The sequence below is a fragment of the Acomys russatus genome, chromosome 29 (genome assembly GCF_903995435.1).
Source record: "Acomys russatus chromosome 29, mAcoRus1.1, whole genome shotgun sequence".
In the NCBI taxonomy this organism is placed as follows: Eukaryota; Metazoa; Chordata; class Mammalia; order Rodentia; family Muridae; genus Acomys; species Acomys russatus.
In genome coordinates, this window is record NC_067165.1 from 39,260,989 (window position 1) to 39,324,091 (window position 63,103).

General features: G+C 52.0%; 4 protein-coding genes across 7 annotated transcripts; 2 read left to right on the forward strand and 2 right to left on the reverse strand.

The window, feature by feature from the left end:
- Nucleotides 1-23,459: 23,459 nt before the first annotated feature.
- Mad2l2 (mitotic arrest deficient 2 like 2) lies at nt 23,460-28,225 on the forward strand. 2 transcript variants are annotated; one of them, XM_051171788.1, is made up of 8 exons: nt 23,460-23,900; nt 23,988-24,106; nt 25,865-25,957; nt 26,388-26,488; nt 27,062-27,156; nt 27,445-27,518; nt 27,898-27,990; nt 28,156-28,225. In XM_051171788.1, exons 1-8 carry the CDS (start codon nt 23,861-23,863, stop codon nt 28,195-28,197), a joined length of 657 nt encoding a protein of 218 aa, XP_051027745.1. In that variant the 5' UTR covers nt 23,460-23,860; the 3' UTR covers nt 28,198-28,225. The 2 variants fall into 2 exon arrangements, with proteins under 2 accessions (XP_051027745.1, XP_051027746.1); XM_051171789.1 differs by having other exon boundaries at nt 23,472-23,900; nt 25,886-25,957.
- A 523-nt stretch (nt 28,226-28,748) lies between these two features.
- On the reverse strand, nt 28,749-33,432 carry LOC127211748 (F-box only protein 6-like). Its single transcript, XM_051171783.1, has 5 exons — nt 33,066-33,432; nt 31,015-31,141; nt 30,517-30,612; nt 29,263-29,398; nt 28,749-29,122 (listed from the first exon to the last, which is right to left on the reverse strand). The coding sequence occupies exons 1-5, from the start codon at nt 33,322-33,324 to the stop codon at nt 28,880-28,882; spliced, it is 861 nt and encodes a 286-aa protein (XP_051027740.1). The 5' UTR covers nt 33,325-33,432; the 3' UTR covers nt 28,749-28,879.
- A 3,908-nt stretch (nt 33,433-37,340) lies between these two features.
- LOC127211749 (F-box only protein 44) lies at nt 37,341-47,433 on the reverse strand. Of its 3 annotated transcripts, none has more exons than XM_051171784.1 (6): nt 47,167-47,191; nt 46,318-46,604; nt 44,407-44,533; nt 44,205-44,300; nt 43,957-44,092; nt 37,341-37,616 (listed from the first exon to the last, which is right to left on the reverse strand). In XM_051171784.1, exons 2-6 carry the CDS (start codon nt 46,580-46,582, stop codon nt 37,434-37,436), a joined length of 807 nt encoding a protein of 268 aa, XP_051027741.1. In that variant the 5' UTR covers nt 46,583-46,604; nt 47,167-47,191; the 3' UTR covers nt 37,341-37,433. The 3 variants fall into 3 exon arrangements, with proteins under 3 accessions (XP_051027741.1, XP_051027743.1, XP_051027744.1); XM_051171787.1 differs by lacking the exons at nt 37,341-37,616; nt 47,167-47,191 and adding exons at nt 38,337-38,452; nt 47,349-47,433; XM_051171786.1 differs by lacking the exons at nt 44,205-44,300; nt 47,167-47,191 and having other exon boundaries at nt 44,436-44,533.
- A 678-nt stretch (nt 47,434-48,111) lies between these two features.
- Nucleotides 48,112-53,773, forward strand: Fbxo2 (F-box protein 2). The gene is made up of 6 exons (XM_051171782.1): nt 48,112-48,472; nt 51,548-51,925; nt 52,230-52,359; nt 52,461-52,556; nt 52,994-53,123; nt 53,310-53,773. Exons 1-6 carry the CDS (start codon nt 48,451-48,453, stop codon nt 53,442-53,444), a joined length of 891 nt encoding a protein of 296 aa, XP_051027739.1. The 5' UTR covers nt 48,112-48,450; the 3' UTR covers nt 53,445-53,773.
- Nucleotides 53,774-63,103: the final 9,330 nt, after the last annotated feature.

Genomic DNA, 63,103 nt, shown 5'->3' on the forward strand with positions numbered 1-63,103 from the left:
ACAGTGATCCGCCTGCCTCTGCCCCCCAAGTGCTGGGATCAAAGGCGTGCACCACCATGCTGGGCACAACTAATGAACTTTTTGTTTTGTTTCGTTTTTTTTGTTTTTCAAGACAGGGTTTCTCTGTGTAGCTCTGGCTGTCCTGGAACTCACTTTGTAAACCAGGCTGCCCTCGAACTCACAGTGATTCGCCTGCTTCTGCCTCCCTGAGTGCTAGAATTCGCCTGCTTCTGCCTCCCTGAGTGCTAGAATTAAAGGCGTGCACCACCACACTCGGCCAACTAATGAATTTTTTAATCCTTCCCCAAAAGAGAAAGAGCTGGCCATGGTGGTTCATGCCTGTCATTCTAATGCTTGAGGGATAGAGGCAGGGAGGATCAATTCAAATGTATCCTGGGCAACACGAGACTGTCGCAAAAACAAAACAAAACCTCAACAACAACAATCCAAAAACACTTTTAAATTAAATCTTTTTCGAGACAGGGAGGCCTGGCTGTCCTCCACTCATTTTGTAGACCAGGCTGGCCTCGAACTCACAGGGATCTGCCTGCCTCTGCCTCCTGAGGGATGGGATTATAGGCATGTGCCACCACTCTAGCTTGCAACAAACACTCTTAACCTAAGGAAACCATCTCTCTAGCTTTTGTGTTTCCCCTGAGACAGGATCTTGCTGTGTGGCTGGCCTGAAACTTGTTAGGTAGACCAGACCGGCTTCAAACTCACAGAGATTCACCTGCCTCTGCTTCCTGAGAACTGGGATTGAAGGATTACACCACCACACTTGGCTTGCTGTCATTTCCTTCTTCATAAAATAAAATAAATAATAACAAGTATTTACTACTACTACTTGAGATAGGATCATGGTAGATATCTCAGGCTGGCCTTGAACTCATGCTGCTCCATCTGCCTTACCTTTCTGCATGATGGTATTAATAGGTATAAATTAACCACTTGCTGTTGGAGTCATGATGTAATGGTTTCTGATGGGAGGAGGCTAAGAGAGCAGATGGAACATACCACAATGCAGAGTTCGGTTCCCCAACAAAGGATTGTCCTTGAGGGCCAAGAAAGATGGCTCAGCGGTTAAGGACACTTAGTTCCCAGCACCCACACGGTGGCTCACAACCATCTATAACTCCGGTTCTGGAGGATCCACCGCCCTCTTCTGGCCTCCACAGGTACTGCATGCACACGGTGCACATTTCACTAATGCAGGCAAAACACACATACATTAAAGTAAACAAAATAAATGAGGATCCTTAGCTTAAACCCTTCCAGACTAGTCTAGAAGCCCTTTCTCTGCCTCTGCCCTTGGCCCTGTGCCCTCTCAGGAGCTCCCTATAGCAACTCCTGCCATTTCTCCCGTTTCTCTGTGGTAGGAGAGGGTTTGCAGGATGGAAAGTCACATCCTGTAAATAAATGTCTGTGCTTTGGGTCTTTTGTGGCTGTCCGGCATGGCCTGGCTCTGTCCTTGTCCCCATAATCCACCCCCCTCCCTTTGAATCTCGTGGAGCCCAGGCAGGCCTAGAACTCATTATATAGCCAAAGGTTTGAATTCCTTTTTTTTTTTTTTTTTTTTTAATTCCCCATTCTCTGGCCTCCCTGACCCTCCCTCCCTAGTGCTAGCATGACAGGTAGCTTTGAGATCCCCAGGCGTCCTTGCACTGTCCCATGGTGCTGAGGTCTTTGGGAATGACTGTGCAGAAAGGATGATGACCATCCCACCACACCACATACACACAAGGTAGATCAAGCAGACCAGCTCCCATATCCCTCCCAGCCACAGTGGAGCCTCTTGGAGACTCAGCGCCTGAGGAGGAGGCTGTCCCCAGTTGGTCCAGAGGACTGCTTCAGAAGGCCTGAACATAGCGAGTTGATGGGAGATGTCTGCCAGACTCTGAAGATCCTCCTGCCTGTAGCATCCTTATCCACCCCAGCCTCACTGCTTTGGCCAGGCTCATACCAGGTCAGCTGGCTGATTGAATTTTTATGGCGCAGGATTCCATTAGGGTCCCCAAGGTGCTGACAACACCATTTCTTTGTGATTTGTGGCTTTATAATTGCCTAGGGCAAGGAAAAGTTGTTAGGTCTGGAAGATTCCCTGGTTCCCAGCATCCTTCACTCCAGCTGGCTCAGCTTCTGAAGCCCTCAGGCACACCCCACTCAGGCTGTCAACAAGGCCAGAGCAGGGGCTGCCTTGCCCAACCTTGGAGTCACCACTAGACAGGCTCACCTGAGGCTAAGAAAGAAATGCACCTGCACCATGCTCCCCTTCATGGCAGCAGGGTCAGGTGGGGGGGGGGGCGGGGCTTGGGCTCTCCCAGAGCCACTGGCTGAATACTAGGAGGTCTCATTGCTTTCTATTGTGTCTGCTAGCTTGGGACCAAAACCTATGGGGCCTGGAAGCCAGCTTGCTATCCCTGTGGAGTCACAGTCAGTGAGCCTCAGAGCTTCTGGACCAGCCTGGGTGCTGTCTTGGAGAATGGCTCCTCTCCTGCAGGCAAGTGAGAAAGCCCATCCTCCTGGCATCAAGGCTGGGGCATAGTTTGTTTGGCAGAGTGATTTGCCTAGCATATATGAGGCCCTGTGTTTTATTCTCAGCACTACATAGACTGGTATGCAGTGGTGCATACCTGTAATCTCAGCACTCAGGTGGAAGAGGCTGGAGGTTCAGGAATGTGATGCCATCCTTGGCTATATAGGGAGTTGGAGGAGAAAGAGAGACAGAGACAGACAAACAGACACACACACACACACACACACACACACACACACAGAGAGAGAGAGAGAGAGAGAGAGAGAGAGAGAGAGAGAGGCGAGAGAGAGAGAGAGAGTGAGGAGAGAGAGAGAGAGAGAGAGAGAGAGAGAGGAGAGAGAGAGAGAGAGAGAGAGAGAAAGAGAGAGAGAGTTTTTTTGATTTTTCGAGACAGGGTTTCTCTGTGTGGCCTTGGCTATCCTGGACTCGCTTTGTAGACTGGGCTGGCCTCAAACTCACAGCAATCCACCTACCTCTGCCTCCCGAGTGCTAGAATTAAAGGCATGAGCCATCACGCCTGGCAAGAGAGAGATCATTACTTTTAAAGAGAAATTAAACCAGGGTCCTGTGAGATGGCTGTACAGGTAAAGGTGCTTGCTGCCAAGCCTGATGACCTGAGTTCAATTCCTGTGACTTATATGTTGGAAGAAGAGAACTGGTTCCTGCAAGTTGTCCTTGGACATATATTTGAACACTATGAACTAACACTCTCTCTCTCTCTCTCTCTCTCTCTCTCTCTCTCTCTCTCTCTCTCTCTCAACACACACATACACTAAATAAACAAATGAATTTAAAAATAAAACAGGGCTGGAGAGATGGCTCGGGGTTAAAAGCATTTGTTGCTCTTGCAGAGGACCCATGTTTAGTTCCCAGGACCCACAGGGAAGCTCATAAGAACAGTTCCAGGAGCCGGGTGTGGTGGCACACACCTTTAATGCCAGCACTCGGGAATCAGAGGCAGGTGGATGGATGTGAGTTCGAGGCCAGCTTGGTCTACAAAGTGAGTCCAGGACAGCCAAGACTATACAGAGAAACCCTGTCTCAAAAAACCAAAAACAAGGCTGGGCATGGTGGCGCACGCCTTTAATCCCAGCACTTGGGAGGCAAAGGCAGGCAGATCGCTGTGAGTTCGAGACCAGCCTGGTCTACAAAGCGAGTCCAGGGCAGCCAAGGCTACACAGAGAGACCCTGTTTCAAAAAAACAAAAACAAAAACAAAAACCGAAAACAAACAAACAAACAAACAAACCCAAAACCAAAACCCAGTTCTATGGAATACAATGCCTTTTTATGATCTCCATGGCAACTGCATACACATATACGTGCTTGTAGCCAAATATATAAAATAATAAAAAATCTTAAAAACCCAAACCAAAACCATCCATATATGATAAGCTCCAGACCAAGCCACCTTCCTGCGTCCCATTTAACCAGTCTCCTCCTTCAGATTCAAAACCTGGTGTAACACAGTCCAGCCCAGCCTTGGCATTTGTCTTCTCCCTTTCGAAGCCAGTGGGGACCCTTCAGACACACTATGCAGCCTGGAACAATGTCTGCCCTCCACACCACTTTTCTTTGACAAATCTCATCCATTCTAAACCCCTCAATCAGCCCCACCTAGAAACAGTCTCCCTTGGTACTGGGTATGATGCCCCCCTCCATGCTGGTGCTCCCCCTCCATTCTAATTCCCCCCTCCATGCTGGTGGTCCTCCTCCATTCTTTTTTTTTTTTTTTAGTAATTTATTTATTTTTATCGTATGTGCATTGGTGTTTTTCCTGCATGCACGTCTGCGTGAGGGTGTCAGATCTTGGAGTTACAGACAGTTGTGAGCTGCCATGTCGGTACTGGGAATTGAACCTGGGTCCTTTGGAGGAGTAGTCAAGTGCTCTTAACCTCTGAGCCATCTCTCCAGCCCCTCCCCCTCCATTTCAATACCCCCTCCATGCTGATGCTCCCTATGCTGATGCTTCTCCCTCATGCTGGTGTTCCCCCCCCATGCTGATGCTCCTCTCCATGCTGATACTCCTCCCCCATGCTGATGTTCCCCTCCATGCTGATGCTCCTCCCCCATGCTGATGCTCCCCTCCATGCTGATGCCCCTCCCCCATGCTGATGCTCCCCTCCATGCTGATGCCCCTCCCCCATGCTGGTGCTACCCCACCCATTATGATACTTCCCCTCCATGCTTGCATCTCCCCATGGCTTCCAGATCTCATGTGCCATATTGGTTTGCAATTATCTGTTTTTATGGAAGTATCTGACTACCCTGGCAGCAGGGAGAGGGAAGAGGGTGTGCCCAAGCCACGCTCAGCACTGGTGCACACCTAGGATTCTGTATTCACAAGTACTGGTGACCAGGGTCATGGATGGAGGCAAATCTGTGGCATGTGTGTGTGTGTGTGTGTGCACGCGCGCGCGCGCGCGTGCGCATGTGAGTGCACAGGAGCTGGCAGACTTCATAGAGCCCCTCTTGAGACTCCAGGGATTTGTAAGATCTTGGCGCAGCCCTGCAGTCAGGATGCCAGCCTGGCAGAGAGCCACTCAGGAAACATGGGCCACCACAGAAGCCGTGCCAAGGATCCCCAGCGAAGACGGGCTCTGATCCATTCCTGTCACTCTGAAAGCCAGGTGGAGGCTGTGTCACAAAGCACTAAACATTTGGGCACAAAGCAAGGCAGGTTCCCCTCACCAACTCCCCCCCACCCACTTCCCCTCCCCGCCACCCTAGCCCTGTGGGTTCTGCCTGTGGCTTGTTCCCAAAGTCTGAGATGGGCTGAGAACTGTTCCTTCTCACACTGGGGATGGTCCCCAAGGATGGACCAGTCTCCACCCAGGCCCAGCAGCGAATCATCAAGACCAAACCAAATAACAGTGCCCATCAGAATAGGAGTGTGACAGTCCCGTTCAGGGGTGTTTAACTCCCTCGACTGCTGGGTGCCATTTCCAGCATTTGGGAGACCGAGGCAGGAGGATTGCGGTTCATTTGAGGCCAGCCTTGGCTAGATAGTGAGAGACTCTGTCTCAAAACAACAACAGCAAAAATAAGTGTAAGAGGAGATTAAGGCTCAATGTAACAAAGTTCCAGGTCTGGGCTCTTTAAGCACCCTGTGCACAGGGGACATGGTGCTTATCCCATGGCGCAGTGTTCAGTGCCAGGGGTCATCATCCTTGTCTGTATTTGCTGTGACGAGAATCTTCACTAGTGAGTGCAGTTAGAGCCAGAAACTGGCAAGGAAAAACAAAAACAAAAAACAAACACGAGGAAGGAGGGGGAGGGGAAGGGTTTGAATTCCGGTTCCATCTTGCCTGGCACAGTGAGAAGAGAGTTGTCTAGTTGGCTGTCTCCATCCAGGAGGCAGCAGGAGGCAGTGTCATATGCAAATGAGGCATCCATCCAGCTGAAGCAAGCTTTAATTCCTGAGACCTCTCCCTACAAACAGCCCTGCATGGGGCGGGACACAGCCTTGGTGAGGGAGGGGCTCCTGCATTACCCAGCTGGCAGACAACTGTGGAGTCTGACCACCTGGCTTCCTACAGCAGCTGCAGGGCCTGCATTCTTGCCTCGCTGCCTGGCTTGGCCCACTGGTTGCTCATGGGCTGGAGTGGGATACTGGCTGGGGAAGCATCTTGTGGGAAGGCTGCTCTGCTGGAGTCTAAGGATTGTGCGACTTGAACCAGGTCCACTCAAGAGCCCTACCTCTACCTCCTGTGATAAAACTGAACCACGGCATTTGGTGGGAATACTGGCACCAAAGCTTTTGAGTCTAACTAGGTGGGGTTTTCATTTGTTTGTTTATTGGAGAGGGGATTGAGATAGGGTCTCATTTTGGGGGGGGGGGTGCAGGGGGAGGTTTTCGACGCAGGGTCTCTCTGTGTAGCCCTGGCTGTCCTGGACTCACTTTGTAGACCAGGCTGGCCTTGAACTCACCTGCCTCTGCCTCCCAAATTGCTGGGATTAAAGGCGTGAGCCACCACGCCCGCCCGCCGGCTTGAGATAGGGTCTCATTATGTGGGCCTGGTTTCCCTGAAACTCATAGGCCAGGTTGGCCACGAACTCCCAAGTGCTGAACATAGAGGCTTGTGCCACCACACTCAAACATCTGGGTTTTAAAAAATGTAGGAGTACAGTACTGGGGATATAGTTCAGTGGTAGAGTTCTGGTCTACCTACCTCCCATGAACAAGGCAAATTTAAAATAAAAATGAATTCATTTAAAAAACAAATAAATGACAAATGTTCTCAAGTACGATCTCTTCTCTACGTGTGTGTGTGTGTGTGTGTGTGTGTGTGTGTGTGTGTGTACAGGGACTGACCATACAGCCTTTGATCTGGAACTTTTTTTTTTTTTATCTGTTTGTTTGTTTTTGTTTTCAAGACAGGCTTTCTCTGTGTAGCCCTGACTTGCTCTGTAGATCAGGCTGGTTTCAAACTCAGAGATCCGCCACCTACCTGCCTCTGCTTCTCAGGTGCAGGGATTAAAGAGTGTGCCACCAGAACCCGGCCGAGTCAGGGTTCAGTGTCTCACATAGTCCAGGCTGGTCTCTAGCTCGACATGTAGCCCAGGATAACCATGAACTATTGATCCTCTTGTCTCCAGCCCCCCACAGAAAGTTCTTGGATTGCTGGGATGCGTCGGCACAGCTGGTTTCACTGTGGTTCTAGGGCTAGAATGTAGTAGTTTGGAAGGGCCAGGAGAGCACTCTGCCCACTGAGTCATGTCCCCAGGCCCTTTACCCAGTTTAAACACAAGGGAAGCTCTCCGGGGAGGACTCTGCCATAAGCCCCAGGACTTTTGCCATAGAGGGCAGGTGCACAAAGTAAAGCCAACCTGAGTTCGTGCCTCGTGTGCTGGCCGTGTCAACTTGCCACAGGCTGCAGTCATCTGAGAGGGGGAACCCCAGTTCAGAAAAGGCCTCCATAAGATGCTGTAGGCAAGCCTACAGGACACATTTTCTTAATTATTGATTGATGCGGGAGGGCCCGGCAAATTGTGGGTGGGGTCCTGGGTTCTTTTAAGAAAGGGGGCTGAACAAGCCAGTGGGCGGTACTCCTCCCTGGCTCAGCTCCCGCCTCCAGGCCCCTCCCTGTTTGAGTCCCGGTCCCAGCTTCCTTCTATGAAGAACGATGTGACGATATGACGTGGGAGTGTGAGCCAAATAAACCCTTTCCTCCCTAAGCTGCTTTGGTCACGGCGTTTCCTCACAGCAATAGGAACGCTAACTAGGGCCCCTGACATCCACTCTTAGACTTTTTAACAGTCAAAGCGGGCAGCAGGCACCCCTCCCCCCACTGATGCGCACCTGAAGTGGAGATTTGAAAGCTGTACAAAGCGGTAGCTGCACAGGCATTGCTCAGTGAAGTCGAAGCCTACGTGCAGGGCTTAAAGCTGTGTATGCCTAAGTCAGGGTAAACCATTTCTTGGGGGAACAGAGTTACTGGTGTGTACAGGTGCTATACTGCTCATAAAATGCCGTTTTTGTTGCTTTTCTGGACGTTATTGGGATCGTGGGTTAAATTTCAAGGATTTACACTGCTCCAAAGGTTCTGGGGCCAGGCATAGTGGTGTCTTTAATGTCAGCAACTCAAGAAGCAGAGGAAAAAGGATCTCTGGGCGAGTTGGAGGGCAGCCTGGTTTATGTAGTGAGTTCCAGGCTAGACAGAGCTATAGAGTGAGACTATGTCTTAAAAAAAAAAAAAAAAAAAAAAAAGCCGGGTGTCCTTTAATCCCAGCACTCAGGAGGCAGAGGTAGTCCGATCTCTGTGAGTTCAAGGCCAGCCTGCACTACAAAGGGAGTTGAGGACAGCTAAGGCTACACAGAGAAACCCTGTCTAAAAAAAGAACCAATTCCATAAAAGAGTCTTTTGAACTCCGCAGTCACACTATGACATGTCCCCATCCCCTGGGGTTGTAGCTCAGTGGGTAGAATGCTTGCTTAACATGTACCAGGAGTGCCCAGCTTTCATTCCTAGGACATTGGTACAAATAGAGTTTTGTGGAATGGATGTCGTGGTCCCCCAGGTCCTGTCTATGAAGGGAGCCCGGAAATTCATGATCCACAGTTGAAGTGTGTTTTCCATCTGTCTATCCTGACTGCCAGCTCCCTGGAGGGAGAGGGGACAGATACATACATTTCCCTGGAATCTTATGCAGGGGTGGGGGGGGGGGAAAGACACAGCAGGTACTGGGGACACACTGGTATGGGTCCAAAGGATAACTTGTGAAGGTTAAAAGTAGAGACGCAGAACTCCAGTTCCAACAGCCTCTGTCTACTGTTCCTTCTTTCCAGGTCTCCAAGGAGTCCCGCTGTGCTCGCTGCCCATGTTTTCAGTGGTGTCTGATCTTGGCACAAGCGAGACATTTATGGACTTGGCCACTAGGATGGCACCCCCAGACCAATGTGAGGCCTTGTTAGGGCTGCTTGCTGTTCCGGTTAGGGGAGCTTCAGGATGGAGTTTAGGTTATCTGAGGACATGGAGAGCCCCGATGTTGGCAGCCCCCCCTTTGCCCCCCCGCCCCGGGATACAGCTCATAGGCTGAAATGGCCCCCTTGAAACACAAGCCTTCCTAGGCTTGGAAGAAGCTTGAGGAAATTACACCTTGTTAAAGGTGGCCAAGAAAGCCAGGCATGGTGGCGCATGCCTTTAATCTCAGCACTCAGGAGGCAGAGGCAGACAGATCTCCATGAGCTTGAGGGCAGCCTGGTCTAAAGAGTGAGTTCCAGGACAGGCAAGGCTACACAGAGAAACCCTTTCTAGAAAAACCAAGAAAGCAAAACCAAAACAAAAAACAAAAAACAAAAAACAAAAAACAAACAAAAAACCAAATTTCATTGTCTTTGGTACCTAGACTGTTGAAAATTATCTGTTACTCACTCAGATCCAACATTCAGTTTTCAAATGACACCACACGGCTGTTGGTTCTGGCAGAGTGCTGGGCTGGTGCAGAAAGACCCCAGGAGTCAGACAAGGTGTTGGCTGGGAATCTTGGCTCCAACTCTGAATAGCTGTTTGACCCTTAACAAGCTAATGAACCTCTCTGGATGTTGATAACACATCTGAACAATGAACGTGTGTGTGTGTGTGTGTGTGTGTGTGTGTGTGTGTGTGTGTGTGTGTGTCTGTGCGCACGCACGCATGTGCGTGGTATATACTGTTTTGGTTTATCAAGACAGGGTTTCTCTGTATAGCTTTAGCTACCCTGAAACTCACTGTGTAGATCAGAGATCCACCTGCCTCTGCCTCTTAAATGCTGGGATTAGAGGCGTACACCACCACCAGCTGGCATGCATTAGTGTTTTGCTCATATATATGTTTGTGCACCGTGTGTGCCTGATGCCCATTGGAGTCAGAAGACGGCATCCAATCCTCTGGGCCTGGAGTTGACAGTTGTAAATAATTGTCATGGTGCTGAGAATCAAACATGGGTCCTCCACAAGTGCAACAAGTATTCTTTTGTTTTTGTTTTTGTTTTTTGTTTTTTTTGAGACAAGGTTTCTCTGTGTAGCCTTGGCTGTCCTGGACTTGAATTGTAGACCAGTCTGGCCTCGGAACTCACAGTGATCCACCTGCCTCTGCCTCCCTGAGTGTTGGGATTAAAGGCGTGCGCCACCACACCCAGCTGCAACAAGTATTCTTAATTAAGCCACCTCTCTAGCCCCCTGAAACTACCATTTAAAAAAAAAAGATTTATTTATTTATTTGGTTTTTCTTTTCTTTCTTTTTTTTTTCGAGACAGGATTTCTCTGTGTAGCCTTGGCTGTCCTGGACTCGCTTTGTAAATCCAGGCTGGCCTCAAACTCACAGCAATCTACCTGCCGCTGCCTCCCAAGTACTGAGTGCTGGGATCAAAGGCATGCACCACCAGGCCCGGCAGATTTATTTATTTTTATGTATATAGTGCTCTGTCTGCATGTACACCTACACAGCAGAAGGCATTAGATTACATTATAGATGGTTGTGAGCCACCATGCGGCTGCTGGGAATTGAACTCTGGAAGAACAGTCAGTGCTTTTAACCTCTGAGCCATCTCAGAGGTTACCATTCTTAACAAGTCCCAGTATAGCTACTGTGATTTTCAGGGACCAGGGATGTGCACTGAGGTCCTAATTCAGCTCTCAGCAAAGAGATGGCATCTGAAAGGTCCTCCTCATCCACTCCATCCACCTGCTCGGAGCTCCGGGAGGGCATCCATCTTATTACAGTCCTCCTAACCCTCACCCTAGCAAGGAAGTATACCAGATGGCAAATGCCCAGCTGTGACGTGGCAAGGGTTGTCAAAGATGGACCCAGGAAGCTTGTCTCCTAGCAGCAAGCATTTGGCTGCCCTCCAGACACCATGAAGAGAGAGCCAGCTGTCCCTTGGCCATAGCTGTAGAAGAAGGACCGAGATGGGACCAGCAAAGGAGGAAGCCAGACAAGACAGAGGCAGATCTTGGCCAAATGGGCCAGAACAGGGATGCTAGAGTGACCTGTTGCTGGGAGCCACACCCAGGGCCACTGTTGGAGGAAGCTTCAGCTCTTCCCAAGGGCCAAGGAGGACTGGGTGCATAGCTTCCTTTCTGTGCCCATTCCCTCCTGCCATATTACTCCAGCTGGCACAGCAGCTAAGGGTCAGTTGGGGTGCAAGGGCAGACTGCATGGTCTTTTCTGTGATGGTCAGGCGCAAAGGAGCCCAAACACAGGGATTTCCCAGTGACTTGCTCTGTCTCCAACCAAAGTCCTTGCCCTGGAACCAGCTCTGCTTCCAGTCTGGCCAGCAGGACCCAGCAAAACGCAGGCAGAAGCTACAGCCTGGAGCTTTCTATTACTTCCTGCCCTCTTGACCAAAGAAGCCAAGTGTGTGTGTTTGTGCAGCAAGCCTACTGAGTGTCAGGCTCTGGGACCACAGAGAAAAGAGATCCAGCTCCCATGTAGGAGATGAGACAGTCTCCCAGCAACCCTGAGGCCATGAGAGACACAGAGGCCAAGCAGAGCAGGAAACTGTATCTAGAAGGGGGCATCTGATCTCTGTCTGCAAAGACAGGCAGGCTGGGCCTGAGCACAGGGCCAAGAGACACCATAGATGGAGGGATCGACCTCAGAGGAAGTCAGGGGGACAGAGACACTTACACCTCCCATTGCTACGAAAACTAAAAAGTAGATCGGGGTGTGGTGAAAGGCATATGGGGGGTGGGGGTAGGGTAAGCTGGACCAACAGAGGTTTCTGCAATTAATTTAGTGGTTACACTGGAGCCAGAAGACAGAGGAGGTGGCGTCATTTTCATTCAGTGAGGCAAGGAGGGTTTGAGTAAGCTTCCCAGGGTTACAGGAATTGCTGAGCTGGCTTCCTGCATAAGGCTGTGACCAGGGGATGCAGAAACAGAGATGGCGGGGAGGCCAGACAGTTAAAGCTGGGATCTCTTGTGCCAGGCAGGAGCAGGAGCCTGAGTGAGGCAGGGAGGGGGAAGGCCCCCAATTCCGCTCTTGCCTCACTGCAAGAAAACACAGGCACAGCTCAAACAAAAAACAGCCTGGGAGCCTCCACCCTGCCTACTGAGGAAAGGTTTCCTCTTGTGCTGCATCACCATTGGACTCCTGGGCCAGCCTAGCACCTGTTCTGACCATGGACCACATAGATGTTAAATGGGGGGAGGGATAAGGGATTAAAAAGCAGGGTTAGGATTTGGCAAGCCAATCTGCCAGAAGGGAAATGCCTTGCCTCATAGCTGGCACCATGGAACAAGGCTTGGGGGTAAAACAGAGGTCCAGAGCTAGGGCAAGTACCATAGCCGCCTCCAATGCGCTTCGGGCGTTGGCAGCACCTATTGGCATTGCCACCTTCTTTACACAGAGGGCGGGGTCGCTGTAAGCGTGGTTGGTTGTATGGGCAGGCAGGGGATGTGTGGGAGTGTGACAGGTTTCAGATGGTGGCAAGGTCTCTAAGTCTGGACTTTGTGACAGCTGTGGACCACCAACCCCCGCCCCTGCATCCCACCCCACCCAGGGACTCTCCCTTTCCCCACCAACACCATGTAGGTACCTAAGAGGCTTCTCTCATGATACGGGAACACAGGAGCACATCCCTACAACTAGATCCTATTGTCCCTGTTCTATGATGGAGACACTGAGGCTCAGACATGCACTCCTTTGTCCAAGACTGCTTATTTCCAGAGCTCCTGCCAGCCCAAGCTCAGAGCCACAGCAATGAGCCAGTTGAGAACACCGTGTTTGCTACCAGACTGAGGGTTAGGGACCCTAGAGAGACAAACAGCAGCAGCAAGGATCACCACCTGAAAGAGTGAAGGCTCAGAGAGTACCCAGCTGAGGTGGCCAAACAAACTTGTCCGGGAATCCCCATCACACTCACACGTTAAACGTGAGTTCTGGCTCCCCAAGGCAGCTGAGCCCTCGGGGCTGACGGAGAAAAGCCCCGCGGTGGGGAAGACCAGGTACCTAGCCAGCCCAGAGAAGAAAGCTGGGAACCCTCGAGGTAATATAAGCACACTAGTCCAGCTCCGGGTGGGAAAATATAAGGCCCGGCTATATCAGCTTTGGATGAGCTTAGCGCTCCGAACACACCCAGCCTCCCAGGCGTCGTCGTCGAAGGGACAGAGGCGCCCTGGCCAGGTCTTCCCCGACTCAGGGAGTCTCTGAAGACTTCTTCCAACGATGATGGACGAGTTCCCCCAACTGAGAGACCACCCACAGACAGAGACAAAAAGACACCGGGTCCCAAAGGGAAAAGTCTAGTGCAGAGGACTGCGCGCAAGACCCGGAACCCCGAGAGGGCGGCAAGGGCGCACCAGGCAGACTGCCACAGAGCACGAAAAAGTGAGCGTCCAGTCTGATGCCAGGGGGCGGACCAGGCGTCGAGGGACAGAGATTGGAGCCAAAGGGACACAAGGCGCGAAGTGGAGGCGAGAAAGAGGGACAGACTGACAGACCGACCCGCGGGTCAGAGGGCAGGGAGGAAGGCAGCATCCTCCCTCCGCGCAGGTTGCCGACCTTGGTCAGGGTGCTCCGCTAGGTGAGCGGAGGGCGGGGCCGGGGGCGGGCCGAGCCGGGCCTTACCTGTCGGGCGGGCGGGGAGTAGACCCAAGGTGTAAGGCCGAGCGCCTGCGGGAGCGGAGCGCAGCCGTAGGCGGAGCAGGACAGTGCAGAGAGGTGCACAGGCGGCCGGAGGCTGCGCGGGACTGCGAGGGAGGGAGTGAGCGAGGGGCGGGGACGGCGCGCTGGGAGGGGACGTAGGAGGGGCCGCAGGGCTCTGCGACCCCCCGCCGAGGGCCAGCCCTTGGCCAGGGCGAGCCCAGAGCTCTGCGGGCGCTGCGCTTTAGCCAGCTGCGCTCGCCGCTCGCCGCCCGCTCCCCCGAGGCCTTGGCGCCGCCGCCAGGGCGCGGGGCAGACAAAGGAGGCAGACAAAGGCGGGCGCAGCCCCGTGGCAGTGTGGGCACCGGGCGAGGCGGGCCCGCTCCTCCCGGTGCGTAAGAGCCACCTCGGCGCGGCCCCGGGGCGCGTGGGACGGGAGGGGCTCCGGGCAGCGGTGGCGCATCTGGAGCGGCCCTGCGAGGGAGCGGGCGACAAAGGGCAACGGCGGGGCGTTCCTGGCGGACCCCCTCCCCCCGAACAATAGATCCAGGCTGCGCGCTCAGCTGAGGCCGAGTCTGGCGGGCCAGGAGCCGGCGGGGTCCCCAAAAGGATTATTCCGCCTAGGCTGTCAAATGGGACGGAAGAAATGCCGGCGGCAGGGAAGGCGGGACCGGCAGCGGCACGGCCTTTGTAGCCTGAGAAAGTGCGCGGAGTGGGGGAGGTTCTCAGAGAAGCCCTTTTTCCAAGACGGTGTGCACGAGGGCTTCAAAGTGATCGGACTTCACCCGGGTACAGATACCTCACCTATGCCCCTTTGTCCTGTAGGATAGGAGAGACACCTCCACACACCCCCAACACACACACAAACACACGAGTCAGCTTCTCCTCACTTTCGTGTCCCTAGCCGGCCTTGCGCGCTACTCAGCCCAACCCAATCCGGACAAAGCCAGCCCTCGGGGCCCGCTCATCCATCACCACGCGAGGCGCCGTGTCCTGCCGACACTGGGAGTCCCGGAATGCTGGGTTACGGGTCCCACGGCCCCCATAACTCACAACGGGGTCAATGGGGGCGCCGACATTGCAAAGATCAAAGAGTAGTGGGGGCAGACCCGGCACGTGGGAAGAGGGGGAGGGTTCTGTTTCCAGTGTGACAAACTGTGGCTTAGAGGTTTAGGAGCGCGGCTCTGCGTCAGGCAAGATTCCTCCTCCGGTGCCACGGGTCATTGTAAAGAACTCGGGGCTTGAGGCTTAATGGCAGTGCTCTGAGTAAGAAGAGTGTTCTGTACCTCCCAGCCCACAGCAGAGGCTCCAGGGAAATTAGCCCATTGCCCCTGTGAGGTTATTACATGACCGTGGCGGGCACAGAATAGCTTGGTAAGAAGACTAGGCGCTTACTAGCTCTAATATCTGCTTTGGTGATTAACCTGCGGGACACAGCAGGAACTTGAGAACAGGCTGCACCAGAGTAAAAGCAAAGGCCATTTAGTTCCTAGCCTTCACATAGCAGCCCGTAACCACCCTTAACTCCAGGTTCAGAGTATCTAACGCCCTCTTCTGGCTTCCCTCTTTAGGCACACAAGTGGCGCACAGACAGACTTGCAGACAAATGTACACACAGAAACAAATCTTAAAACAAAACAAAGCCGGGCGTGGTGGAGCACGCTTGTAATCCCAGCACTCAGGGAGGCAGAGGCAGGTGGATCTCTGAGTTTAAGACCAGCCTGATCTACAAATCGAGTCCAGGAGAGCCAAAGCTATACAGAGAAACCCTTTCTCAAACAAACAAACAAACAAAAAAACCCCAACTAACAAAACAAACAAACAAACAAACAAAAAAAACAGCTGGGCGTGGTGGTGCATGCCTTTAATCCCAGCATTTGGGAGGCAGATTTTGGGAGGCAGAGGCAGGTGGATCGCTGTGAGTTCGAGGCCAGCCTGGTCTACAAAGTGAGTCTAGGACAGCCAAAGCTACACAGAGAAACCTTATCTCGAAAAACAAAACAAAAACGAACAACAACAACAACAAAAAAACCAAAAAACAAACAAAACAAAGCAAAAGCTCCAGGCTTATGGCACGTATCTTAATCCACCACTCAGAAAGCACAGGAGGCAGAGACTGAAGTGAGTTTAGGTCTATGTAGTAAAGTCTCAAAAAATAACAAACAAACAAACAAAACAGGGAGAGCAGTTAAAACTGTAGCAAAGAAGAGGCTGGACTTAGGGGAGGGCGTGGTGAGCAGGAAGCATCAGGCAGAGGCCTGGTATGCATGCGCAGTAGATGCCCCAAGGAGGTTGTTTCAAATGTTCTGTCTGATGCCCAGCTGTGAGACTCTGTTGCCCAGTTTCTTCCAGAGTGACTCAGTTAGAGGACTAGGATTTTGCCTTATCCAGATTATGGTCACTTGAGCCTCAGTCTCCCTCTCTGTAGAATGGGGCAGTTGAATGGCCGAAGCAGATCCAAATATCTATCCATCAACAGATGAGAGGACCAACACGCTGTGATCCATCAGAAGAAGAGGATGTTAACTGGTCCTAAAATGGGGTGAGGGAACAGCGAAGAGGTTCAACATGTAAAGACGTTTGCTCACAACCTCAATTTGACCCCCACGACCCACATGGAAGGGGAGAGGGCATTACCCCATAAGGTGCAATGGTGAATACATCCAATAAGGTTAGTTAGTTAGTCCCCATAAGGTGCAATGGTGAATACATCCAATAAGGTTAGTTAGTTAAAAGGACTGAAATGGGGCTGGGGATGTAGCTCAGTGGTAGAGCACTTGCCTACCAAACACAAGGGCCAGAGTTCAATTCCCAGCACCAAAAATTAAACCAAACCAAACCCAGCAATAATAACCTTGTAATCATTAAGCTAAGTCAAACAATCCAGATATGAGATTATAAGATGCCACAGAGGTCCAATTGCATTTTGCTTTGCTTTGTTTTGTTCTTGAGGGAGGGTTTTTCTCTTTAGACCTGGCTGTCCTGGAACTCAGTTTACAGACCAGGCTGGCCTTGAACATAGAGATCTTCCTATCTCTGTTTTCCTGAGTGTTGGGATTAAAGGCACGGGACCCACACCTGGTGTACATTTTTTTTTTAAGGTGTTTTGCCTGTTTATATGTGTGTGTACTATGTGAATGCAGTCTTGGATCCCCTGGAGCTGGAGTCACAGATGGTTGTAGGCCACCTTGTGGGTGCCTAGAACCAACAAGTGCTCTTAACTGCTGAGTCATCTCTCCTACTTCTCTTTTAAAAAACCAGTATTTATGGTGATGATGATGTCTGTGTGTGTGTGTACCAGAATGCATGCATATGTGTGCCACCATGCCTGTGTTAGAGGTCACAGAACAGCTTTTTGGAGTTGATTTTCTCTTTCCTCCTTGAACCCAGTCTTTCAGGTTTGGTGACAAGCATCTTTGCCTACTGAAACAGCTTGCTGGCCTGACAGTTTTTGTTTGTTTGTTTTGCTTATTGTTTTAATTGATGAGAATGTTCTGGAAGAGGCAGAGCACTATATACATAATAATAAACAATTTTTTTTAAAGCCCATAAATATTTAGCCAGGCATGGTAGTGCACACCTTTAATCCCAGCACTCCGGAGGCAGAGGCAAGCAGATTACTGTGAGTTTGAGGCCAGCCTGGTTTACAAAGAGAGTTCCAGGACAGCCAGGGCTATTACACAAAGAAACCCTATCTTGAAAAATGAAAAAATAAAGCTACGGGCAGTGGCGCGTACCTGTAATTCCAACACTTGGAGAGGCAGAGGCAGGTGGATCTCTGTGAATTGGAGGCCAGCCTGGTCTACAAAGCAAGTCCAGGACAGCCAGGGCTACATAGAGAAACCCTGTCTTGGAAAAACAAAGAAACAAAAAACAAAAAACAAAAAAAAGCAAAGCAAAATAAATAAATAAATGAATGAATAAATAACAAGTAGAAGCTGAGCTGGCCCAGGATGGTGGCCTCAGAAGGTACATAGGACACACAGTAGGTCATATACTGTCTGTGCAGTTCTCTGAGTGAAAGCCAAAGTTGACACAGTAAACCTATCTTGTCACTGTGGTGTGATACCTGAAAGAAATAACGTAAAAGCAGAAGTCTTTATTTTGGCTCACATTTTCTGAGGGTTCAGATCATCATCATAGGAGGGAAGAGCAGAGATGAGCAGTTCATGTGACGGCAGCCAAGAAGCAGAGGAAGGGACTGCCTTTCCCAGTCCCTGTCCCATGGAATGATGCCGCACATGTTCAGGGCAGATCTTCCCAGCCTCAATTGGTCCTTTCCAGGAGCACCCTCCTTGATGCAGGTACCCACCAAAGCTGGCCTCACAGGCCATCACAGTTGGTGGTGTGTTGGCCTCTGTGACCAGCTGGGCTACACACACCTAAGGAGGCGTGTGTGGCCTGTGGGCTATGTTCTAAATGAAGGGTTGGGAGCTGTCCCACGCCCTGGGCCTGAAGTGGAAGCTTCGGTGTAGGTTGGAGGTTGTGTACGCCAGGCCCTGCTGCAGAAAGCCAAGTGAGCTTGGGAGGACAATGTACTGGTCACTGCTTTTCTATGTATCGCCATGGGGATGAGTGTTCATCTCCCCTGCCCCAAGAGCGCCCAGGGGGACTGTCTGATGCTTCAAGAACTGGAAATGAGGAAGGGGGAATGCTAAGGATAGAGAAGGTAGCTTTTGTTTGTTTGAGTCAGGGTTTGTATGTCTTAGGCTGACCTTGAACTTACTAGGAGCTGAAGATAACCTTGAACTTCTGATCCTCCAGCCTCCACCTCCTGAGTGGTGAGATTACAGGTGTGTTCTACCACCATGCCTAGTTAGGAGATGCTGGGGCCCGAACTCAGGGTTTCATGCATGTTAGGCGTGCATTTGACCAATTTAGCTTCATCCCAGGCTCACAATGTCATCTTGAAAAGCAAGATGTTTATCCAGTGTGATCCTTCTGAGGGCTTAAGTGGTCTATGTAGGGCTACGGGTTTGTTTTTGAGACGGTGTCACTGCATTGCTTTGCCTGGCCTGAAGTGTATGTAATAGACCATGCTGGCCTCAAATTCACAGAGCTGTTTTTGCCTCTGCCTTGCGAGTGCTGGGATTAAAGGTGTGCATTACTATGCCTGGATCTTTCTTCTTCTTCTTCTTCTTCTTCTTCTTCTTCTTCTTCTTCTTCTTCTTCTTCTTCTTTTTCTTCTTCTTCTTCTTCTTTTTCGAAATAGGGTCTCTCTGTGTTAGCCTTGCCTGTGCTGGACTCGCTTTGTAGACCAGGCTGGCCTCGAACTCATTGCCTCCGCCTCCCGAGTGTTGAGACTAAAGGTGTGCACCATGCCTCTTTTCTATTGTTAAAAATGTCTTTGGATATATATATATATATATATATATATATATATATATATATATTTTTTTTTTTTTATGTGTGCATGTATGTAAATCAGAGGACAACTGCGTGAATGTGGGTTTTCTTCTTTCATCACGTGGGTCCTGGGAGTTGAATTCATGTTCTTGGGTTCCTTAGTCCTGTGCAGACATTAACATTACTGTCATATGGCCACGAATTGACCACTTATGCGCTACATATTCATAAATATTTACTCAATTGTATGGAATTTTATTTTATTTTGGGCTGGAGAGATGGCTCAGTGGCTTAGAGTCTTGTTGCTTCGCAGAAGTTCTGGGTTTGATTCCAAGCACCCATACGATGACTCACAACCACGCATAACTATAGTTCCAGGGACTCTGATGACCTCTTGTGACCTCTGCTGGCACCAGGCACGTGTATGATATACATACATACATACAGTCAGGCAAAACACTCATATGCATAAAATAATAAAAATAAATAAATCAAAACAGAATTTTATCTTAAATTTATTTATTTTGGAGAAACACTCTCACTGTGTAGCTCTAGCTTTCCTGAAATTTGTGGCAATCTTCTCGCCTCTGCCTCCTGAGTACTAGGACTCAAAGTGTGCACTGCCATGTGTAGCTAACCCTTTGGAAATGGCTCTATAGTTTCCCATTTCACAGATGAGCAAGCTGAGGTTGAAAGAAGGAAAAAGTTTCCTGGTTGGGTGAGCATCGTCGTGGTGGGAAGAATCAGCACGTGGACACAGAAGTGGGCTGTGGTGGGCTCCCGGGGACCAGCCCACACTCTGACTCTGCTTATAGCTCAAGTGCTGCCATCAGAGCTCCTAGCTTATTCTTTCTAAGCAAGCTGGGTTGCTGATCAAGCCACTGGGCGGGAGCCCCTGCGTCATGTCCTCTTTCCACCTTCCTTTCAATCACTCACTTAACACATGTCCTTTGAGAAGCTGTGCTAGCCAAGCATTGAGTGGGGTGTCAAATTCCCCAAAATGAGCCACACAGAACAGGTCCCCTCTCTTCAGGGAGTCGGCTAAGCAGCTGGGTGGAGCTTCAGCATATCCCAGGATGCATCAGGTTTCCTGTCATTGGTTTCCTTTCTCTTTCCCTGTCCCCATGTGTTTGTTGCCTGGGAGTGTTAGAAGGATGGGAAAGAGGATGACGATTCTTTTTTTTTGTTGTTTTGTTTTGTTTTTTTGAGACAGGGTTTCTCTGTGTAGCCTTGGCTGTCCTGGAACTCACTTTGTAGACCAGGCTGTTCTCGAAACTCACAGTGATCCGCCTGCCTCTGCCTCCCGAGTGCTGGGATCAAAGGTGTCCACCACCACGCCCAGCTGACGATTCTTTATTAATTAATTAAATTAAAAAAATTTTTTTTCCGAGACAAGGTTTCTCTGTGTAGCCTTGGCTGTCCTAGACTTGCTTTGTAGAGCAGCCTGGCCTTGAATGCACAGTGATCTGCCTGCCTCCGCCTCCTGAGTGGCTTGTGCCACCACGCCCGGCTTTAAATTTAATTTTTAACATTTATCGGGAGAGTTGTAGCATGTGTGTACTTGCAGGGGTCAGGTTTTCTCCTTCCACCATGTGAGTCCTGGGGCTTTAACTCGGGTTGTCCGGCTTGTCAGTAAGCCCCTTTATCCACTTAGGCACCTTGTCTGCCCAGACGATGCTTCTGTGATTCCCTAGTGGACGGGAAGTTGGTTATAGAAGCATCTTGCCGGTCTGCACACTTTGTTGACAAACATTTTACCCGATTCACTCATTGTGTGCTGTTTAGCACACCCCCAGAACCCTTTGGCACATTGGTGGAGGTCTTGGCTGGGGTGGTGCCTACACTTTATTTTTTATTTTTTTTGTAGTTTGCTTTCTCTGTTCCCACTTCAGTATCTCTTGGGAATGATCTTCCCTCCGTCCCTATTGCTAGCCCCCAGGGACCTGCTCTAGTTGTCAAACACATACTTTCTTTTCTCCTTAACATGCAGCTTTCCTTTCCAGCCCGGCATTACATATTGTCTTTGTGGTGAAAACCACACAAACGACAAAATTAAAAAACAGTCTCCCACTAAAACGGGGATTCAAAAACAATAACTTACCCCCATAGTGCAATCTCAGTCTTCCAGCCATCCATCATGCTGGTCTAACTAACATGAAAACCAAGGAGCTGCAGAGCCATAGGGCAGAGGCCCCCAGCTGGTTCCATGTTACCTCAGCCTCCTGCCCGTGCCCTTGCTCCATCCCCAAGGAATCCTGCCCACCCTCCAGCTCCCACCCCCACCCTGCATCAGTAATGAAAATGCTGCTTTAGAAGCTGGGGGTGGGGTTGATAAAGGACGGTAGTGTTCCCAAACCCACCATGATGAAATGTCACTGCACTCAGCTCTACTAGGCAGTCAGTGAGTTGCCCAGCCAGCTCCGTGCAGAAAGGGATTTGTGGAACATGTGATATGGCAGGGTCCCTAAGTCTTAAGAAGCTGTGCCCACTGACAGGTGTTATCAGTTCCTAAATCCAAACTGCCATTCTACTGAGTTAAGCACACGGACATGTTACAGAATGCAGGCAAAATCCATTGGCAGCTGCCACATTTTCTTGGGCATCCAGGTTCCCTGGGGAGCTTGTTAAAGAGCAGAGCCCTGCTGCGGAGGCTGCCCTGGTCAGGTAAGCCAGGGCAGCTGGATAGCCAGGGTTTAATAGGGTCCCTGGGGGGCTGAGATGAGATGCTCTAAGTCTGCATTTTGAGATCTGCTTTGCTCACATTTTGGGTTAATCCTTCCTCTGGCCCCTGCTACTTATCCCTTCCTGTGAGAGGGATGTAAATATGGGATTCACCGCTTCTGAGAATGTGTGTGTGTGTGTGTGTGTGTGTGTGTGTGTGTGTGTGTGTGTGCACGCGCATACATGGATGAGCTTTAAAGCATCATTCCCTACAGAGACAGAGGACCCAGACAATTCTTACATCCCTGGAGGGCAGAGAGAGCCTAAATCAGGGGTTCTCAACCTTCCTGATGCCGTGACCCTTCAATACAATTCCTCATGTTGTGGTGACCCCAACCATAAAATTATTTCAGTTGCTACATCACAACTCTAATCTTGCTACAGTTATGAGTCGTAATGTAAGTATCCAGTGTGCAGGCTATCTGACAAGACATCCCTGGAAAACAGTCATTCTACCCCAAATGGGATAGTGGCCCCTAGGTTGAGAGCCACTCCTCTAAATTTTCTTGGCTTCTAGGCATGTCTTGTCACCCCTAATTCCAGGTCACTTCTCACCTCAGTTTTTCTATCTGTTAAGGAGAAGTCTGTGAGTTATGCTGAATTCTCACCTCTGTTGGAAAATACTCCATCCGTGTGGCTTTTGTGAATGAAGGAACATTCCAGGGCCTATTGTGCATCTATACAGCGAGGCTGTACAGGCAATGCTTAGCTCCGAGGGTAAATGAAGGAATTAGTATAAACCAGAGTTTGGGAAGGTGGAGAGATGGCTTAGTGGTTAAGATTACTGGCTGCTCTGTTGGGTGTTGAAGGGGAGCAGTTCAATTTGCAGCACCTATATAGCAGTTCACAACCACTTTTTTTTTTGCCGAGACAGGGTTTCTCTGTGTAGCGTTGGCTGTCCTAGACTCGCATTCTCGCATTCTCGCATTGTAGACCAGGCTGGCCTCGAACTCACAGCAATCTGCCTGCCTCTGCCTCCTGAGTGCTGGGATTAAAGGCGTGCACCACCACCGCCGGCTTCACAGCCGCTTATAACTCTAGTTTCAGGGAATCTGACGCCCTCTTTTGGCCTTCACTTGCACCTAACAGTCACGTAGTGCCTAGTCATACACGCCGACAAAACACCCACGCACATAAAAGAAACATAAACCAGTGTTTGTTACATAGAATGGCTCCATATTATAGATGTAATTTTCGTACTATTAAAATTATCTGAGGCCCTTTCGGCTCTTCTGGAATTGAGTCCGTGCCTCCGCAGGAAGGACCCCCTCCGCTGGCTGCGTGACACACACGAGTCCTCATTAGGCTCATCGGCAGAAAAAAAAGATAGCCAGGAACCCACACGTTATTCCGAGGATTTATTGAGTCAACCCACAGACACCCAGCCCAGTGTCTAGCATTCGGCTGCAGCTTCTGAAGGTCAGCTTTTGTGAAGAAACCTTGGGACACCTAATTCTCCAGAGAGGTCAAGCCGGGCTGCACTTGGGTTCCGGGTGGGGGTGGAGCGTCTCGGGTGCGTCTCAACCCTCCCCTGTCCCCGCCCCCAAGCCTGCGGATTCGCTTTCGGTTGGGCAAAACTGAGAGTCCGGGGACGTTGACTCGGGACCAGCAGCAGATGTCGCTACCCTTCCTTGGTACCCAGCTGTGCTTGCAGCCGGTTCTCATTCGCAGCTCCTAAAGAGAAATGGCCGGGAGGGAAAAACAACAGCGATCCTGGGCAGAAGCACCGAAATCTCTTTATCGCTCCCACCTGAAGCTCAAAGGCGGCTTAGCTCCCTCGCTAGTGAACCCTGTCGCTCAGAGGGGTCTCCGCCCTTAAGCCCCACCCCCGAGGCTGCTCCGCCTCTCCCAGCAGGGCGAGGCCCGGATTGGACAGCTCCGGGGGTGGGCGTGGCCGATGGCCGCGCTGGGACTGCGGGAGCACCGCGGTGGTTACCGAGCCTAGAGGATACTAGTGACTTGCGAGGGGTCTCTGCAGGTAGCTTCCTGTCGCCTGGTCTGAGATCCGGACCCGAGGCCGAAGCCGGAGCCCGCAATCCGGGAGGAGCGTGGAGAGGGCGGGATTTCCGCCGCGAGGGATCCGGCCGCTCAGGGGGTGGGGCTTCCCCGACAGGGCTGCGTTTCCCGCGTGCGGGGCCGGGTGCCGTGGGTCCTTGCAGACACCCTCCACGCCCTCCCCCAGGCGGCCAAGGATGACCACGCTCACGCGTCAAGACCTCAACTTTGGCCAAGGTATGGATCTGGGCCTGCAAGGCGGTGGGGGTGGGGGTGCGGTCCTGGCTGGGGTCCTGCGGACCAGCTGTGTCCCCCTTCACACAGTGGTGGCCGACGTGCTCTCCGAGTTCTTGGAGGTGGCGGTGCACCTGATCCTCTATGTGCGCGAGGTCTACCCAGTAGGCATCTTCCAGAAGCGCAAGAAGTACAACGTGCCGGTTCAGGTGAGCCCCGGTGCCGGAATGGATTTATAAACCTTTATTCTACCTACAAGCTTCCCTCACTCCTCAATTGAGGCTGATAGCTGACAACCTCTTGCCCTTCCTACCCTGACTTCAGACAGAATGCTCTGGTTAGGTACCCTGGATGAAACCTATTCCACGCTTGAATTTTAAATGGGGTTCTGAGGCAGGGAACCTTGGCTTGGGTAGAACATTCCCTCTGTTTCCAGCACATTGTTTCTCTCCTCGTTTTCCCTAAACTCTTGAGACTTAAAAAAAATATATTATTAATGATTTGAGATAGGGTCTCACTATTTAGTCTTGGCTGGATTCCCCATTATGTAACCAGACTGGCTTCAAACTCACAGAAATCTTCATGCCTCTGCCCCCTGAGTGCTAGGAACAAAAGTGTGAGTCACAATACCTAGCTTTTTATTTTTTAAGATTTATATTAATTCTGTGTGTATGTGCATGTGTCTGTGTGTGTGCCTGTGCCCACTGAGGCTGGAAGAGGGCATGGGAACCCTGGGCATTTGTAAGATGCCTAGCATGGGTAATTGGGGATCTGACTCTGATGCTTGAGTGGTGAGTGCTGGTCACTGCTGAGCTATCTTTCTAGCCTCTGTTTATTTTCGCAATTAAACAAACAACCCAGACCTCATGCAGCCTAACCTGGGGGCTGGCCTTGAACTCCTGATCCTCCTGCATTCACATCCCTGGTGCTAGGATTACTGGAGAACATCACCAAGCTTCCTGCTTTTTGCTTTGTTTTCCAACACAGGGTTTCTCAGTATAGCCCTGGCTGTCCTGGAACTCTCTATGTAGATCAGGCTAGCCTTGAACTCAGATCCTCCTGCCTCCCAATGCTAGAATTAAAGATGTGTGCCTAGCTCCTGGGTTTAACTTTTTTTGTTTGTTTGTTTTGTTTTTTGTTTTTCATTACAGGGTGTCTCTGCGTAGCGATCTGCCTGCCTCTGCCTCCCAAGCGCTGGGATTACAGGCATGGGCCACCATGCCCTGTTCCTGGGAAAGTAGACATCCTGTCTCCCTTCTAAGTCCCTACAAGTCCCTTTCTCATTGTGGTCACTTGGTCATCATGAGAATTATGACTTCTAAATACTGGGAGGTGCTAGATACTTAAAGGATAATTAAGGCCTCGGTGGCACACGCCTTTAATCCCAGCACTCAGGAGGCAAAGGCAGGTGAGTTTTGAGGCCAGCCTGGTTTACAGAGTGAGTTCCAGGACAGCCAAAGCTATACACAGAGAAGCCCTGTCTCTTGTAAAACTAACTAACAACTAACAAGAAACCAAACAGCTATTAAGCACCTCTGTGTATTAACTATTTCTTATTTACTCTTAACTTTTATATCTTCCCAGATGACGTCGCTAAGTTCACAATGTTAAGTCATTTGCCAATGGCTACACAGCTTCTTTTTTCCAAGACAGGGTTTCTCTCTATAGCCCTTGCTCTGTAGACAGGCTGGCCTCAACTCAGAGATCCGCCTGCATCCGCCTCCTGAGTGCTGGGGTTAGCTTCTTGATATTAATGTCAAATGCTAGAGCTGAGATGAAGGGCCTGACCATGAGTCTCTCTCCAGGGTTAAATTCATCCACAGTTCTTAGCGGCACCGGGATGAGTTGGGTCTCTCACGCTGAGACACCTGGGGAATAGCTGTTCTTGGTGCAAGGACCAACAGCATATGTGGGTGGGGGGGAGGAGTTGTCGGTGTTCCCCCCATTCATGCTTTGGGCTTCAACAGCCCTGTGGGGATTGTGTGCAGATGTCCTGTCACCCGGAGCTGAACCAGTACATCCAGGACACCCTTCACTGTGTTAAACCACTCCTGGAGAAGGTAAGGGGGCCCCTCGTCCTCATGGATACTCCACACCTAGGCCCTTCCTCCTTGCTTCTGGGCTAACTCTGTGGGAAGTGCTCATATCTTTTAACAACCAGAAGCCTCACTCTGAAGACTATCCCCAGCTAGCAGGAGATCCCAGGGTGTGCATGTCACATCTGGGATGCCTTAGTTGGGCCAGATCTAGGTGGGGCCTGCCCTGGAAAAGCTGGTTTTTTTCTTATGTCCCCAAGGCCTGTCCCATTCCTGCCAGGGTGCCCCCTCCCCTTGGTGTTTTGTTTTGTTTTCTTCTTCTTCTCCTTCTTCTATCTTGGCCTTGTCTGTGACTTATTGGGGGAACCTCTGAGGGAGCTAGGGATCTCCTCGTGGCCTGGACCATTTGCATCTTGGGAGCCAATTTGAGTGGAGGGGTCTCCTGTGCTTATAGAACGACGTGGAGAAGGTGGTGGTGGTGATTTTGGATAAGGAACACCGCCCAGTGGAGAAGTTTGTCTTTGAGATCACTCAGCCGCCCTTGCTGTCCATCAGGTGAGCGGTCACCCTCCCTCGGCTGGCTGCTACATGCACTCTCACAGGGATCCCTCTACCAACCCCACATTACCTGAGGAAAGACCCGAAAGCGGCAAATCCGTACTGTTAGCATCTAAGACACACTGCTCACAAAACTATGTAAATTTTCCTGAGGTGACAGAGTCACCCTCCTGTGTCATCATCCCTGCAACAATCCCAGGAAGTGGTGAATGTTAGTCCCTAGCCTCACAGTGTAGATGGAAAAACCAAGGTCCAGCGAGGTGACCTGAGTGGTATCACCCAGTGGTTGCAGAGCCCAGGACTTGGACCACAGTGACTAGTTGCCATGGCATCTACAGTAGCTACCCAGGGCACTACAGTCAGGAAGCAGCCTGTCCTTGTCCTGGGGGTCCTGGAGGCATGCAGACTTGAGATGTGTCCTGGGTGTCCTCTGACTAGCTGACCATCGAAGGGACCCCTGCACTCTACCTCCATTCTCTCAGGTGGGTGGGACTGGACTGCTCCCAGAATGCACCATGTGCTGGTGGTGGAGGAGCATGGTGGAATGGGAGCCCTCTTTCCCATTCCCAGTTCAGACTCCCTCCTGTCTCATGTGGAGCAGCTGCTGCGAGCCTTCATCTTGAAGATTAGTGTATGTGATGCTGTCCTGGATCACAACCCTCCAGGTGAGATGCCCCACACCCCTGCTGTTTCCTTGGTTACCTTGGCATGCTGCCTTCCTCCTAGTTGGCCCCCCTGAGCCACCCTCCTCCTCTCTGCCCTTCAGCACCATCTCTCCAGGACTCATGGCTACATTTCAGGCTCCTGTTGACGATGCCTTTCTTTACAATTGGCTAACACTTCCCATCCTGTGGGTGGCGCTACTCAGCCAGTGAGGGAGGAGGGAGGAAGCCTGGTCCACTGGGGTCCTGAGGCTACTTAGCTTTGGCCTTGACCAAGCGTTCCCTCTGCAGGCTGCACATTTACAGTCCTTGTGCACACCAGAGAAGCTGCCACGAGAAACATGGAGAAAATACAGGTCATCAAGGTGCGTCCGTGTGGGTACAGTGTCAGGGTGCTGTCTGTTGCTGGCACTGTTGTTTACTGCAGGGCTTGGCACCAAGTGGGCTCCCCTGTGCATTACCACCTAACCACATCCGTGTGTACCCAAGAGCGAGAAGAACCACAGTGGAGCCAGGTGTTGAGCAGCTAGCTCGCCCTGGCTCTTCTGAAGGAAGCTTTTCAGAGAGCAACCTTACCCTTTTGTTTCAGGATCATTTCAGAACCACCCTGGGCCCATACACTGCTCAGGTTCCAGCCCCCACCCCCACCCCAGCAGAGTGTGGGCCCTGGACGGGAGGGGTTAGCAAAGTGAGGACAGACCAGGGTGCGGGCCCCTTCTAACCCTCACCTGATCCCATCCCTAGGACTTCCCATGGATCCTGGCAGATGAACAGGATGTCCACATGCACGACCCCCGGCTGATACCCCTAAAAACCATGACGTCGGACATTTTGAAGGTAAGTTCTCAGGGGTCAGGGGGTGGAGAAAAAGCCTTATTTAGGAGAGACAGGGCTCAGCTAATTCAAGGCTTGGGAGTGGGCGTGGTCCTCTGGTTTCTATCACTTCTTCTGAGTCTTCCCAGCAGGCACCACATGGCCTGACCAAAGCCGTTTCTCCACTAGATGCAGCTGTATGTTGAAGAGCGAGCACATAAAAACAGCTGAGGGCACGCCTACCGCCCGCTGCCCCGCCTACCGCCCGCTGCCCCGCCTACTGCCCGATGCCCCGCTGCCCGGCTCTGCTGAGGGCACGCCTACCACCTGATGCCCAGCTGCCCCACTCTGGGCCCCCAGCCAGTGCTGCAGGGCCCCGACTCCAAGTGCTCTTATTGCCTTGACACGCGGCTACCTCCCTCGGGTCTGGGCTGTTCAGCCCTGCTTGCCTTCATGAGGCAGCTTTCCCAGGAGGCCAGGGAAGGACACCAGGACAGACGCCATCTCTCAGCAGCCTCCTGGGGCTCAGCTGGCTAACACCGTCCATCTGAAATACTGTGCTGTGAGTTACTGTTAATAAAGGGGCCCTGAGGGCTGACTGCATTTGTCATTAACCAAAACGGGAGGAGCAAGTGCCCTGAAGCCCCCCCCTGGGAAGGGGCAATGTCTCCACCAGAGTGCCAGCAACTCCACCACTAACTAAGCCCCAGACCAGGCCGGATTTACTGAAAACATTTATTACAACAGAATGTCAGAGCTTTGTGACTGCAAATCACCACTTGTTTTACATGGCCTTGCTTGAGGTTGTAGAGGGCGGTTGCTCATGGTACTGAGAACCTGACTGCCCACTGAGGGCATCGCTCTTGCCAGGAAGGACCCTTTGGCAGACCCCAGTAGAGGCGACAGGTGGCTGTTAGAAGAAGTCTAACATCAAGGAGTCTGAAACTAAAGCTGGGTGTCTTCCTCCCATCACTACAGCATTTTCCGGTGGAGTTCTGGCAGGGGCAGGGTTCTTGGCTGTCCTGTGGCTGATAACGATGCTGCTGTTGGTGACACGGGGCCCGTACCACCCTTTCCAGAACTGGGTGTCCTTGCCCCCATGTTGAAAAAGGATGTGGCGGACGCCTGGAGGGTAATCGGAAAAGGTGTAGGAGACCTGGGGAGAAGGGGAGAGGAAGAGACCATTGAGAATTGGCCATGGGGAGGACAGCGCACCACACAACAAGTACCTCTTGTTCCTTAACAGCCTGGCTCTGGGGGAAGTGAGTGGCAGCGGGGCAAGCAGGCAGGTCTCACCTCCTTCCACGAGGCATCACTCCACTGTTCAATGATCACAGGTGGGGGCTCAAAGGAGGCTAGGACGATATAGTCAGCAGAGGCTAGCTGTACGCGGAGGTGATAGATGCAGCCACAGTCGGCTCTGGCGGCAAACCTACGGAGGATGGAGTAGAGGGTGGGCACCCGGGCCTCTGGAGGCCAGCTCTGGGGACAGTTCGAGTTGGTAAGGACCCCTGTGCCCACAGCTAGCAGGCTCTGCACTCCTTATGTCCCAGTATTCCAGGGCAGCATCTATCCTCACTTGGGCCTCAGTCTTCCCTTCCAAGAAAAGGGTGTGAGCCTGAAAACCAAAATGGCTTTCTACAAAGACATTATTTCATCCAAGCCTGTCACCATATGGTACAATGGATTGCTGTGCCACAGTAAGTGTGTGCACAAAGAGCGAACTTAGGAAAGATCCTGAGGGAGGGGTTGAGGTTGGAGCTTAGCAGAGAGTGTATGCTTAGCACTAGATAATCCAAGGCTCCATATAGCACCAAAGAAATGAATTCAAGAGGTAAGTTGGGCATGGTGGCGCATGCCTGTAATCACAGCCCTCAGGGAGGCAGAGGCAGGCAGATCTCTGAGTTGGAGGCCAGCTTGGTCTACAAAGGGAGTCCAGGACAGCTAAGGCTTCAAAGAGTAACCCTTAAGCCCGGCGTGGTGGTGCACGCCTTTAATCCCAGCACTCGGGAGGCAGAGGCAGGTGGATCGCTGTGAGTTTGAGGCCAGCCTGGTCTACAAAGCGAGTCCAGGACAGCAAGGCCACACAGAGAAACCCTGTCTCAGAAAACAACCCCCCCCCCAAAAAAAAAAACAAAAAAACAAACCCAAACAAACAAACAAACAAAAAACCCAAAGAGTAACCCTTTCTCAGAAAACAAAATTCAAAAAGTGTGGGATAAGCAGGGAAGGAGCGGGAGCACTCTTTAGGAAGGTGTGTGGGTTTCCGCAAAGTTCAAGGAGGGCTGGAGGCCTTTGGTTCCAGGGTAGGCCTCAGTGCCCATCTATAAACATGGCTGATGTTCTGTGTCAGTTATCAGGAAGTGGGGACCCTTGGGGCAAAGAGTGATGGTGGTACAATGTGGAGGGGGGTGAGACTGGACTGTGGCTCTTAGGGCAGGGTGAACCCTCCCTGTGGGTGCTCTTGGCAGGAGGGAGGGCAGGGTGAACCCTCCCTGTGGGTGCTCTTGGCAGGAGGGAAGACAGAAGGTAGGGACCCAGGCCACTCACCAGTCCTTAACCACGATGTCAGGCCGAAAGGTGTCCAGCAGCTCCTCCCAGTAGCCCTCGGCTTTGAGGTCCACCACCTGGGACTTGAGGCACATGCTGGGGGTAGAGGACAAGGCTTGCTTTGCCAGCATGCCAAACAAGGCCCTCACGTGCCAGGCAGATGGCTCAAGGGACCCGGGTGACCCCCAGGACAGGCCCTGGCTGGAGCTCCTCGGGTCTATCTGAGGGAAACGGGCGAGTGACCTTTGCTTCTCTCTGGGGTGCCACTTGATCTCATGGGACATTGTGGAGTGAGCTGACTCCTGCTCCTGACTTTATCTCCAGCGAGCTCCTTATCACTTGAAACCCAGTGACCCACCCAAGTTTTCTGCCCCTGGATGCCTGTTTGGGGAGTCCCCTCCTTGAGCTTCTGGAGGCCCCCCCGCCTTTATCCTGCCAGTTGGCAGTCTCCCTGACTCTGCCCTCAGCACAGACCTCCCCTCTCCCCCCATTGCTTACCCATAAGAGGTGACAAAATACTTCTTGACCCTGGGGTCAGGAAAGCTTGTGCCTAGGTCCCCAGGGAGGCTCTCCACCTTCCACTCATCCCCCAGGTTGGAGTCTATCCGCCAAGAATTCATGTTCTCTGGGGGAAATGGAAGCGCAGGTAAGATCCCCTTGTTCTCTGTTGGCTGCTGCAGCTGCTGCCTATCAGGTATACACTTGGAACTTCCAGGCCCTTTCTGGTCCCTGGAGACTTCAGGGGTGGTGAGATTTGTGGCTAGGGCCTGTTTAGGCTCAGATTTCCAGGGCTGTGGATCCCAAACAAGGCTGCAAAGAGTCCTGTGGTATGAGGGACCTACAGGGACAGGGTCAGATCCAGGGGTTCACCCCCTTTTGACTGAGTGTGGCATACTGGGAAAGTACAGAACCATCACTGCGTAAGCTCTGCCAGTCCACTCACCATTCTCCCACAAGAGCCCACACACTTACCATGTGTCCTAGGGGACTCCCCCGCCCGCCCCCCAAAAATAAGAGAATTCCAGGAGCTGGGCTGGCATGAGTTAAAGCCACGGGAGATCTGAGCAAGGCTAGGCTGACCACAGTCAGACATGGGGTGGCATAAAAGGCGAAGCTACATGCCTTTAATCCCTGCACTGGGGAGGCAGAGGCAGGAGGATCTCTGTGAGTTTGAGACCAGCCTGGTCTACAAAGCTAGTCTAGGACAGCCAAGGCTACACAGAGAAACCCTGTCTCGAAAACCAACAAAACAAAAATCAACCAACAAAACACGAAGCTGCAGAGTAGCTCTGTGACACAAGCTGAGCTGGCAGGTTGCCTGGCAACTTTTGAGTGAAATCTAGGGCAGGTAGGAGATAGAGTGTCTGAGGTGCTGCTTGTGGGTCCTCTGACTGGCCTGGGCCTCCTCAGTGGATGACCGTTCTGAGCATTAAACCAAGTCACATTTCTACGATGCAGAGACAGCCACTCTTAATGTTTGTCTACCTTCCAGAATCCCAGAGAGTTAGGACAAGGAAAAGATGGTAGCCATCTGAAGTGAAGACTAGGCCTCTTTTTTGTTTGTTTGGTTTTTCCAGACAGGGTTTTTCTCTGTAGCCTTGGTTGGTCTGGACTTTCTTTGTAGACCACGCTGGCCTTGAACTCACAGCCTCCGAGTGCTGGGATTAATGGTGTGTGCTGCTATGCCTGGGTTAGACAAGGTCTCTTAATGGCCACTGTGGCCTCAGAAGCAAGGTGAAAGGAGCATTGATACCGACCCAGTGAGGAAAATCCAAAGGCCCCAGGCTAAGACGGTTGTGTTCTCAATCCTTCCTCTATTAACAGGAGGATGGGCTATCACATCTGCAAAGCCCCAGAGAGTCCCAGGACAGGCAGCAGAAAGCCTGGATAGAGCTAAGGGCTGGTACCCTGCAGTGTGACGCACAGGGTCCATTAGACCGGCAGGCTCTTAGAAAGTGTTACAGGCCGGGCGTGGTGGTGCACGCCTTTAATCCCAGCACTCGGGAGGCAGAGGCAGGCGGATTGCTGTGAGTTCGAGGCCAGCCTGGTCTACAAACTGAGTCCAGGATGGCCAAAGGCTACACAGCGAAACCCTGTCTCGAAAAACAAAACAAAAAAAAAAAAAAAAAGAAAGAAAGTGTTACAGGACCATGCAGAGGGGCAATCTTGTCTTAGGTTGTCAACCCAGGGGGTGAAAACGGCTAGGCAGATAAGGGTGCTTGCTGCCAAGCCTAACACCGGAGTTGGATCCCCAAGACCCACACGGTGGAAGGAGAGAACCAGCTCTGGCAAGTTGTCCTCTGACCTCCACATGTACACTGTGGCGTGTGTATACGCCTCTCCGCCCCGCCCCCCCAAACCACGGATACAAAGTAACCGGTGAAGGATCTAGGCAGGTCTGAGGCCCAAAGGACAAGAAGCCAAAGTGTGGTAAATGTTAGGGACACGGGACCATTGCAGGCAGAGCAGAAAAACAAGTAAGAAGGGCCAGTGGTCCAGGAAAGTAGAGAACAGGTCCCATTGGCAGCCTGGCCTCAGCACTAGCCCACCTTCGGCACATGGGTTCCGGAGGAGGTTCCTCTGAAGACTGCACAGGAAATAGAAGATCTTCCAATCTTCCACGGGCTCGTCCCAGTCTTTGGTGATGAAGCCCTCCTGAAGGCTCTTGCGCTTCCACAAAGTCACCACGTCAATGAGGTCTCGCCAGAGGCTGCAGACGAGGCGGCAGTTACGCAGCAGCTGTCGGGCAGGGACGTGGGTGAACAGTTCTAGCAGAATGTTCTCGGGCAGCTCGTTGATGTTGGCCATGGTGGCAATGGAGAGCTAAGCTCCCAGGCCTGGGAGTGGTAGGTGACAAGACAGTGTCTTTAAGCCCTGAGCAGAAGATCTGAAAGGAATGCCTGGCTCCTCCCCTCCGGTTCTGGAATGTGTTAGGCAGGGTCTACCCCCTGACTCAGAAAACCCTGCCAGGAAGTGCTTGCGGGATGGGGGTGGAGTGTGGTCCTCGAAATCTGCTATCTGCTTTTGGAAAAGAGTAATACAAATATTATGGTGTGGCGGGCTTGGCAGCTTGCGTCCTGAGCGCTTAGGAGGTCAAGGCAGGAGGATTGCTTGGGCTAGTGACTTAGGTCAGGTCTGCCTGGGTTAGTTTTCGAAAACCACAAGAACAAAATTAAGCTTTTAAAAATTCCTTGCAGCTGGGTGTGGTGGCGCACGCCTTTAATCCCAGCACTAGGGAGGCAGAGACAGGCAGATTGCTGTGAACTGGAGGCCAGCCTGGTCTACAAATCGAGTCCAGGACAGCCAAGGCTCCACAGAGTGTCTCGAAGTTACCCCCCCCCCAAATAAATAAAAATAAATTCCTTGCAATAGCTGGGCATGGTGGCCATGCCTTTAATCCCAGCACTTGGGAGGCAGAGGCAGGCAGATCGCTGTGAGTTCCAGGTTAGCCTGGTCTACAAAGCAAGTCTAGGACAGCTAAGACTACACAGGGGAAACCCTGTCTCCAAAACCCAAAAATAAAAAAATAAAAAAAATCTCTTGCAGTGCAAGGGATGAAATGTAAGGCCTCATGTATGCTGGGCAAGCACCCAGCCACTGAACTGTATGCCAGGCCTTTTAATTAAAATCCTCATGGTAGCGGTGGGTGCTGGGTGCCATGGTAACTGCCTGAAGTCTCAGTTACTAGGAAAGCCAAGGGTGGAGACTTGCTTGAGCCCAGCAGTTCTAGGCCAGCTTGGGCAGCAGAGTTAAGACCTCTTGTCCAAAAAGAAAAACAGCAAAACAGAACAGACACAGAAAGACAAGAATTCGAAAGAAGTCCCTTCCTCTACCGGAAATAACTGTTTAGGACGGGGTGTGGTGGCACATGCTTGTAATTCTATTACTGGGGGGGGGGGGGGGGGGGGCGGGAGGTAGAGGATCAAGTTTTCTAAGTCAGTCCCGGCTATCGGAAACTGCCTCTACATCCACCGCTCACCCTAAACTGCTTTGGAGTCTGTTGGCCTTGTGACCTGGAAAGAGCCAGGGCCACTGCGCCGTCTCTAAGTTCTTGGTGTCTCGTCTTGCTTTGACATCACTGCAGTAAAACAGCCTTTTAAAGCTCACTTCATCAAGCCATGCATTGCCTTGGGCGTCCGGCCAGGATGGGAGTTTCTGGCTATTCGCAAGCTCTAGATCATCCCGGGATTTGCCCCAGGTATGGGTGTGGTCTGAATGGGCGACACCCGCCTAAACCCTCCCTCCCCCTCTCCCCCCAAACGTTTCCACTCACTTTCCCCTGAAACAGGAACTTGGGGCTTTTTCTGGATTTTCAGAGGCTTCCTTGGAAGCTGGTGGTCTTGTCTTGTGAGGCTCCTGTCCCAGAACACAGGAGGGCAGGTACACTCTGGCCTTTGCACTGGAGGAGTCCTTTCCCGGGAGGTCGGGGAGGGGGGGGAAGTCGGGTCACAGGGTATGTGTTTAAATGTTTAGCTAGAGAGGACAGATGGTGTGGTAGGGTCTTCCAAATGCTCAAAATTCTTTAAGTTTCTGTGTCAAAATAAAACAATTAAAAATGATGATAATAATAAAGATAGGGAGGTGACACACCCTCATAATCCCAGATCTGGTAAATTTGGAATTTTCGGCCCCGTCTCAAAATACAAAGTAAAAGTAAATAGGGCTGGAGCTATGACTCATTTGGCAGCACTCAGGAAGATCAGAAATGTCTCCTCCTCACAGGGAGGACTGCCGGGTGTACCATATCTATCTAGCACTTGGGAGGCATGAGTTCCAGCCTCAGAAAGAAAAAAAAAAAAAAAAAAAAAAAATCCAAGTAAACTCTGGGGATTAAAAGATGTCGGCAACTTCTAAGAGCTGCTTAGACCAGGGGCCTCCCACTGCCGTGGCGCTGATAATATTCCACGCCAGTGACACTTTCACCCACAACCAAACCACCTTGCAAGGGAGACTGCGGTGCTCCTGCTGTGCCTTGGTGGAAAAATCCACGCCGGGCTGTGACCCGGTCACGCACGGACGTCCCTACCCAAAGGCCTGAAGCCCTCTGTCCTAAGGAGAAGCCGGTGTCGCCACCGTCCCGGACCCTCGCATACGTACAGCAGGCCCGGCGTCCCGGCGCCGGACTCGGGAGCACTGGCCACGCCTGGTCCGAGACTTCCCACGAGCGCGTGACCTCCGCCCCACTCCTTGCCCCGCCCGCCGCGCCACTCGGCCGCGATCTGGGTACCGGGCGGCCGCGGCTCTGCTGGGCCTCGGGCCTGGACCTTGGCGACGCCGTCCTCCCGTCGCCTCGCCCCGCCCCGTCCGGGCCTCCGACTCGCGTCACGCAAACGACCAGCGGCCGTCCGCGTCAGTGCGAAGATGAGCTCGGGGTCCTAGGAGCCCGCCCCCCTTCACCCCCAAAAGCAGCTGCAGCCGGGGATCTCTCAAGGCGAGGTTTCTCGGACATCTACTCCCACCTCCAGGCGACAGGCGGCTCAGCAGCCGGCTCCCGGTTGTCCCGCTTTCCTCCTCCTGCGAAGGAAGCCTTACCTAGAATCTAGTTCTAACACACACCAGGACACGATTTGCCTCCAACTCCACCCACCGGGTGGGAGAGGATTCTACTTTCTGGGCTTGTTTTGTTTGTTTGCCTTTTTGTTGTTTGAGACAAGGTCTTTCTACTTAGCCCTGGCTGTCCAGGAACTCACTCTGTAGACCAGGCTGGCTCTGAACTCATAGAAATCTATCTGCCTGTCTCTACCTCCTGAGTGCTGGGATTAAATGCCTGTGCCACCACCACCTTGTGTCCATCATCTTTCTGGCTTTTGAGTGACTGAGGAGAAAAAACAAAACAAAAAACCCCACCCCTTTTCTTGGCCTAGTCAAGATTAAATTAACGAAAATGTTCAAGTGCCTATTTCAGGCAGTCATCAGGGGGTTCTGCAAGCTGACTACAGATCAGCTACAGAGTTCACTCAATTCTGGTCCAGGCAGGTGGCTGTGAACTCTGGCCCAGGCCAGCTCACGTCCATCTATTTTACTGTTGAGATAATTAACTTTGACAAGTACTGAGCACCTACTGTGTGCTCGGCTCAATCAAAATCAGCAAGGCTGTGGGCAAGGAGACAGCACCTGCTGCCATGGCCACACTTCTGAAATGGTCAGCCCCTCTCTGTAGCATGGGCAGCAGCTACTACCCTGCCTCTTTAGGGCCAGGCAGGATTGTCCATGAACCCACCCCTCCCTCCAAAGCCACAGGGCGCAAGGAGGCTGGGGACCATTTTATTTGGCTGTGCAATAGGAGGGGTCAAGGGATGGTGTGTCAAAGGAAGCTCCTTCAGGTGAGGCTCGGACATCTCCAAGCCTGCATCCTCTGGGGAGCCCTGTACCCTGTGGTATCCACCCAGGCTTTCAGGGCTTTGCTGATTACAAGGACAGTCTGGTCCTAACTGCCTATCTGGCACCAGGCCTGACTTGTAGGCCAGAGTAGAGGGAGCGCATACAGCAGCTGACAACTAGGCGGAGGGCTGTCTAGCAGAGCCTTCTATCCCAGATCTGCCTCCCTACGTCTGCATCACCGAAGGCAGGCCCCAGATCTGTCAGACATCTTGTCTGTCCCTGCTCTAACATCCTTGAAGGAGAAAGGTCAAAGGTCTGGGGACGAGACAGGTCTGGGCAAGCATCTGAGCTTGGGGAACCTCTCTGATAAGCACGGAAACCTCTTGCATCGCTAACCCCAGGCACTGTACCTCTTAGTGGGGGGGGGGGGGGGGGGGAGGAGACCTTGCTGGAGGGTCGGCTTCTGGAGAAAGGAGGGTGGCCCAGATACTAGAAGCTCCCTACAGAGAAGGCAGCTGGGGGCAAGGACTACCATCGAGGTCCAGGAGTGCCTGACTCCCACCTCCCCCGTCCCAAGCCTGGCCCTTTCTGACAGGTTACCAGTTAGGGCTCTGAGGACAGGGGCTCAGGGGGCATCGGGGCATCGGGGGCCCGATGACAATGCTGCTGTTGGTGACTCTTGGGCCGTACCAGCCGGCCCAGTAGTGAGTGTCCACGCCTCCGTGCTGAAACCAGATGTAGCGGACGCCGGGAGGGTAGTTGGAGAATATGTGTGAAACCTGGGAAGGCAGGCAGAAGGGAGCAGTTAGGGACTACTATGTAAGACCCGTCTCAAAACACAAAGGCGAGGGTGGGGTGGGGTGGGCAGGGCATAGAGAGATGACTCCCTGTCTAACAGGGTTGCCTGCTCTTGTAGAGGACCAGGGTTCCACCCCCAGCACCTACGTGGCAGGTTACAAACATCTATAAGTCCAGTGCCAGGAGATCTGACACCCTCTTATGGCCTTCTAGGCACATAGGCAAAGCACATAAATATGTAAAATAAAAAGAAATTGTTTTTTGGCTTTTTTTCCCCAAAGATTTATTTATTTATTATTATGTATACAGTGCTCTACCTGCATGTACACCTGCAAGCCAGAAGAGGGCATCAGATCACATTATAGATGGTTGTGAGCCACCATGTGGTTGCTGGGAACTGAACTCAGGACCTTTGGAAGAGCAGTCATTGCTCTTAATCTCTGAGCCATTGCTCCAGCCCTGTTTTTGGTTTTTTGAGACAGGGTTTCTCTGTGTAGTCTTGGCTGTCCTGGACTCACTTTGTAGACCAGGCTGGCCTCGAACTCACAGCGATCCGCCTGCCTCTGCCTCCCGAGTGCTGGGATTAAAGGCGTTGCGCCATCACCACCTGGCTAAAAAGAAATTGTTTAAGAGTGATAACAACAAATCAGAGCTGGGGATAAGGATTCGCTGAGAGTGCTTGGGTAGCACGCTGGAAGCCCCGGGTGGCAAATCCCTGTAATCTTAGCACTTGGGGGGCTAGAGGTAGGAGGAGCCTGAGCTCAAGGCATCCTCCACTATGTAGCAAGTTGGAGACCAGCTCGGCCTACATGAGACCCTGTATCAGAAAAATGAAAACAAAAACAAAATTAGATAAAACAAAGAACCACATTATTCAGCCTAGCAAGGGCTGGGTTTTACTGAAGATTTAGCTCACCCTGGGGTGGTTGGCTGAGGACTTGTTTACATCAGGGCTTGATAATTGTGTTAATAAAATTTTACTGGAATAGGGCTCACTGGTTGTCTAAAGCTGCTTTCCCACAGCAGCAACAGCAGCAGAGCTGAGAGGCCAGTCCTTGTGACAGAAAGTTTGGATCTGAGTGTGTGTTTAGGCATGTGAGTGCAGTGCTCACAGAGGCCAGAAGAGGGCGCAGGAGTTGGAGTTACAGGTGTTGTGAGTCACCTGACATGGTGGTGGCAACCAAACTGTAAGAGCAGCAAGTACTCTTAACCTCTGAGCTGTCTCTCCGGTCCTCCCCTCCGGCTTAAACACCTTTTAAAATGACATTTATTTACTGTGCATGTGTGTATGTACATGCATGCTATAGTGTACATGTGGTGGTCAGAAGACAACTTGTTAGAGCTGGCTCTCTCCTTCCACTATGTGGGTCCTAGGGACTGAACTGAAGTACTCAGGCTTGACAGCAAGTGCCTTTTCCTCATGAGCCATTTATCTTGAAGGCCGGTGTCTGCTTTCTTGTTGTTGGTCTGTCCGTCTGTCTGTCTGTCTATCTAGTCTGTCTGCTATCTAGTCAGTCAGTCTGTCTGTCTGTCTGTCTATCTAGTCAGTCTGTCTATCTATCTATCTATCTATCTATCTATCTATCTATCTATCTATCTATCTATCTAGTGTGTATCCCTGGCTGGCGAGAACTTGCTGTGTTGGCAGGATCTCTTGGACTCAAAGAGATCTGCCTGCCTCTGTCTTGCTGCACTCTGCTTTGCCCTGATGTTTTATTTATTTGTTTGCTAGTTTATGTGTTTACTTATTTTTTTTATTATTTACTTATCTATTTTTGGTTTTTCAAGACAGGGTTTCTCTGTGTAGCCTTGGCTGTCCTGGACTCGCTTTGTAGACCAGGCTGGCCTCGGACTCACAGTGATCCACCTGCCTCTGCCTCCTGAGTGCTGGGATTAAAGGCGTGCGCCACCACTGCCTGGCATGTGTTTACTTATTTTTAACACCAGGTCTCTGAGGCCTATGTAGGCCTGGGAGTCACTACAAAAATCAAGCTGGCCAGGTGCAGTGGTTCACATCTTTAATCTCAGCACTCAGGAGGCAGAGGCAGGAGGAACTCTGTGAGTTCAAGGCCAGCCTGGTCTACATATTGAGTTTCACAAGAGCAAGGACTACACAGAGATACCCTGTCTCCAAACAACAACAACAAAACTTTAACAGAAACTTTGTCTCAGAAAACAAACAAACAAAATACCTTTGTTACGGTTATTTTTATATAACTGTGTTTATTTCTCTTAGTTAAGAGTCTCAGTTATTTGTGTGATAGCTGGGTTAAGAAACTAAGAGAAAGAAACACAGTTTGATAAAAATAACTGTAACAAACCCTCAGACTGGTTTGGAATGTACAGTGACCCCCCTGCCTCAGACCAGTAAGTACTAGCAGTAGAGGCTTAAGTCACCACCTCAGTCTTTGTATCTGGCCTCAGTGATAAAAGCTTGCCTAGCATGTGTGAGGTTTTAAGCTCTGTATCCAAACCCACCAAATAAAGAGAAAGACAAGTGTGACCATGGTGTAGATGCCACAGCTGCTTCTCAACTGATGGTGGGTAGGTCCCGATAGACCCAGCATATGCTGAAATTCAGTTAAATGGAAGATTTGATAAACCCATCAGCCATTAGAAAAAATATTCTGGGGGCTGGAGAGATGGCTCAGAGGTTAAGAGCACTGACTGCTCTTCCAAAGGTCCTGAGTTCAATTCCCAGCAACCACATGGTGGCTCATGACCATCTATAATGAGATCTGGTGTCCTCTTGTGACACGCAAGTGAAGCACTGTATGCATAATAATAAATAAATTTAAAAAGAAGAAAAAAATATTCTGCCAGACAGTGGTGGCTCATGCCTTTAATCCCCGCATTTGGGAGGCAGAGGCAGGCAGATCTCTGAGTTCTGAGTTCAAGGCTAGCCGGTTCTACAGAGTGGGTTCTAGGACAGCCAAGGCTATACAGAGAGACCTTGTCTCAGGGGTGGGGGAGGGGGGAGAAAAAAAGAAAAGGGAAAAATATACTAAGTAGAATGCTGGTAAATCCTAGACTTACAGTGGGGTCACATTCCCATTGTAAAGTCAAATTTAGGTTGATGGGGGAAGCTCTGGAGAGATGGCTCAGTGATTAAGGGCACTGGCCACTTTTGCAGAGGACTAGGGTTTTGTTTTTGTATATGTGTACACATGTATTTATATATGCTAGTTATCTCTTATTCTAAATTGTTTTTGTTTTTGAGGCAAAGTTTCTCTGTGTAGCCTTGGCTGTCCTAGACTCACTTTGTAGACCTGGCTGGCCTCGAACTCACAGCAATCCGCCTGCCTCTGCCTCCCAAGTCCTGGGATTAAAGGCGTGAGCCACCACGCCCAGCTCTAAATTGTTAACAAATAAACTACTCCAAGAATGTGATAGTCAGCTGGGCATGGTGGCGCACGCCTTTAATCCTAGCACTTGGGAGGCAGAGGCAGGCAGATTGCTGTGAGGTCAAGACCACCTTGGTCTACAAAGCGAGTCCAGGACAGACAGCCAAGGCTAACACAAAGAGACCCTGTCTTGAAAAACAAAACAAAACAAAACAAAACAAACAAACAAACAAAAAAAAAAGAAAGAAAGAAAAAGAAAAAAAAGAACGTGATAGTCAAGGATGACAAAATAAACGCTCCCTAAGGACGCCATGGTGCCTAGTTCACTCGGGAGAGGGCTTGCTGAGCAGTCACAAAGCCGCAAGTCCCTGCTGCAGAATCGTGGCTGGGTGTGGCCATGCTTGCCTGCAGTCCCTGCACTCTTCAACTGGAGGCAGGGGGATCCGAAGAAGGTCCGGGCAGCCTGGCGTCTATGAGGCCATGTCTTGAGAAACGGTGTTAAGTTGAAAGTGAAATAGATAGTCGGAACTCAGAAATCTGAAATGTTTCAAAACTCAAAAGCTTCGTGCACCAGTGTAGCACCATGTTCAGAAAATCCAAGTCTGTCCCCATGTGACAGGTCACTGACAAAACACGGGTGCACTAGCCAGGCGTGGTGGCGCACGCCTTTAATCCCAGCACTTGGGAGGCAGAGGCAGGTGGATCGCTGTGAGTTCGACGACAGTCTGGTCTACAAAGTGAGTCCAGGACAGCCAAGGCTACACAGAGAAACCCTGTGTTGAAAAACCAAAAACAAACAAACAAACCCACAGGTGCACTGAGATTACTATGTGATTGCCTTCCCATGTAGGATATATGACACAAATGGATTTCTTGTTTAGATTTGGGTTCTCTTCCCAAGGTTCCTCTCTCTCTATAAAGACACTCTGCAGCACAGGCCGGCTCTCAGGCCTCTGGTATTATTGGACCCTCTTCGTTTTAACAGGAAAGCAAACGGGTGTGTCAGTGGTTTTATTACTGACATTTAAGCATAATCTCACACAGCTGTTGCCCATCACAGGCTGCTTCCCTGGCCCTTAAATTGGATGGATGGATGAGGAGCATCATCAGGAATCCAGAACTTTCCTTCATCCTTCTCTGAAAAACCTCATCCTCCAGATCTGATATAATTCAGAAGCTTTCAGAAGAAAAACCATTTCACTCTTCAGCAAAGCCTGCAGTCTGTTATTCTAGCAAGCCGTAGCATTTGCTTAGACCTTTCCAGACTGTTCTTTATTTCTCCCAGTTTCTTTGTCTAGACATGGAGATTCTATAGGGGAGCTGCCTGTATCCTCTTGCCTTTAGCTTGTAGCCACATTCCAAGTGGAAGGACCAGGGTTTAATTTCCTCAGGCCACACAGCAACTCACGGGCCTCTGTAACTCCAGTTCCGTGGGATCTGCCTCCCTCTTTTGGTCTCCTTGGGCACTGCATGCGTTTGATCCACATACACGCAGGCAAACCACCCGTACACAAGTAAATACACAAGTAAGTAAATCATACAAATAAGCAGGGGACTCTGTAGAAATGATAAGATATTAATATTAGTAGCAGCTGCACTTGCTGAATATTTTCTTTTTTCTCCTCCTTTCCTTTCTTTTATTCTTTCTTTATCACACAGGGTTTCAGATGGTACATGTCGTTATTCTAGAAGTTGCTATATATGGCCTCCTAGTCCTCCTGCATCCATGTTGGGGTCACAGGCACAAGCCACCATACTTGATCATTTATTTTAATTTAATTAGGTAATTTTTCAGTTTTTGGTTTGTTTTTGGTTTTCAAGACAGGGTTTCTCTGTGTAGCCTTGGCTGTCCTGGACTTGCTATGTAGACCAGGCTGGCCTCAAACTCACAACAATCCGCCTGCCTCTGCCTCCTGAGTGCTAGGATTAAAGGAGTGCACCACCAGTGTCCAGCTGTCCCTCAACATTTTTATTTTACTTTTCTGTGATACTGGAGTTGAGCAGCCAGAACATGCTAGGCAGGCACCAGTGAATGTTATCTTCAGCTCTCTAACTATGAGACATAATCTAAGTTGTCAGACTAGCATTCTGCCCCCTAGCCTCTCCCCCCAACCCCAGACAGGGTTTCTCTGTGTAGCTTTGACTATTCTGGACTCACTTTGTAAATCAGGGTAGCCTCGAACTCACAGCGATCCTCCTGCCTCTGCCTCCCAAGTGCTGGGATTACAGTTGTGTGCCACTGTCCCCAGCAAGGCTAGCCTTTACCCATTGCTACCTCAGTTTCCCAAGACTGAACATTTCTGGTTGCACAGCCTTTATTTATTTATTAATTTATTTATTGGTTTTTTGAGGCAGGGTATAACAGCCCTGGCTGTCCTGGAACTCACTGTGTAGACTGGCTGGCTTCGAACTAATAGAGATCTGACTGTCTCTGTCTCCCAAAGACCCTAAAGACACGCGCCATCACCACCTGGCTTTACTTATTTTATGTATTTTAGGCTTCCTTTTATTCCATGTGTACGAATCTTTAGCCAGCATGTATGTATATGCACTATGTATGTGCCTAGTACCTGCAAAGAACTTAAGAGGGGACTGAATCCCCTGGAACTGGAGTCACAGATGGTTCTGAGCCACCATGAGCTGGGATTTGAACCTAGGTCCTCTGCAAGAGCAAGAGTGTTGTTAACTGTTAAGGCTGTGTCTTCAGGCCCAGTTATTATTTACTTTTTAATACTGAGGATAGGGCACAGGGCTTTGTGTGTGCTAGGCAATCAGTCTACCACGGACACATTCTTTCTGGAACGTTTTTTGTTGTTGTTGTTTGGGACTCTCCATGTCTCCCATCCCTGATGTCTGAGCTGGAAGGTTAGACCTATTCCTCTCCTAAAGCACGTGAGGCTGAGCAGCAAAAACCCAGGTGAGAAATGGCAGGGTTTGGGTCTGGGTACCGGTCCCTGTGGGATCCCTGCCCACATACCTCCCTCCACTTGGCATCGCTTTTCTGCTGGATCGTCACCGGGTCTGGCTGGAAGGTCCCCAGTGGTGCATGTGCTGATGACAGGAGCTGGACGCACAGCTGGTACTTGGACCCGCAGTCTGGCCTGGCTGCGAACCTGCAGATAGGAGAAGAAAGGGTCCATGAGGACCTGGGAGATGGGGGGCAGGGCAGGGGTGGGGCGCCTGGGTGGCAGGCCCCCCTCCCCAGACCCTCGCCCCAGCACTCACCAGTCCTTGACCTCGATGTCCGGCCGGGTGGTGTCCATCAGCTCCTCCCAATACCCTTCAGCCTTGAGGTCCACCACCTGGGACTTGAGGCAGGTGCTGGGTGGGGGGAGGGAGGGAGGGGCTGGAGTTCAGCACTGGACCCTGCTGTTAGGACATGGGCTTCCACCCCCCCCCCCCCCGACCCTAAGGCCCTAGATCTTACTAATAAGAAGTCACGAAGTATTTCTTGACCTGGTCATTGGGGAATTCCTTCCGCTGGTCTTTGGAGAGGTCTTCCACTTTCCACTCATCACCACCGTTCACGTCCAGGCTCCAGAACTCAAATCCCTCTGTAGGGAGAGCACAGTCTAGCACGCAGGAGGCCCCTCAGGGCACGTTCTCCAAGCTCCCCTTTGTCCCTCTCAGAGCTGGGACCTCCAAGGTGCCTTCCAGCCCAGTGCTTTGTCATTATAGGTAGCATATTAGGCGCTTCCTGTGTGCCTTGGGTGTCGGTAAGAGACTTCCATTGAGAATCCTGGATGATCAGAGCCCCTCTCTGATGAACAGTGCCCGGGCAGATAGACTTGAATCTCATTCAATTCCAACAGTAATGGGCTGCACGGCCATAGACATGTTACTTTCCTTCTCTGAGCTAGCTAGCTAGAGTCCAGCATAGAGGCCAATTTGTGGTGGCACCCACCTGCCATCACAGCAAGCTGAGGCAGGAGGATTGTTGTGAGATCAAGGTCAGTCTAGACCATATAGTGAGTACCAGGTCAGACAGGGCCACACAACAAGATAGCAAGACCCTGTGCCTCAAAAAAGCAAAACCAAGGCCAGCAAATGCCTCGTCAGGGGAAAGCGCTTGCCACCAAGCCTGATGACCTGAGGTGGGTATCTCAGGCTCTGACAAGTTGTTCTCTGACTTCCACTTGGGTGCAGTAGCATGCATAGCTCACCCAGCACACACACCCAATACACACATAAACAGATGTCAAAAGAAAAGGCTCTGGACTTTCTGCAGAAGGCCATAATATATTGGGGTTTTTGGCCATACCTGACTCCATCACATAGTTTTTTATTTCTTATTTATGATTCTTTAGAAAACATAAAAACCCAGCCTTCAATCTTAGTACTTGGGAGGCAGAGACAAGTGGATCTCTGTGAGTTCAAGGTCAGCTTGGTCTACATAGTGAGTTCTAGGACAGCCAGACCTACCTGTGTTATAATAATAGAGACCCCGTGTCATCACTCTCCCAAAACCAAACCAAACCAGACCAAACTATAAACTCTTCTAAATCTATGGCCTAGGTTTGGGCTATATTCTGCCCAGCATTGGAGCACAGCGTGGCTATGGGGAGTCAAAGGACACAGACAGGCAGCCAGAGGATCTGGGTAGCCTGGACTAACGTCCTTACCACGGTCCCTGATGTTTGACCATGCCACAGAAGACAAGTTCTTTCCTGCTGTAACTCATCCTCAAGTTACAGCATGGCCTGGGCTGGAGGGGTCCAGATGACTAGAAGCCTTGTGTTTGACCTGTCATTGAACTACAGTGCACAGGGTACTTCATCCCTCATCCTCCCATAGGCAAGACCCCTTCTGGGGTAGTCCTGGGGGGGGGTCTGTAAGTGAGGACACAACAGAATGTGGCTTCAACTAGTGTCTTTGGCAGAATCTGTTCTAATCGGCCACCATTTCTTTTCCTAGGAAAGGTTTTAGGAGAGACTGGCTTCAAACTCATGATCCTCCTTGCCTCAGTCTCCCGAGTGCTTGGGTGTTAGCACCATTATCAACTGAGAAGTAACTGGTTTGCTTTGAGACAGAGTCTCATGTAGCCCAGGCTGGCCTCTAATGCATGCCCTTGAACTCCCTATCTTCCTGCGTCTACTTCCCAAGTTCTGGGATTATAGGTATGTGTCATCATACCCAGATAAGAAATAAGCTAAAACAGACAGTACCCTTGACCTCAGTCTACCCATTTGAAAAGAAGATGCCTCAATGGTGCCTACTTTTAAGACTTATTGTAAGGGGAGTAAAGGCTATAGGGCTCACAGCCAGTGTTTAGGACATGTACGCTGGTGACCTCACAAAGCACGTGACCTGTTGAGGTAGATAACCCTCTGGCACCCACCTTCGGCACATGGGTTGTGAAGGAGGTTCCTCCGGAGGCCGCGCAGGAAGTAGAAGATCTTCCAGTCAGCTACAGGCTGGTCCCAGTCCTCCGTGATGAAGCCCTCTCGAAGGCACTTGCGCTTCCAGAGGGTCACCAGGTCGATGAGGTCTCGCCAGAGGCTGCAGACGGGCCGGCAGCGCAGCAGCAGCTGGCGGGCAGGGACGTGGGTGAACAGCTCCAGAAGAATGTTCTCCGGCAGCTCGTTTATGTTGCCTACAGCCATGGCGGTGGCTCCTAGCCTGCTCCTGTGGGCGTTGGAGAGCTGCGCTATACACCCAAGCCTTCTCCCTGGCACGTGGCAATTCCAGCACCCACGGATCCCGAGATCCCTAACTCACCTGCCCACTGACTTTAGAGTCACTGAGCTGCTCTCTGACTTTCAGCGTCCTCCACAGTAAACAGGGCCGAGAATAGCACTTCCCTCTAGCGTGCATGAGCTAGGGAGGTGTTTAATAAATGGTGAGGTCTGATTACCCCCAGCCCCAGCACCTAAGGACAGCTTAAGGAGGCCCAAGGAAGCTCCCCAAGGTCACACAAACAGGAGAGGAGAGGGAGGCAGCCCTGGCCGTCTCCGAAGGTAGAGCCAGCCATTTTCCAACAGGCCAGCAGTCTTTTAAGAGGACGATAACAATGGAAAGTCTTGTGAGCACTCCAGCCTGCCACTCTTCACCCTCTCCCATCCCCCAAACAGGGAAGGGGGGGGGGAATGACGAGAAGTGGGGGTTATCACTGTCTCTCAGGACTGGGTCACAGAATACAAAAGGCTCCGTGACGTTCTCAAGATCTCAGAGAATATGACCCGCTTACCTGAGGCTGGGGAAAGGTGTGTGAGTGGAAAGGAGCCTCTTCCTATCTCCCTCCCCAAGCCTGGTGGTTGGACTCCAGCCCTAAGCTGCCCGCCCCCACCCTCGTCCGCCCCCCCCTCGTGCCCTAGCAGTCTCCCATGTGTTATGCGTGGCCCTAAAACGGGCTCAAGACGAGATTCAGACCTCTGAGCACCGATGGCGTCCCCAGCTCAGGTCACCTAGGCCTCACAGTGCAGTGGGCCTTAAAGGCGCTGGGCCCCCAGGGTCGCAGAGGCCCTCGCCTCCCCGCCCTGCTATAGCTTTACCCACTGCGTCTCTAAGCTGCGCGTTCCCCTTCATGCAGTCACCTGCTATCCGCTGAGCTGAGAGCTCCGGCCAGGCCGTGGGGCTGTGAGGCCTCCGTGGTCGGTGATGCAGACCTACCCCAGTACTCGCCAATCCTTTCCCTGCCAGGGGGGGACTCACTTTTCCCTTCCTGCTGTCATCTGTGCTTGGCTGTGTTGCGGGATCTGCCCTGGCCATAGAACTGGGCACAGAACACGGCCCCGCCTATTGGTCACCAGACCCCGCCCCAAACCCGTCTAACAACATTGGCCCCTCCCCCTTCTCCTGGCCCCCCCCACGTTTGGCCGCGCTGCGCCATACCCTCGGTACTTGGGGCTGAGCCATCCGGGCCAAGGGTGGCTCAGGGCGCAACCCGCCCACTGTTTGTCGGAACACGCTCCCACCTCACTCCGTTTTCTCTGTCACCCGAGTTTCGTTCCGCTGACCTACAATGCTGATTCTCGGAGCTGCGCCTTTCGGCCAGGGTTGCGGCTCCGCCCACTGTCCTCCAGGCTCTGCCCACCACTCCTCCAGGCCCCGCCTCACGCGCTCACTCCCAGCAGGACGCGCCCCCACCGCAGCGTAGGAAAATTACCTGGGGGGCGGTGAGGGGGGAGGAAGGAGGGCACCAGTACCCCCAACTCCACTTGGCCCGGCGCCTGCCCCCTCTGCTCCCCAGCTGCCCGATCCCAGGTGTGCTCATGCAGCCATCTTCCAGGCGCACCGTGAGCCCACCCATCCTGTAGCTGCCCTTGCCCCTTTTCAGTTCCCGGCTTCTCCCGGAAGCCCCACCTTGGGCTCGGGGGGCGCGGGGATCCCAGCCCCAAACGCCTGGCCGGAGGCGGGGCGGGGCGCACGGGGCCTTTAAGAGGCGCGGCAGCGCGGACCCGGCTGACGCGGGCAGCTCCACGACTAGCCACCCGCAGCGCTCCGGCTCCTCTCTTCCGACCGCACCGCAGCGATGGATGGAGATGGTGATCCAGGTACCAGCTGCTGGCCCGGCTCGCTCCAGACCGGGGAGGCAGGGCAGACAAGCGCCGCAAACGGCGCTCAAACTTTCGCGCCAGCAAAACCCTGGAGACAGTCTAGGGAGCAGGTTTCTGCCTGGTATCGTAATGTGGAGGGAGGACGCCTGGGTCTCCAAAATGGCATCGAAGGACTCTGGCGTCCCAGGCTCCAGACTTCCTGGGGTTTGAGAACCAGGTTCTAGGAAGCTTTTGCTTCCACCAACTTCTTCATTTGCTAGCTCTGCCACCCCCCCGCCCCCGCCTCAAGACTCTCCGGAGTCCCCGCGGGGTCCTAGTTCTTACATGCCTCATCCTGAATCCATCCTTGCTTCCTGAATGACTCCCTCCTTTGGAGGGGCCGCCTTGCTGAGGTAGCAGGATGCTCCATGAGGACCAGGGGTGAGGAAGGCTGCTTTTGGCAGATGCTCTGGGTCCTCAAGGATTGCCCAGTCATTTTTCTGGCATCAAAGACCCCACCCCTTCCTCCCTCCAGCTCCCTACTGGGCCTGTAGGGGTTGCTTGCTGAGTCAGGCTGGGGAGCAGACCTGCCTGCCATGATCCTAACCCCTTCCTCACTTTGGAGTGGTCACTCTTCAGAGAACAGACACTCTCTAAGGTGGCCAGGCTTCCCTCCATCCTTGCCCTCCCAGCTCCTATAGCCCCTCAGTCACTGCCCCAATCAACAGCATCCACAGGGCCCCAAAATAGGCTCCTTCCTGTTTTCTCCCAGGGCCCAGGAAGTCCCTGGACTCAGGGGCCCAATCCAGGTGAGTGAGTCAGCGTGGGGTCAGCGCCCAGGACTAGATAACTTTCCTACAGCAACAATGAGGCAAGCTGTGTGCAAGGGAGCAGGGTTGGGAGGGGGATGTAATCAGATATGGGGCCTCAATGCCAGGCCTAGGGGCCAGGAGAGAGGACTGGGTGAGGTGCACCTTTCTGGGGAGCATCAGGTATCTGCTGGGGCCAGGGCAGGGCTGAGGTGGTGAGGACATTGGGCCCAGCTCTCCAGAGAGCGGTGGGAACTAGGAAGGACAATTATTTTTCTCTCTGCTTGATGCTGCCCTAGGGCGGGACCTGAGGAGAAATGCTAGGTCTCTCTGAGCCCCAATTTCCTCATTGCCAACGGAGGAGTAAAGCCCTACGTGAGAAACTATGACCCAAACATGTTAGAAATGCAGGATAGGTGGTGTGTGTGTGTGTGTGTGTGTGTGTGTGTGTGTGTGTAATGCACCTTGGCTGATGGAGAACTCATGGATGGAGAATTCACCGAGTACTCTAAAGAAAAGAGGAGGAAATCCTGATTCAGCTTTCCAGGGCCTGATAGTGTAGGTAATGCTGGTTGCGTGGCATTTGAGTCCACCTGACCCCTCCCTGACACACGCCCGCTCCCTTAGTGTTTCGGCTCTTCAGGGGTCAGTCTTGAGGAACTCTGAGAGAAGTGGCCCCCATTACTCAGGGTGGCTGGGCCCCCTCCCCACTGGCCCTGTCCTCTTTAGAGATACCCGGCACTCGGTATCTGCTTACTCAAGGCTTCCATGGCCCAGATGAGGCCAGCTGAGGTCCAAGCAATATCCAGCTGCCCATACTGTCCTGGGTGGGACAGGGAAACACCCAGCCTGGGAAACATTACTTCCTTCCTGGTGCCTTAGCGCCCCGCCATGGGGTCAAGAGTTCCCACTGACTTAGCAAGGGTGGCTGTCCCTAGTGCCTTGCTCCTCTGTGGGGAGGGGCTGAATATCAGTATAAATCTGACGGTCTGACACAATGACGACCCCATTTCACAGATGAGGAGACTGAGAGTGAGTGATGGGAAAGGAAAGGACTTTTTTTTTGGTTTTTCAAGACAGGGTCTCTCTCTGTGTTAGCCTTGGCTGCCTTGGACTCGCTTTGTAGACCAGGCTGGCCTCGAACTCACAGCGATCCACCTGCCTCTGCCTCCCGAGTGCTGGGATTAAAGGCGTGTGCCACCACGCCCAGCCTAAGGAAAGGACTCTTACCCAACCACCCAGCCCCCCTCTCTCTGTCGGTTTCCCACCCCACCTTATACAATATTGGCTGATCACAAGCTGGTTCTTTCTACCCTGATCCCTGACTCCCCCACCCTAATACTGCCACTTCATACCCACAGTTGGGTGGTTCCGTCCACAGTATCAAACCCAAGATCAGACTCGTAATTCAACAAATGTCTTTGGTAACAACGTGGCTGGTGAGGCTGACTTCTGTGTTGGACCGAGCGAGTTCAAACACAGGCTCCAACTTCTTACAGGTTATGTGAGGTTATGGGATCCTGGACCTTGTCACCTCCCTGTCCCTCCATGAGACAGACCTAGGCCCAACCTTGAGGGGATGGTTTGGGGATTTAGGAAGCAATTCAGATGCTCAGAGCAGTAGTACCTCACTATGGCTAAGTGCTGGTAAGCATAGTAGCTCCTGACTCCACACTGGAGGGGGAGGCATCAGGAAGACAGTGGTGTCTCCCAGGCCAGATTCTTGTATGCAAAGGCAGTTATTTTGATAACCAGATCAGGGACAGAAGCTAGGGGGCCCTTGGATGCCTCTGAGCTGTGAGAGGCTGTAGTAAAGGCAGGTCACGGAAGGCTCCTCAGAGGAGACCCAAGAGTGCAAGGCCAACAGTAAGCCAGATCCCTGTGAGTGCCTACAGGAGGAAGCAGTGACCGAAGCAATTTGGTTCAGGGGAGTATCAGTGGCTCTGCATCCTAGGGTGGGCCAGAGAGCTGTGTGGTGTGTGTGTGTGTGTGTGTGTGTGTGTGTGTGTGTGTGTGTGTGTGTGTGTGTGTGTGTGTGTGATGTGAGAGACAGACAGACAGACAAACAGGGTGTAGTCTTTCTGGAACTCAGTATGGCATGCTGGCGCCACGCACTCACAGAGATATGCATGTCTCTGCCTCTCCGAGTGCTGGGATTATGCAGGAGTACCCGCAAGTCCGGGTTAAGAACTTCTCCTCCCCACCCCCCGCTGTGGTTTACTCAGTGGATCGTGGAGGGGGGACAGTTTGGGAGTCACAGCTTTCCGTTACTCCCCGGCCGCAGAGACTGTGAGCCATCCCGAAGAGGCGAGCCCAGAGGAGCAGCCAGAGGAGGCGGGGGCCGCCGAGGCGAGTGCGGAGGAGGAGCAGCCTCGGGAGGAGGAGGCAGAGGCAGAGGAGGCCGAGTACCTGGCCCAGTTGCCGGAACCGCTGCTGCTGAGCGTGCTGGCCGAGCTGCCGGCTTCGGAGCTAGTGCAGGTCTGCCGCCTGGTGTGCCGGCGCTGGAAGGAGCTGGTGGACGGCGCCCCACTGTGGCTACTCAAGTGCCAGCAAGAGGGCTTAGTGCCTGAAGGCAGCGCTGAGGACGAGCGGGACCACTGGCAACAGTTCTACTTTCTGAGCAAGAGGAGGCGCAACCTGCTACGTAACCCTTGCGGAGAAGGTGAGGGCCACTTACTGGGATGCCCATTGTCCCTTCTAGAAAACAGCCCTTGGTGTAACATCCAGTCCGGAATCCCCATCTGCTCCCTGGGGCATCCGCTCTCAGTGAGCTGGGGTGGGACAGGCCCTGTGGACACTGGGTTCCGGGGTAGAGTGGGAAAATGCCTACAGTCCCACCATTCCTCTGCCCACCGGGACCTTGAGAGAGTAGCCACGCCCACCCTGCCTCCCACTGCCGTGGCAAGAGCCAGCCCTGCCACAGCCTCAAGCTGTGTGACCAGAGTGGGGTTGTCCTGTCCCTACAGAGGACTTGGAGGGCTGGTGTGACGTGGAGCACGGTGGGGACGGCTGGAGGGTGGAGGAACTGCCTGGAGACAGTGGGGTGGAATTTATCCAAGATGACAGCGTTAAGAAGTACTTCGCCTCTTCCTTCGAGTAAGGAGAAGGGGTGGGGGTGGGGGGAGAGGGAGGGGAAAGCCGGCGCGGCGGGGGTGGGGAGGTGGGTAGCCCACCCGTCCTGACACCTGTTCCCCTAGGTGGTGCCGCAAAGCGCAGGTCATTGATATGCAGGCTGAGGGCTACTGGGAGGAGCTACTGGACACCACCCAGCCCGCCATCGTGGTGAAGGACTGGTGAGCAGCTGTGGGGGGTTTGTCAGGACTGAAGGAGGAGGGGAAGTAGTGACGGTGGTTGGCGGCGGATGGAAAGCTGTTTCCTGTCTTGAGTTTAAAACGTTAGCGAATGTGTGCGGGCATGCCCGCGCTTAAGGCAAGACTACTACTAATAAATTAAGGTCCGCTTACCCCCTACATGTATACACATATCCATATATATTCCCACTTGTGTGTGTGACACCCCAACAATGTGTACCCCCTAGGCTGGCTTTGGTTCTAAGGTTGAGTCAGGCGCATTTTGAGTTTAGCTCTAGGGCCCAGTTCCCTCTTCTCTGTGGCCGCAGTTTTCTTATCTGTGAAATGGGAACACTGTGGGGACACTGGCCAGGCAGGGATGCTGGGCCCGGCAGAGTCAGGCTCAGCAGGTGAGACCTGCGCCCTCCACGCCCCTGCAGGTACTCGGGCCGCACGGATGCCGGCAGCCTGTATGAACTCACTGTGAGGCTGCTGTCGGAACAGGAAGATGTGCTGGCAGAGTTCAGCACCGGACAGGTAGCAGTGCCTGAGGATGGCAGCTGGATGGAGGTGAGCCTGCAGGGCTGGGGGACAGGATGGGGACATTGCAGGTGGAGCAGAGAGGGCGGTCCCCGGTTTGTGGAGCCCACGCAAGTTAAGCCCACAATCAGAGCTGGGGTCCTGGTGCTGCCCTGGGTGTGATGGCAGGGACAGGCTTAGAGACCCCTGAGGCTGACACTATCCTTTCACCCCTAGATCTCCCACACTTTCACCGACTATGGGCCGGGTGTCCGCTTCGTCCGCTTTGAACACGGAGGGCAGGACTCCGTCTTCTGGAAAGGCTGGTTCGGGGCCCGGATGACCAACAGTAGCGTGTGGGTGGAACCCTGAGCGACCTCCTCTATCCCCACCAGCCACCCTCTAGGAAAGAAGCCTGGGGTAGAAAGGCCTTACTTTAATTCGTAGCATCCTCACCTGCCTCGCCCACACCTTGTACCTGCTTCTCTCCGGCCCCTTCCTCCAGCCTGGTCCCCAGGGGAGAGAAGGATTTATTGTTTGACTGTGGGTTGGCTTCAGGCGGTAGCTTCTAGAGTGTACTATCTGAGGGGGGTATGGGGCTGCTGCTGGATCCCACGCACCTAGCATTGTAAGCCTGCCTCAGAGTGGGCACTCAATAAATATTTGTCCAAAGAAGTAAACGATGAAAGTGGGCATCTCCCTCTCCCCATCTCTCTCTTTGTCTCCCGAGGGCCCCTGGCCCGGCCTGGAAAAGTACTTGGTGGCCGTCCAGCTGCTCGGGTTTCCAGGGGCTCTTGGGTTGGTATGGGGCCAGCTGGACCTGGCCAGGCCTTTGGACAAAGGCTAGGATTGTGAGACTAAGGAGGGGCTGGCTGAGCCTGGCGCCTGAGGACATCCAAGCTGCCCAGAATCCACAACAGGGCTCAGTAAGGGAGTGTGTGGGATGCCTGCCCTCCAGGACCAGTAGTTAGGCTGCGTCTGCCTCCCATGTTTCTACCCATCTCTGGAGTCCTTTGATGGTGACCTCACCGGGTCTGGATACACATTCTCTTGGGCCTAGAGATGAAAGCTTGGAGAGAGAGAGAGAGAGAGAAAGAGAGAGAGAGAGAGAGAGAGAGAGAGAGAGAGAGAGAGACAGACAGACACTGAGTGTGTGTGTGTGAGAGTGTGTGAGCGTATGTGTTAGAATCTTTCATTCATCTGTTTTTGTACTAACGTTACTGGCCCCCACAGGATTGGTATTATCTAGAAGCTGGCTCTGGGCCCCATACTTAGGGGCAGGCAAGTGGAAAGGGTGCGTTAGGCTGTATGTTTAGGCTACTTGCTTTTTGACATCTCAGCCCCTTCCCAGAATGCTCTGAGGCTGACTGGGAGCGATGAAGGGTCTTGTCATCGGAGTCCAGAGCTAGCCTCTGTGACCGCCCCCCCCCCCAAGCTCTGCTTTCATTCTGAGGTTTGGCGCCACCTGCTGGTGAGGCGGGATAGCAGCCTGCACTGGGGCTTGGCCTGCCTTGTTGCCTTGACTGGACACCTATTCCTTGGAGATTCCAGGGCTGCAGTCCAGAGCCCTGTGGGCCTTGAAGTGAAGCCATTCTGTCTAATGAAGAATCAACAGACCAACCATAGGCGGTTGTCCCCGGGCATGTCCTGGGACTGTCTGTCTAATCTCTGCAAAGTCTCTGTCACGGGGCTTTGTCAGTCAGGACTTCTGGTTCTACATGTCTGTGTTTGCCACATGTGTTCAGGCACCCATAGAAGACGGAATTACCAGTGGTTGTGGGCTGCCTGATGTGGGTGCTGGGGCCTGAACGTGGGTCCTCTGGAAGGACAGCAAGTGCTCTTAACCACCAAGCCACCTCTCCAGTTCCCCCATTTACCCCAGTTCTTTCTGAGGGAACCCTGAGTCTGTGGGGGCAAGGTCCACACCCTCTTTAGTTGGGATCATAATCCATGAACTCCTATGCTGAATGATTAGGTAAGGTGGCGCTTTCAGGGCAAAGGACTGGAATGTGCGCGTAGAGACACCTCGCCAGCAGGTGGCGCCAAACCCCAGAACGAAGGCAGAGCTGGGGGCCCACAAGCGGCTCCGAGGTGGGAGCCCAAAGCACTGAGGTTGCAGTTTCTGCCTCTCAAGTGGCAGGAGACCACAGACAAGGTCTAGGAGTTAGGTGAAGGGTGCCTCAGGCTGGAGTGACAGTTAAAATCAATAGTTCAGAGAGACCAGCTGGCTGGCTGAAGTGTGAGGGCCGGGAGGTTACTGTTGCTAGGGAGGTGACATGCCTGCACCATGGGGCTCAGGACGCTTGCTGTCCACTCAGAGATGAGCAGAGACTGTTACCACCATCCTCTAACAGGAAACAGAATAAGGTGGCAAGTGGTGCCCAGAATCAACATAGAAACACAGTCCCTATTGGTCAACTGTGATCCAAGTTCATTCTTTTTTTTTTCCCCTGAGACAGCGATCCTCCTGCCTCTGCTTCCCGAGTGCTGGGCTTAAAGGCATGCGCCACCACGACAGGCCACATACAGCCCTCAACCCGGCTGAGCCCACCCTAGAAGGCAGAGGGGAGCCTCCAGGAAAATTTCATGTGTCAGCCAGCAGGTGGCGCCTAAGGGCTCTCCCTGGAACCTTGTTAGAAGAGTTCCCTCAGTTTTCTGCTAACAAGTTGTTATTTATTGAGTTCCTATTAGGTATCAGGCCGAGATCAAACCGTGAGCCTCTGCTGGAACGCACACTGTAGAGGGAGAAACACGTCTACAAACAACAAAATGACGCCAGCTGTCAGCACGATATGGCACCTAAGCTTTGCATGTGTCACACACATATTGAGGCAGAGTAGCTACAGGGGGTGGACAATTAATTTCCTTTAATGTCTGGGCATGGTGGTGTGTAGGATTTTTTTTCTCTCGAGACAGAGTTTCTTTGTGTAGCCTTGGCTGCCCTGGACTCCCTTTGTAGACCAGGCTGTCATCGAAGTCACAGTAATCTACCTGCCTCTGCCTCCCTGTGAGCTAGGATTAAAGACGTGTCCCACCAAACCTGGCTTGGTGGTGTATATCTTTAATCCCAACACTCTGGAGGCAGAGGCAGGTGGATCTCTGTGAGTTTGAGACCAGTGTGGTCTACACAGTGAGTTCCAGACCAGCCAGAGCCACACAGGGTGACCCTGTCTCAAAAACAACACAAAATAGACAAAACAAACCAGAGCCCTCCCAAATCCAAATCAGAAGCAATAACAAAAAAAGAGTAAAAATTATTTTGAGGATTAACCTCTATTTTCCTCCCGTGTCTGTGTGTTTGTCTCTCTATGTGTAAGCCACATATGTGTGGGTGCTTGTCTCTCTGTGTGAAAGCCACATGTGTGTGTGGGTGCCTGAGAGGAACACCAGATTCTCTGCAGAAGACATCACCAGGAGTTGTAAGTTTCTTGACATGGGTTCTGGAAACTGAGCTTGGGTCCTCTGGAAGAACAGGAAATGTTCTTAAGTACACAGCCATCTCTTCAGTCCCTGCTATTTCTTTTCTTTCCTTTTTTTTGTTAATTGAGTGAGACAATTGAAGCACAGACAAGTCAGGCAACTTCCTCAAGGTCACCCAGCCCTCTATGAACCTTATATGAAGGTCAGTCCTTCATGGAAGTAGACTTCTCCTCAGCCACTTGGGCACTTGGTCTCCACCAACAAAAGAGTACCGAGCGTGGCACTGTCACTTGTCCAAGGTGATCAGGAAAGGACTCTGTGAAGGAACCTTTGAAGAGGATGAAGAGGACCCAGCCCCACAGAGGCCTGAGAGAAAAGCATCACAGGGAATAGTGAACGCAAAGGCCCTGGGGTTGGGAATGAATTTACCTATACATCAGGAAAACGGCCAGCATGCCTGGCACACAGTTTGACATGACCTTAGACATGTAGGTGGTATCGAAGAGAGTCACCTGAGGACACACCGTGCGCCACGCTATATGGTGTGAATACTCCATAAAGAAGGGGGGGGGTGACGTGAGCTCCCTGGAGGGACAGGAGATTGCTGGGAATAGGGGATGTGACACAGCAGTTTACAGTCTTGCCCACGAAATCACATTTTCAGAGAATACTGGATGACAGGTTGGGAACCATGATGACAGTGCTGTTGTCACCTGCAACATCCGCAGTGACAATGGGCATGTGCCGAGGACTCCTGTGTCAGCTTCCATGTTAAAATCCTAGGTTCATCCCACCTGCTCACTAGCCCCTTCTGGGAGACACCCTTGCCTCGTGTGTGTCAGTCACTGTTCAGGATTTGTTCAGGCTCACTGTTTGAGGACGGGGTCTGCTAAGGCGTGGAACAATCCAGCGTGCAGGCTGGAGGCGGGAATGTGACGCAGCTGGGAGGATTGCATCCTTAGTCAGAAAGCAGAGAGATGATTGCCGGTGTCCTGCTTGCTTTCTCCTTTTTACCCTGTCAGGACTCCCGGACCATGGCATGGGGCCACCCACATTCAGTGCTGGTCTTCCTGGCTCATTTGACCAATCTGGAGACTCCCTCACGGACGAGCCCTGAGACTCGTCTCCTACATTGTTATAGGAGCTGCCAGTGTTAACTGTCACACCTTGTCATAGATGGGAGAGGCTGTACACAGATGTGCTCGTTGCTCTTGAGGATGGGGAAAGGAAGCTGTCTCCAGCTCAGGGGTGATCTAAGTCACCACAGCATGGGGTCGGACATGGGCTCCTACTGGAGCCAGAGTAGGGAAGAGCTAGGAGCTGAAATGGACGTGACTTTAGGGTTCTGGCACGTGACAGATCCCAGGAAGCTTGAAAGAGCAATAGGGGTTCCGAGACATTTTAACTATAGGTCACAGGGTGTAAAATGGATTCCCTCGTAGACTCCTGGTGATCATCTCTGTTTAGCAACTTTGTAACAGGAAAGTCTTTTAAAAAATTAATTAGTAGCTGGGCATGGTGGCCCACGCCATTAATCCCAGCACTCAGGAGACAGAGGCAGGAGGATCACTGTGAGTTTGAGGCCAGCCTGGTCTACAAAGTGAATCCAGGACAGCCAAGTATACCCAGAGAAACCCTGTCTCGAAAAACAAACAAAAACAAAAATTAATTAGTTAATAATATGTGCCTGGGTGTTTTGCCTGCGTGTATGTCCATGGTTGTCTAAGAAGACCTGCAGGGGACATTGGGTCCCCTGTGGGTGCTGAGAACTGGACTCAAATCTCTCCAGATTCTCTTTCCTTTCTAATTGATTTTCTGATTTGCTTTGTAAATACAGATGTCATTGAGAGGAAAGGGCAGTTCTTTCTATGACCACCAGATGGCAGCATGGTCAAGGCAGTCCTAAGCCTGGCAGCCTCAGACACGACATTTGAATCCAAAGGCCACGGAGAGACAGGTTCCTTGCTGAGGTCTCAGAGTCTCTATCCTCAGGGGGTTATCCTTTGAAGAAGCTCAACCCAGGGGTCTCTTCATGCAGCTTTTTTTTTTTTTTTTTTTTTTTTTTTTTTTTTGAGACAGGCTCTCATGGATCCCAGGCTGCCCCGAGGTCTGCTTCTCCTGCCTCCACTCTCTGGGTCTGGGGATTACAGGTGTGTGCCGCCACGCCTGGTTTAGGTGGGATCAAAGCCAGGCCTGAGTCCTACAGGACTTACAGGACCCAGAAGGGCTTGGGAGACGCCTTAAGGAGCTCCTGTGTCTCTGCACCCCAGCAGAACTCTGGGCCTTCGCTGAACCCCCTCGCCTGAAGCTAGCACCGGGTACCCGGACAGATCTGATCTAATCTCCTAGTGAGTAATGACTCCACTGCTCCCCCCCCCCCCAAATTAAACCTAATCTTGTGTTGACTCTGCTGAACAGGGAGGGTAATGCAGACGATGAAGACGAGATGGTATTCATTCTCCAACAAAAGCCAATTAATTGCTGGGAGGATTATCTCGCTGAGTTAAAGCTGCTGTCAGCTCGGCAGACAACTGCGGTGCTTCAGCTTAGGTCTGTGCTGAGGCAGCAGGAGAGATTCGGGGGAGATACATGCAAGAACTGCCTGAGTGAGGAAGCCGGTGTGAGTAAGGTAGAACAGCGAGCTCTGTGGGCCCCCTCTCCCCAATTTCCAAATGCACACCCACATTTGCTTTCTGAGTCTCGTGAGAAGATCCATGCCAGGCCACCTGGGATCCCTTCCAGGCCTTTTTGGGGTCACCTTCAGTCAGTGAATGTGGGGATCAAGTCACCTCCTTTCCCCCAAATTCCTCTCTGCACACCTCTCCCAGGAGTCTGGGAAGCCATGTGTTTGGTGGCAGGACCACACATTTAGGCCAGGACTGTGATTCTAGCTACTGGGAAGGGCTGAGATGGGAGGATAACAAGTCCAAGGCCAGCTGGGGGCCACATAATGAGTTCATTGTTAGCCCAGGCTACAGAATGAGTTCAAGGCCAGCCTGGACAACTAGGAAAACTCAATCTCAAAATTAGAAAGTGAAAAGAGAGCTGAGGATATAACTCAGTGATAGGGCATTTGTCCAATGTTGGGGGACGGGTGGGCTCTGGGTTCCATCGCCAGCAGAGAGAAGAGTGGGGTTTGCAAACAGACACACCAGGGCCTCTTCTGGATTTCCTCTTCACTCTGGGATCCCCAGGGTCCTGTCCTAATGTTCCTCAGGCTAGGCTGCCTGAGGTTTCCGGATGCCAGACACTGTGGCCTGCAGGAGGAGATGTGCCCACGGGAGGCTGCCCACACTCACGGGTCTCCCACACTACACAGCCCTCCCAGAGGCTCCATGCTATCACCCTCATGTATATACAATAGGAAGTTGGGACACTTTACCCTGCAGAGACACAGGGGTCCAAGCCCCCCCCCCCCCAAACAGAGGTTCTTCCCACAGGGCTGTGGTACGTGTCTTGTGGATGGACGAGGTGTTATTTCCGGCCGGTGGGAGGCTGGCAGCCGCATCCCTTCTCTCTGGCTCTCAGAGCCATGCTGTCAGTGGGATGTGTGGTTCTCCTCACAGCCCTGTGGCTCACCTTCTTCTCCCACTCTGTGGGAAGCCCACCCATTCCCATCGGGAGAGCACAGTTTCATTGACTTTGAACCTTGAGCCATTGATATTTTCTGAACCTAACAAAAGCGTCCCCAAAGTGCGGCTTAACCAGCCAGGATCTGTCAGAGCTGTGTGCCCGGTGAGCTAAGCACTGTTTAAATATCTCTGACCATATTTCATCTTCTCAGTGAACTTCTGTGTCCCATCTGGAGGCACAAGTGAGAGGGGCAGCCTGGCTCTGTGTCACACAGCACGCAGCAGGGGTGCTGGGCTCAGTGGCTTCTAATCCCACAGCAGAGGAGGGGCTTTGCAGAGAGTGGTAGAGACCAAGGGGGTTTCCTGAGCCCCACAGACTACACTTCGGCCTGGTCTTGGGGATACCCCTGCTCATGGGTGAACCTGCTTAGCACACAAGCATTTCTCAAGTCCCTCTGCATACCAGACAGTTTTATGCTTCCGGGAGACAATAATGAACCAAAGGGTCATTGTCTGTGGAAGTGCGGACTGATGTGGGAGACAGATTCCTGCCACCCACCCCTCACCCCTCCAGGGTTTCTCTGTGTAGCCTTGGCTGTCCTGGACTCCCTTTGTAGACTAGGCTGGCCTCGAACTCATGGAGATCCACCTGCCTCTGTCTCCCAAGTGCTGGAATTAAAGGTGCACCACCATGCCCCGTGAGACAGATTAAAACAAAAACAAAAACTTCTATTATGTATACAGTGCTCTGCCTGATTGTATACTTGCAGGCCAGAAGAGAGCATCAGATCTCATTATAGATGGTTGTGAGCCACCATGTGGTTGCTGGGAATTGAACCCAGGACCTCTGGAAAAGCAGTCAGTGCCCTTAACCTCTGAGCCAGTTCTCCAGCCCGAGACAGCTTTTTAAAAATTTTTTTATTTATTTTTATTTTATGTGCATTGGTGTTTTGCCTGCGTGTGTGTCTGTGTGAGGGTGTCAGATCTTGTAGTTACACACAAGTTGTGAGCTGCCATGTGGGTGCTGGGTCTTGAACCCCGGTGCTCTGGAAGAGCAGTTCCTTAAGTGCTCTTAACCTCTCCAGCCCCCAAGACAGATTTTTTTTTTTTAAAGGGAATTACCTATTCATCTCCTCTGTTAAGTGGGGTTGTAAACCAACCCACCTCCCCTCGCCCCACCACCAAACAGTTCCTTTTTTGGAGGGCAAGTACTTGGAAGTGTACAGGGAAGAAAAGAACACAGGTCTGTTCAGGTGTGGGACAGGAACACAGGTGTGGGACAGGAACACAGGTGTGGGACAGGAACACAGGTGTGGGACAGGAACACAGGTGTGGGACAGGAACAGGCTGTGAGGGAACAGCCTCTTTAGTTTGGATGGTCAGTCAGGGAGGGCTTCCTGGAGAAGGTGAGTGGACGCTTTGCTTCTGAATGGAAGGGACAAAGAACTTCCCTCTTGGGGATCGTTGGCTCCCTGGCCCTTTCCTGGCCACAGGACATTCCTGAGACATCAGTGTTCTATGATGGGACAGGGACCCTTGTGGGTTTTTCTGTCCTTAAATGGTGATTGAATGAGGGAGGAGATGGTTTCAGTCAATGGGAGGTTTGTGAGGAAGAAAACCTTGTCCGAGACCTTCAAAGCGTCTTAAAAAACAGATATCTGAGGGGGGCGCGGGGAGAAAGGGAAAAAAAAAAAAAAAAAAAAAAAAAAAAAAAACCAACAACAACACACACACACACAAGGAAGAGGGAATCGGGCGGGGAAAATGATTTTTCTCGGCTTGCGTTTCCAGGGGAATTAAATCCTCTTTCTCGTCACCACTGAGTGGAATAATCCAATCTATGAGGCAGAAACCCCCTCCTATTTATTGCTGCGCCTTTGACCTAACAGTATCGGGCTGCGTTTGAAATCAGACCATCCCGGGGAGGGAGCGCTGGAGGGAGGGAGCGCCAGCCCCCGGACCAATTACTCTGCCCGCCGACACCAGAAAAATGAATTATTCCCCGAAAGCAGCCTCCTCAGCTGATGAATTCTGCACTGCAGAGCTGCGGAGTTCTCCCAAATTGAATCGAAGCTTTGAGAGATGGTTAAAACCAGGTGGAGTGTGTGTTGGTGGAGAAGGAATCTGACAGCCTTGGGGAGGGGGGGCGCTTCTGCGGCTGGCAGGGGTCCTGGGAGGGGCGAGGTATAGCCCACTTTCCGGCTTCAGAGGTCCCCTATGCTCAGCTGGGCCGAAATGCTTTGTTCCCAGCCCGAGGCTCAGAGAGGCCGGGTTGTCTGTCTGAGGCCACACAGTGAGCAGGTAACCATGGCAACCTGGTACCTTTCCGTCCCTGTCCTCTGGGCCTTACTAAGAAACGCCTCCTCAAGCTTCTCCCTCCCTGGGAAGCCCAGATTGACTCTGCCTCTTCCCACACTGAATCACTGAATCTACAGTTGTGTGACCCAGGACACGGAGTTCTCTCTCTCCGGGCCTCAGCTTCCTGACCCCGCTCCCATTGACGCTAAATAAAATCCTAGATTGCCACCCTGGCAGCTACAAATGACAGAAACATTTGTCACTCCAAGTGGCGGAGTAAAGCAAACTTGGCATATTAGTCAAGAGTCCCCTACAGGCACAGAACTGATAGGATCAGCTTCTACAGTCAAAGGGGGTGGATTGGACTGGTCTATAAGCTGTGTTCTGGGTAGTCCTGGTGATGAAAAATCCTGCAGTTCTCAGTCCGCGAGGCTGGGTTCCTCAGCAGTCCCAGTCTGGCGTTGGACTCCCAGAGACCTGCTTGCTGATCATTAGTCTGGACTGGAGCCCTGAAGATGTTGACTCTAATACTGGTGAAGGGATGTCTCTGCTGCAGGATAGATGAACTTGCCAGCAAGCGTGAGGGAAAGCAGGCCAAAAGCAGAGTCCTTCCATGTTCTTTCTTTCATGAGACAGGGTTTCTCTGTGTAGCCTTGGCTGTCCTGGAACTCACTCTGTAGACAGTCTGGCCTCAAAATCACAGAGATCCCCTGCCTCTGCCTCCCGAGCGCTGGGATTAAA

Excerpts from the sequence above, each read along its gene's own strand:
- Mad2l2 (XM_051171788.1), top strand. The coding sequence starts at position 23,861 with ATGACCACGCTCACGCGTCAAGACCTCAACTTTGGCCAAG. Across the intron at positions 26,489-27,061 it reads CCGCCCTTGCTGTCCATCAG|TTCAGACTCCCTCCTGTCTC; the intron begins GTGAGCGGTCAC and ends TCCCATTCCCAG. Across the intron at positions 27,991-28,155 it reads TGACGTCGGACATTTTGAAG|ATGCAGCTGTATGTTGAAGA; the intron begins GTAAGTTCTCAG and ends TTTCTCCACTAG.
- LOC127211748 (XM_051171783.1), bottom strand. The coding sequence starts at position 33,324 with ATGGCCAACATCAACGAGCTGCCCGAGAACATTCTGCTAGAACTGTTC. Across the intron at positions 31,142-33,065 it reads CCGGAACCCATGTGCCGAAG|AGAACATGAATTCTTGGCGG; the intron begins GTGGGCTAGTGC and ends CATTTCCCCCAG. Across the intron at positions 30,613-31,014 it reads TATTTTGTCACCTCTTATGG|CATGTGCCTCAAGTCCCAGG; the intron begins GTAAGCAATGGG and ends CTCTACCCCCAG.
- LOC127211749 (XM_051171784.1), bottom strand. The coding sequence starts at position 46,582 with ATGGCTGTAGGCAACATAAACGAGCTGCCGGAGAACATTCTTCTGGAG. Across the intron at positions 44,534-46,317 it reads TCACAACCCATGTGCCGAAG|AGGGATTTGAGTTCTGGAGC; the intron begins GTGGGTGCCAGA and ends CTCTCCCTACAG. Across the intron at positions 37,617-43,956 it reads GCGATGCCAAGTGGAGGGAG|GTTTCACACATATTCTCCAA; the intron begins GTATGTGGGCAG and ends CTGCCTTCCCAG.
- Fbxo2 (XM_051171782.1), top strand. The coding sequence starts at position 48,451 with ATGGATGGAGATGGTGATCCAG. Across the intron at positions 48,473-51,547 it reads GGATGGAGATGGTGATCCAG|AGACTGTGAGCCATCCCGAA; the intron begins GTACCAGCTGCT and ends CCCCGGCCGCAG. Across the intron at positions 52,557-52,993 it reads GCCATCGTGGTGAAGGACTG|GTACTCGGGCCGCACGGATG; the intron begins GTGAGCAGCTGT and ends ACGCCCCTGCAG.